Here is a 72,089-nt window from a genome sequence, read left to right on the forward strand (position 1 = left end):
ACGCATGGGAATATACCTGACAATTAAGAATCTTAAAACCCATGGATTTATATGTCTCCATAAGGAAATCAAGCGTGTGTACAGCGGCCTAAATGCAGCAGTGAAAATCCGATAAATCCCATTATCAAAATAAATTTCAAAAACAAAACACAATGACAGTGAAATAGAGAGCAATTCTTAAATAATTCATTCAGGGCTTTTGATGCAACCTGGATTTACCACATCTACACCCAGAGCTGTGTGAGACATAAGGCTGGACACTTCGGGCTGATAGCATTGGTGAGGTTCGGTGAGCAAACGCAGAACCTTTGAAGTCATACTGCATGGTACCCATTCTATGGGTCCCAACTCTCCAGGTTTAAGGGATTATTCCTTCAGCTAAAACATGCATGGGAAACCCAGAGTATGGTCCACCGTGTGATTGGGAAACGTTTTCAAATGCATCTCAGTTTTCTTCCCCTGGTACTCGGGTTCACCATTCCCGACGCTTTACTAACATTCTCCCCACTTGCAGAGTCAGTGCCTACAACCTCCTGTTTGGCACAGTTTGCAATTTCTGCGCAAGATGAACAGGAATAGGGAAAACCAATGAGAGACTAGCTGTAGGTGTCTGCACGGGCAAATGAAACGCTCATTTCCCACCAGGAAGAGGAATTAACCAAAGGCTCAGCGTGCCCTGCCGGAAACAGATTAGGGCCTGAAGCAATCCAGCGGTTTTGCGGCCAGATCACAAGAAAGCGTGTTGAGGAAAGGAGCTCAGGGGCACTGTAATTCACAAACCTGCAGAGTTATGAATGACAGCTATTGTCCAAAAATGTACTGAAGTAAGTCTTCGAAGAGGACTTGAAAGCGGGGCAGAATTTCAGGAACACGATTTCAGGGGGTAGGCTGCAATTGCACTTAAAGCATAGGAAAAGAGGCAGAATGTGGTCAATGATGCACTTGGCCAAAAAGGGCATATGCGTTCATTCCTGAATATATTCAGGAAAAAACGCATACGCCCTTTTTGGCCAACCAAGCAAGCATGTAAAGGAAATCTGCACTAAAATGAAGTCTCACTGCCCGCCGGTCAAAAGGGCCATCTGAAAAAAGCGTAAAATCCAGAAAGGCATGACAGGTCATGGAGAACAGGGAGCCTTGTTATGCTGATGGGTGGGATATAAATTGCCAACAGCCACTCTGGAGAAGTGTATGGTGTTTCATGAAACAGGTAGGAAACAAAGCAACACAGCCTATGGCACTTCCACTTATGGTCCTATAGCTTAGGGAAATTAAAATCAAAAACACACAGCCACCCCAAAATTTGGGACGGCTCAGTTTACAAGAACCTCGTCTACGGTACAAGTGAAATATCCGAGAAAGCAAAAAATGGATAAAGAAGTTGTGGTACGCACGTACAATGGAATAACACTCAGCAATGAAATCTACGTCATCAGGACCGTAGCGGCATAATGAGTGGATCCAAGTACGATGATTCTACGAGAAATAAGTCACACAGAAAAAGAAACATCATAAGATATCACTAATACACGGAATGTAAACTTGGCTACACATGAATTGAATTACAAAACAGAACAGGGTCTCAAATTTAGAAAACCAACTTATGCTTTCTTATGGGGAAAGGTGAGTTGGGGTGCTGCATAAAACCAGAGATTGAAATTAGCACAGATACCGTTCCATAAGCCAAATATATAATAGACAAGACTTACTCCTTGCTCAATGAAATGTACTCAACACCCCATACTCAACCCCTGGGAACATACCTGAAAGTAAGAATCTTAAAACCCATGGATTTATATGTCTCCATAAGGAAATCAATCGTGTGTACAGCGGACTAAACGCAGCAGGGAAAATCCGATAAATCCCATTATCAAAATAAATTTTGAAAACAAAACACAATGATAGTGAAATAGAGAGCAATTCTTAAATAATTCATTCAGGGATTGTGATGCAACCTGGATTTACCACATCTACACGCAGAGCTGCGTGAGACATAAGGCTGGACACTTCGGGTTTAAAGCATTGGTGAGGTTCGTTGAGCAAACGCAGACCTTTTGAAGTCTTACTGCATGGTACCCATTCCATGGGTCCGAACTCTCCAGGTTTAAGGAATTCTTCCTTCAGCTAAAACATGCATGGGAAACCCAGAGTATGGTCCACCGTGTGATTGGGAATGGTTTTCAAATGCATCTCAGGTTTCGAACCCTGGTACTCGGGTTCACCATTCCAGACGCTTTACTAACATTCTCCCCACTTGGAGAGTCAGTGCCTTTAACGTCCTGTTTGGCACAGTTTGCAATTTCTGTGCAAGATGAACAGGAATAGGGAGAACCAATGAGAGACTAGCTGTAGGTGTCTGCACGGGCAAATGGAACGCTCATTTCCCACCAGGAAGAGGAATTAACCAAAGGCTCAGCGTGCCATGCCGGAAACAGATTAGGGCCTGAAGCAATCCTGCGGTTTTGCGGCCAGCTCACAAGAAAGCGAGTTGAGGAAAGGAGCTCAGGGGCACTGTAATTCACAAACCTGCAGAGTTATGAATGACAGCTATCGTCCAAAAATGTACTGAAGTAAGTCTTCAAAGAGGACTTGAAAGCGGGACAGAATTTCAGGAAAACTGTTTCAGGGGGTAGGCTGGAATTGCACTTAAAGGATAGGAAAAGAGGCAGAATGTCGACAATGATGCACTTGGCCAAAAAGGGCGTATGCGTTTTTTACTGAATATATTCAGGAAAAAACGCATACGCCCTTTTTGGCCAACCAAGCAAGCATGTTAAAGAAATCTGCACTACAATGAAGTCTCAATGCCCCCAGGTCAAAAGCGCAATCTGAAAAAAGTGTAAAATCCAGAAAGACAGCACAGGCCATGGAGAACATGGAGCCTTGTTATGCTGATGGGCGAGATGTAAATTGCCAACAGCCACTCTGGAGAAGTGTATTGTGTTTCCTGAAACACCTAAAAAACAAAGCAAAGGAGCCTATAGCACTTCCACTTATGGTCCTATAGCTTAGGGAAATTAAAATCAAAAACACACAGCCACCCCAAAATTTTGGACGGCTCTGTTTACAAGAACCTCGTCTACCGTACAAGTTAAATATCCCAGAATGTGAAAAATGGATAAAGAAGTTGTGGTACGTACGTAAAATCGAATCTCACTCAGCAATGAAATCTATGTCATCAGGCCCGTCGCGGCATAATGAGTGGATTCAGGTACGATGATTCTAAGTGAAATAAGTCACACAGAAAATGAAACATCATAAGATATCACTAATACACGGAATGTAAACTTGGCTACACATGAACTGAATTACAAAACAGAACAGGGTCTCAAATTTAGAAAACCAACTTATGCTTGCTTAAGGGGAATGGTGAGTTGGGGTGCTGCATAAAACCAGAGATAGAAATTAGCACAGATACCTTTCCATAAGCCAAATATGTAATAGTCAAGACCTAGCCCTTGCTCAACGAAATGGACTAAACACCACATATTCAACGCCTAGGATTACACATGACAAGTAAGAATCTTCAAACCCATGGATTTATATGTCTCCGTAAGAGACTCAAGTGTGTGTACAGTGGCATGAATGCAGCAGAGAGAATCCGATAAAATCCATTATCAAAATGAATTACAAAAACAAACACAATGACAGTGAAATAGAGAGCAATTCTTAAATAATTCATTCAGGGCATGTGATGCAACCTGGATTTACCACATCTACACCCAGAGCTGAGTGAGACATAAGGCTGGACACTTCGGGCTGATAGCATTGGTGAGGTTTGATGAGCAAATGCAGACCCCTTGAAGTCATACTGCATGGTACCCATTCCATGGGTCCCAACTCTCCAGGCTTAAGGGATTCTTCCTTCAGCTAAAACAGGCATGGGAAACCCACAGTAGAGTGCACTGTGTGACCGGGAAACGTTTTCAAATGCATCTCAGTTTTCGTCCCCTTTTACTCGGGTTCACCATTCCAGACCCTTTACTAACACTCTCCCCACTTGGAGAGTCAGTGCCTTTAACCTCCTGTTTGGCACAGTTTGCAATTTCTGCGCAAGATGAACAGGAATAGGGAGAACCAATGAGAGACTACCTGTAGGTGCCTGCACGGGCAAATTTAACGCTCATTCCCCACCAGGAAGAGGAATTAACCAAAGGCTCAGCATGCCGTGCCGGAACCAGATTAGGGCCTGAAGCATTCCTGCGGGTTTGCGGCCAGCTCACAAGAAAGCGAGTTGAAGAAAGGAGCTCAGGGGCACTGTAATTCACAAACCTGCAGAGTTATAAATGACAGCTATCGTCCAAAAATATATTCAAGGAAGGCTGCGAAGAGGACTGCAAAGCGGGGCAGAATTGCAGGAAAACGATTTCAGGGGCAGACTGGAATTGCATTTAAAGCATAGGGAAAGAGACAGAAAGTGGACAATGATGCACTTGGTCAAAAAGGGCGTATGCGTTTTTTCCTGAATATATTCAAGAAAAAACACATACGCCCTTTTTGGCCAAACAAGCAAGCCTGTAAAGAAATCTGCATTACAATGAAGTCTCACTGCCCCCCTGTCAAAAGGGACATCTGAAAAAAGTGAAAAATCCAGAAAGGCAGGACAGGCCATGGAGAACAGGGAGCCTTGTTATGCTGATGGGCGGGATGTAAATTGCCAACAGCCACTCTGGAGAAGTGTATGGTGTTTCCTCAAACACCTAAAAAACTAAGCAACGGAGCCTACGGCACTTCAACTTATGGTTCTATAGCTTAGGGAAATTAAAATCAAAAAGACACAGCCACCCATAAATTTTGGACGGCTCTGCTTACAAGAACCTCGTTTACGGTACAAGTGCAATATCCCAGAAAGCAAAAATGGATAAAGAAGTTGTTGTACGTACGTACAATGGAATATCACTCAGCAATGAAATCTATGTCATGAGGCCCGTCGCGGCATAATGAGTGGATTCAGGTACGATCATTCTAAGTTAACTAAGTCACACAGAAAAAGAAACACCATAAGATATCTCAAATACACGGAATGCAAACATGGCTGCACATGAACTCAATTACAAAACAGAAAAGGGTCTCAAATTTAGAAAACCAACTTATGCTTGCTTAAGGGGAAAGGTGAGTTGTGGTGCTGCATAAAACCAGAGATTGAAATTAGCACAGATACCTTTCCATAAGCAAATATGTAATAGTCAGGACCTACTCCTTGCTCCACGAAATGGACTCAACACCCCATATTCAATGCCTAGGAATATACCTGACTAGTAAGAATCTGAAAACCCATGGATTTATATGTCTCCATAAGAGAATCAAGCATGTGTACAGCGGCATAAACGCAGCAGTGAAAATCCGATAAATCCCATTATCAAAATAAATTACAAAAACAAAACACAATGACAGTGAAATAGAGAGCAATTCTTAAATAATTCATTCAGGGCTTGTGATGCAACCTGGATTTACCACATCTACACCCCGAGCTGAGTGAGACATAAGGCTGGACACTTCGGGCTGATAGCATTGGTGACGTTCGGTGAGCAAAGGCAACCCTTTGAAGTCATACTGCATGGTACCCATTCCATGGGTCCCAACTCTCCAGGTTGAAGGGATTCTTCCTTCAGGTAAAACATGCATGGGCAACCCAGAATATGGTCCACCGTGTGACCGGGAAACCTTTTTAAATGCATCTCAGTTTTCGTCCCCTCGTACTCGGTTTTACCATTCCAGACGCTTTACTAACACTCTCCCCACTTGGAGAGTCAGTGCCTTTAACCTCCTGTTTGGCACAGTTTGGAATTTCTGCGCAAGATGAACAGGAATAGGGAGAACCAATGAGAGATTAGCTGTAGGTGTCTGCACGAACAAATTTAACGCTCATTTCCCACCAGGAAGAGGAATTAGCCAAAGGCTCAGCATGCCATGCCGGAAACTGATTAGGGCCTGAAGCAATCCTGCGGGTTTGCGGCCAGCTCACAAGAAAGCGAGTTGAAGAAAGGAGCTCAGGGGCACTGTAATTCACAAACCTGCAGAGTTATAAATGACAGCTATCGTCCAAAAATATATTGAAGGAAGGCTGTGAAGAGGACTTGAAAGCGGGGCAGAATGGAAGGAAAACGATTTTAGGGGGTAGACTGGAATTGCATTTAAAGCATAGGAAAAGAGGCAGAACGTCGACAATGATTCAGTTGGCCTAAAAGGGCGTATGCGTTTTTTCCTGAATATATTCAGGAAAAAACGCATACGCCCTTTTTGGCCAACCAAGCAAGCATGTTAAAGAAATCTGCACTACAATGAAGTCTCAATGCCCCCAGGTCAAAAGCGCAATCTGAAAAAAGTGTAAAATCCAGAAAGACAGCACAGGCCATGGAGAACATGGAGCCTTGTTATGCTGATGGGCGAGATGTAAATTGCCAACAGCCACTCTGGAGAAGTGTATTGTGTTTCCTGAAACACCTAAAAAACAAAGCAAAGGAGCCTATAGCACTTCCACTTATGGTCCTATAGCTTAGGGAAATTAAAATCAAAAACACACAGCCACCCCAAAATTTTGGACGGCTCTGTTTACAAGAACCTCGTCTACGGTACAAGTTAAATATCCCAGAATGTGAAAAATGGATAAAGAAGTTGTGGTACGTACGTAAAATCGAATCTCACTCAGCAATGAAATCTATGTCATCAGGCCCGTCGCGGCATAATGAGTGGATTCAGGTACGATGATTCTAAGTGAAATAAGTCACACAGAAAATGAAACATCATAAGATATCACTAATACACGGAATGTAAACTTGGCTACACATGAACTGAATTACAAAACAGAACAGGGTCTCAAATTTAGAAAACCAACTTATGCTTGCTTAAGGGGAAAGGTGAGTTGGGGTGCTGCATAAAACCAGAGATAGAAATTAGCACAGATACCTTTCCATAAGCCAAATATGTAATAGTCAAGACCTAGCCCTTGCTCAACGAAATGGACTAAACACCACATATTCAACGCCTAGGATTACACATGACAAGTAAGAATCTTCAAACCCATGGATTTATATGTCTCCGTAAGAGACTCAAGTGTGTGTACAGTGGCATGAATGCAGCAGAGAAAATCCGATAGAATCCATTATCAAAATGAATTACAAAAACAAACACAATGACAGTGAAATAGAGAGCAATTCTTAAATAATTCATTCAGGGCATGTGATGCAACCTGGATTTACCACATCTACACCCAGAGCTGAGTGAGACATAAGGCTGGACACTTCGGGCTGATAGCATTGGTGAGGTTTGATGAGCAAATGCAGACCCCTTGAAGTCATACTGCATGGTACCCATTCCATGGGTCCCAACTCTCCAGGCTTAAGGGATTCTTCCTTCAGCTAAAACAGGCATGGGAAACCCACAGTAGAGTGCACTGTGTGACCGGGAAACGTTTTCAAATGCATCTCAGTTTTCGTCCCCTTTTACTCGGGTTCACCATTCCAGACCCTTTACTAACACTCTCCCCACTTGGAGAGTCAGTGCCTTTAACCTCCTGTTTGGCACAGTTTGCAATTTCTGCGCAAGATGAACAGGAATAGGGAGAACCAATGAGAGACTACCTGTAGGTGCCTGCACGGGCAAATTTAACGCTCATTCCCCACCAGGAAGAGGAATTAACCAAAGGCTCAGCATGCCGTGCCGGAACCAGATTAGGGCCTGAAGCATTCCTGCGGGTTTGCGGCCAGCTCACAAGAAAGCGAGTTGAAGAAAGGAGCTCAGGGGCACTGTAATTCACAAACCTGCAGAGTTATAAATGACAGCTATCGTCCAAAAATATATTCAAGGAAGGCTGCGAAGAGGACTGCAAAGCGGGGCAGAATTGCAGGAAAACGATTTCAGGGGCAGACTGGAATTGCATTTAAAGCATAGGGAAAGAGACAGAAAGTGGACAATGATGCACTTGGTCAAAAAGGGCGTATGCGTTTTTTCCTGAATATATTCAAGAAAAAACACATACGCCCTTTTTGGCCAAACAAGCAAGCCTGTAAAGAAATCTGCATTACAATGAAGTCTCACTGCCCCCCTGTCAAAAGGGACATCTGAAAAAAGTGAAAAATCCAGAAAGGCAGGACAGGCCATGGAGAACAGGGAGCCTTGTTATGCTGATGGGCGGGATGTAAATTGCCAACAGCCACTCTGGAGAAGTGTATGGTGTTTCCTCAAACACCTAAAAAACTAAGCAACGGAGCCTACGGCACTTCAACTTATGGTTCTATAGCTTAGGGAAATTAAAATCAAAAAGACACAGCCACCCATAAATTTTGGACGGCTCTGCTTACAAGAACCTCGTTTACGGTACAAGTGCAATATCCCAGAAAGCAAAAATGGATAAAGAAGTTGTTGTACGTACGTACAATGGAATATCACTCAGCAATGAAATCTATGTCATGAGGCCCATCGCGGCATAATGAGTGGATTCAGGTACGATCATTCTAAGTTAACTAAGTCACACAGAAAAAGAAACACCATAAGATATCTCAAATACACGGAATGCAAACATGGCTGCACATGAACTCAATTACAAAACAGAAAAGGGTCTCAAATTTAGAAAACCAACTTATGCTTGCTTAAGGGGAAAGGTGAGTTGTGGTGCTGCATAAAACCAGAGATTGAAATTAGCACAGATACCTTTCCATAAGCAAATATGTAATAGTCAGGACCTACTCCTTGCTCCACGAAATGGACTCAACACCCCATATTCAATGCCTAGGAATATACCTGACTAGTAAGAATCTGAAAACCCATGGATTTATATGTCTCCATAAGAGAATCAAGCATGTGTACAGCGGCATAAACGCAGCAGTGAAAATCCGATAAATCCCATTATCAAAATAAATTACAAAAACAAAACACAATGACAGTGAAATAGAGAGCAATTCTTAAATAATTCATTCAGGGCTTGTGATGCAACCTGGATTTACCACATCTACACCCCGAGCTGAGTGAGACATAAGGCTGGACACTTCGGGCTGATAGCATTGGTGACGTTCGGTGAGCAAAGGCAACCCTTTGAAGTCATACTGCATGGTACCCATTCCATGGGTCCCAACTCTCCAGGTTGAAGGGATTCTTCCTTCAGGTAAAACATGCATGGGCAACCCAGAATATGGTCCACCGTGTGACCGGGAAACCTTTTTAAATGCATCTCAGTTTTCGTCCCCTCGTACTCGGTTTTACCATTCCAGACGCTTTACTAACACTCTCCCCACTTGGAGAGTCAGTGCCTTTAACCTCCTGTTTGGCACAGTTTGGAATTTCTGCGCAAGATGAACAGGAATAGGGAGAACCAATGAGAGATTAGCTGTAGGTGTCTGCACGAACAAATTTAACGCTCATTTCCCACCAGGAAGAGGAATTAGCCAAAGGCTCAGCATGCCATGCCGGAAACTGATTAGGGCCTGAAGCAATCCTGCGGGTTTGCGGCCAGCTCACAAGAAAGCGAGTTGAAGAAAGGAGCTCAGGGGCACTGTAATTCACAAACCTGCAGAGTTATAAATGACAGCTATCGTCCAAAAATATATTGAAGGAAGGCTGTGAAGAGGACTTGAAAGCGGGGCAGAATGGAAGGAAAACGATTTTAGGGGGTAGACTGGAATTGCATTTAAAGCATAGGAAAAGAGGCAGAACGTCGACAATGATTCAGTTGGCCTAAAAGGGCGTATGCGTTTTTTCCTGAATATATTCAGGAAAAAACGCATACGCCCTTTTTGGCCAACCAAGCAAGCATGTTAAAGAAATCTGCACTACAATGAAGTCTCAATGCCCCCAGGTCAAAAGCGCAATCTGAAAAATGTGTAAAATCCAGAAAGACAGCACAGGCCATGGAGAACATGGAGCCTTGTTATGCTGATGGGCGAGATGTAAATTGCCAACAGCCACTCTGGAGAAGTGTATTGTGTTTCCTGAAACACCTAAAAAACAAAGCAAAGGAGCCTATAGCACTTCCACTTATGGTCCTATAGCTTAGGGAAATTAAAATCAAAAACACACAGCCACCCCAAAATTTTGGACGGCTCTGTTTACAAGAACCTCGTCTACGGTACAAGTTAAATATCCCAGAATGTGAAAAATGGATAAAGAAGTTGTGGTACGTACGTAAAATCGAATCTCACTCAGCAATGAAATCTATGTCATCAGGCCCGTCGCGGCATAATGAGTGGATTCAGGTACGATGATTCTAAGTGAAATAAGTCACACAGAAAATGAAACATCATAAGATATCACTAATACACGGAATGTAAACTTGGCTACACATGAACTGAATTACAAAACAGAACAGGGTCTCAAATTTAGAAAACCAACTTATGCTTGCTTAAGGGGAAAGGTGAGTTGGGGTGCTGCATAAAACCAGAGATAGAAATTAGCACAGATACCTTTCCATAAGCCAAATATGTAATAGTCAAGACCTAGCCCTTGCTCAACGAAATGGACTAAACACCACATATTCAACGCCTAGGATTACACATGACTAGTAAGAATCTTCAAACCCATGGATTTATATGTCTCCGTAAGAGACTCAAGTGTGTGTACAGTGGCATGAATGCAGCAGAGAAAATCCGATAGAATCCATTATCAAAATGAATTACAAAAACAAACACAATGACAGTGAAATAGAGAGCAATTCTTAAATAATTCATTCAGGGCATGTGATGCAACCTGGATTTACCACATCTACACCCAGAGCTGAGTGAGACATAAGGCTGGACACTTCGGGCTGATAGCATTGGTGAGGTTTGATGAGCAAATGCAGACCCCTTGAAGTCATACTGCATGGTACCCATTCCATGGGTCCCAACTCTCCAGGCTTAAGGGATTCTTCCTTCAGCTAAAACAGGCATGGGAAACCCACAGTAGAGTGCACAGTGTGACCGGGAAACGTTTTCAAATGCATCTCAGTTTTCGTCCCCTTTTACTCGGGTTCACCATTCCAGACCCTTTACTAACACTCTCCCCACTTGGAGAGTCAGTGCCTTTAACCTCCTGTTTGGCACAGTTTGCAATTTCTGCGCAAGATGAACAGGAATAGGGAGAACCAATGAGAGACTACCTGTAGGTGCCTGCACGGGCAAATTTAACGCTCATTCCCCACCAGGAAGAGGAATTAACCAAAGGCTCAGCATGCCGTGCCGGAACCAGATTAGGGCCTGAAGCATTCCTGCGGGTTTGCGGCCAGCTCACAAGAAAGCGAGTTGAAGAAAGGAGCTCAGGGGCACTGTAATTCACAAACCTGCAGAGTTATAAATGACAGCTATCGTCCAAAAATATATTCAAGGAAGGCTGCGAAGAGGACTGCAAAGCGGGGCAGAATTGCAGGAAAACGATTTCAGGGGCAGACTGGAATTGCATTTAAAGCATAGGGAAAGAGACAGAAAGTGGACAATGATGCACTTGGTCAAAAAGGGCGTATGCGTTTTTTCCTGAATATATTCAAGAAAAAACACATACGCCCTTTTTGGCCAAACAAGCAAGCCTGTAAAGAAATCTGCATTACAATGAAGTCTCACTGCCCCCCTGTCAAAAGGGACATCTGAAAAAAGTGAAAAATCCAGAAAGGCAGGACAGGCCATGGAGAACAGGGAGCCTTGTTATGCTGATGGGCGGGATGTAAATTGCCAACAGCCACTCTGGAGAAGTGTATGGTGTTTCCTCAAACACCTAAAAAACTAAGCAACGGAGCCTACGGCACTTCAACTTATGGTTCTATAGCTTAGGGAAATTAAAATCAAAAAGACACAGCCACCCATAAATTTTGGACGGCTCTGCTTACAAGAACCTCGTTTACGGTACAAGTGCAATATCCCAGAAAGCAAAAATGGATAAAGAAGTTGTTGTACGTACGTACAATGGAATATCACTCAGCAATGAAATCTATGTCATGAGGCCCGTCGCGGCATAATGAGTGGATTCAGGTACGATCATTCTAAGTTAACTAAGTCACACAGAAAAAGAAACACCATAAGATATCTCAAATACACGGAATGCAAACATGGCTGCACATGAACTCAATTACAAAACAGAAAAGGGTCTCAAATTTAGAAAACCAACTTATGCTTGCTTAAGGGGAAAGGTGAGTTGTGGTGCTGCATAAAACCAGAGATTGAAATTAGCACAGATACCTTTCCATAAGCAAATATGTAATAGTCAGGACCTACTCCTTGCTCCACGAAATGGACTCAACACCCCATATTCAATGCCTAGGAATATACCTGACTAGTAAGAATCTGAAAACCCATGGATTTATATGTCTCCATAAGAGAATCAAGCATGTGTACAGCGGCATAAACGCAGCAGTGAAAATCCGATAAATCCCATTATCAAAATAAATTACAAAAACAAAACACAATGACAGTGAAATAGAGAGCAATTCTTAAATAATTCATTCAGGGCTTGTGATGCAACCTGGATTTACCACATCTACACCCCGAGCTGAGTGAGACATAAGGCTGGACACTTCGGGCTGATAGCATTGGTGACGTTCGGTGAGCAAAGGCAACCCTTTGAAGTCATACTGCATGGTACCCATTCCATGGGTCCCAACTCTCCAGGTTGAAGGGATTCTTCCTTCAGGTAAAACATGCATGGGCAACCCAGAATATGGTCCACCGTGTGACCGGGAAACCTTTTTAAATGCATCTCAGTTTTCGTCCCCTCGTACTCGGTTTTACCATTCCAGACGCTTTACTAACACTCTCCCCACTTGGAGAGTCAGTGCCTTTAACCTCCTGTTTGGCACAGTTTGGAATTTCTGCGCAAGATGAACAGGAATAGGGAGAACCAATGAGAGATTAGCTGTAGGTGTCTGCACGAACAAATTTAACGCTCATTTCCCACCAGGAAGAGGAATTAGCCAAAGGCTCAGCATGCCATGCCGGAAACTGATTAGGGCCTGAAGCAATCCTGCGGGTTTGCGGCCAGCTCACAAGAAAGCGAGTTGAAGAAAGGAGCTCAGGGGCACTGTAATTCACAAACCTGCAGAGTTATAAATGACAGCTATCGTCCAAAAATATATTGAAGGAAGGCTGTGAAGAGGACTTGAAAGCGGGGCAGAATGGAAGGAAAACGATTTTAGGGGGTAGACTGGAATTGCATTTAAAGCATAGGAAAAGAGGCAGAACGTCGACAATGATTCAGTTGGCCTAAAAGGGCGTATGCGTTTTTTCCTGAATATATTCAGGAAAAAACGCATACGCCCTTTTTGGCCAACCAAGCAAGCATGTTAAAGAAATCTGCACTACAATGAAGTCTCAATGCCCCCAGGTCAAAAGCGCAATCTGAAAAATGTGTAAAATCCAGAAAGACAGCACAGGCCATGGAGAACATGGAGCCTTGTTATGCTGATGGGCGAGATGTAAATTGCCAACAGCCACTCTGGAGAAGTGTATTGTGTTTCCTGAAACACCTAAAAAACAAAGCAAAGGAGCCTATAGCACTTCCACTTATGGTCCTATAGCTTAGGGAAATTAAAATCAAAAACACACAGCCACCCCAAAATTTTGGACGGCTCTGTTTACAAGAACCTCGTCTACGGTACAAGTTAAATATCCCAGAATGTGAAAAATGGATAAAGAAGTTGTGGTACGTACGTAAAATCGAATCTCACTCAGCAATGAAATCTATGTCATCAGGCCCGTCGCGGCATAATGAGTGGATTCAGGTACGATGATTCTAAGTGAAATAAGTCACACAGAAAATGAAACATCATAAGATATCACTAATACACGGAATGTAAACTTGGCTACACATGAACTGAATTACAAAACAGAACAGGGTCTCAAATTTAGAAAACCAACTTATGCTTGCTTAAGGGGAAAGGTGAGTTGGGGTGCTGCATAAAACCAGAGATAGAAATTAGCACAGATACCTTTCCATAAGCCAAATATGTAATAGTCAAGACCTAGCCCTTGCTCAACGAAATGGACTAAACACCACATATTCAACGCCTAGGATTACACATGACTAGTAAGAATCTTCAAACCCATGGATTTATATGTCTCCGTAAGAGACTCAAGTGTGTGTACAGTGGCATGAATGCAGCAGAGAAAATCCGATAGAATCCATTATCAAAATGAATTACAAAAACAAACACAATGACAGTGAAATAGAGAGCAATTCTTAAATAATTCATTCAGGGCATGTGATGCAACCTGGATTTACCACATCTACACCCAGAGCTGAGTGAGACATAAGGCTGGACACTTCGGGCTGATAGCATTGGTGAGGTTTGATGAGCAAATGCAGACCCCTTGAAGTCATACTGCATGGTACCCATTCCATGGGTCCCAACTCTCCAGGCTTAAGGGATTCTTCCTTCAGCTAAAACAGGCATGGGAAACCCACAGTAGAGTGCACTGTGTGACCGGGAAACGTTTTCAAATGCATCTCAGTTTTCGTCCCCTTTTACTCGGGTTCACCATTCCAGACCCTTTACTAACACTCTCCCCACTTGGAGAGTCAGTGCCTTTAACCTCCTGTTTGGCACAGTTTGCAATTTCTGCGCAAGATGAACAGGAATAGGGAGAACCAATGAGAGACTACCTGTAGGTGCCTGCACGGGCAAATTTAACGCTCATTCCCCACCAGGAAGAGGAATTAACCAAAGGCTCAGCATGCCGTGCCGGAACCAGATTAGGGCCTGAAGCATTCCTGCGGGTTTGCGGCCAGCTCACAAGAAAGCGAGTTGAAGAAAGGAGCTCAGGGGCACTGTAATTCACAAACCTGCAGAGTTATAAATGACAGCTATCGTCCAAAAATATATTCAAGGAAGGCTGCGAAGAGGACTGCAAAGCGGGGCAGAATTGCAGGAAAACGATTTCAGGGGCAGACTGGAATTGCATTTAAAGCATAGGGAAAGAGACAGAAAGTGGACAATGATGCACTTGGTCAAAAAGGGCGTATGCGTTTTTTCCTGAATATATTCAAGAAAAAACACATACGCCCTTTTTGGCCAAACAAGCAAGCCTGTAAAGAAATCTGCATTACAATGAAGTCTCACTGCCCCCCTGTCAAAAGGGACATCTGAAAAAAGTGAAAAATCCAGAAAGGCAGGACAGGCCATGGAGAACAGGGAGCCTTGTTATGCTGATGGGCGGGATGTAAATTGCCAACAGCCACTCTGGAGAAGTGTATGGTGTTTCCTCAAACACCTAAAAAACTAAGCAACGGAGCCTACGGCACTTCAACTTATGGTTCTATAGCTTAGGGAAATTAAAATCAAAAAGACACAGCCACCCATAAATTTTGGACGGCTCTGCTTACAAGAACCTCGTTTACGGTACAAGTGCAATATCCCAGAAAGCAAAAATGGATAAAGAAGTTGTTGTACGTACGTACAATGGAATATCACTCAGCAATGAAATCTATGTCATGAGGCCCATCGCGGCATAATGAGTGGATTCAGGTACGATCATTCTAAGTTAACTAAGTCACACAGAAAAAGAAACACCATAAGATATCTCAAATACACGGAATGCAAACATGGCTGCACATGAACTCAATTACAAAACAGAAAAGGGTCTCAAATTTAGAAAACCAACTTATGCTTGCTTAAGGGGAAAGGTGAGTTGTGGTGCTGCATAAAACCAGAGATTGAAATTAGCACAGATACCTTTCCATAAGCAAATATGTAATAGTCAGGACCTACTCCTTGCTCCACGAAATGGACTCAACACCCCATATTCAATGCCTAGGAATATACCTGACTAGTAAGAATCTGAAAACCCATGGATTTATATGTCTCCATAAGAGAATCAAGCATGTGTACAGCGGCATAAACGCAGCAGTGAAAATCCGATAAATCCCATTATCAAAATAAATTACAAAAACAAAACACAATGACAGTGAAATAGAGAGCAATTCTTAAATAATTCATTCAGGGCTTGTGATGCAACCTGGATTTACCACATCTACACCCCGAGCTGAGTGAGACATAAGGCTGGACACTTCGGGCTGATAGCATTGGTGACGTTCGGTGAGCAAAGGCAACCCTTTGAAGTCATACTGCATGGTACCCATTCCATGGGTCCCAACTCTCCAGGTTGAAGGGATTCTTCCTTCAGGTAAAACATGCATGGGCAACCCAGAATATGGTCCACCGTGTGACCGGGAAACCTTTTTAAATGCATCTCAGTTTTCGTCCCCTCGTACTCGGTTTTACCATTCCAGACGCTTTACTAACACTCTCCCCACTTGGAGAGTCAGTGCCTTTAACCTCCTGTTTGGCACAGTTTGGAATTTCTGCGCAAGATGAACAGGAATAGGGAGAACCAATGAGAGATTAGCTGTAGGTGTCTGCACGAACAAATTTAACGCTCATTTCCCACCAGGAAGAGGAATTAGCCAAAGGCTCAGCATGCCATGCCGGAAACTGATTAGGGCCTGAAGCAATCCTGCGGGTTTGCGGCCAGCTCACAAGAAAGCGAGTTGAAGAAAGGAGCTCAGGGGCACTGTAATTCACAAACCTGCAGAGTTATAAATGACAGCTATCGTCCAAAAATATATTGAAGGAAGGCTGTGAAGAGGACTTGAAAGCGGGGCAGAATGGAAGGAAAACGATTTTAGGGGGTAGACTGGAATTGCATTTAAAGCATAGGAAAAGAGGCAGAACGTCGACAATGATTCAGTTGGCCTAAAAGGGCGTATGCGTTTTTTCCTGAATATATTCAGGAAAAAACGCATACGCCCTTTTTGGCCAACCAAGCAAGCATGTTAAAGAAATCTGCACTACAATGAAGTCTCAATGCCCCCAGGTCAAAAGCGCAATCTGAAAAATGTGTAAAATCCAGAAAGACAGCACAGGCCATGGAGAACATGGAGCCTTGTTATGCTGATGGGCGAGATGTAAATTGCCAACAGCCACTCTGGAGAAGTGTATTGTGTTTCCTGAAACACCTAAAAAACAAAGCAAAGGAGCCTATAGCACTTCCACTTATGGTCCTATAGCTTAGGGAAATTAAAATCAAAAACACACAGCCACCCCAAAATTTTGGACGGCTCTGTTTACAAGAACCTCGTCTACGGTACAAGTTAAATATCCCAGAATGTGAAAAATGGATAAAGAAGTTGTGGTACGTACGTAAAATCGAATCTCACTCAGCAATGAAATCTATGTCATCAGGCCCGTCGCGGCATAATGAGTGGATTCAGGTACGATGATTCTAAGTGAAATAAGTCACACAGAAAATGAAACATCATAAGATATCACTAATACACGGAATGTAAACTTGGCTACACATGAACTGAATTACAAAACAGAACAGGGTCTCAAATTTAGAAAACCAACTTATGCTTGCTTAAGGGGAAAGGTGAGTTGGGGTGCTGCATAAAACCAGAGATAGAAATTAGCACAGATACCTTTCCATAAGCCAAATATGTAATAGTCAAGACCTAGCCCTTGCTCAACGAAATGGACTAAACACCACATATTCAACGCCTAGGATTACACATGACTAGTAAGAATCTTCAAACCCATGGATTTATATGTCTCCGTAAGAGACTCAAGTGTGTGTACAGTGGCATGAATGCAGCAGAGAAAATCCGATAGAATCCATTATCAAAATGAATTACAAAAACAAACACAATGACAGTGAAATAGAGAGCAATTCTTAAATAATTCATTCAGGGCATGTGATGCAACCTGGATTTACCACATCTACACCCAGAGCTGAGTGAGACATAAGGCTGGACACTTCGGGCTGATAGCATTGGTGAGGTTTGATGAGCAAATGCAGACCCCTTGAAGTCATACTGCATGGTACCCATTCCATGGGTCCCAACTCTCCAGGCTTAAGGGATTCTTCCTTCAGCTAAAACAGGCATGGGAAACCCACAGTAGAGTGCACAGTGTGACCGGGAAACGTTTTCAAATGCATCTCAGTTTTCGTCCCCTTTTACTCGGGTTCACCATTCCAGACCCTTTACTAACACTCTCCCCACTTGGAGAGTCAGTGCCTTTAACCTCCTGTTTGGCACAGTTTGCAATTTCTGCGCAAGATGAACAGGAATAGGGAGAACCAATGAGAGACTACCTGTAGGTGCCTGCACGGGCAAATTTAACGCTCATTCCCCACCAGGAAGAGGAATTAACCAAAGGCTCAGCATGCCGTGCCGGAACCAGATTAGGGCCTGAAGCATTCCTGCGGGTTTGCGGCCAGCTCACAAGAAAGCGAGTTGAAGAAAGGAGCTCAGGGGCACTGTAATTCACAAACCTGCAGAGTTATAAATGACAGCTATCGTCCAAAAATATATTCAAGGAAGGCTGCGAAGAGGACTGCAAAGCGGGGCAGAATTGCAGGAAAACGATTTCAGGGGCAGACTGGAATTGCATTTAAAGCATAGGGAAAGAGACAGAAAGTGGACAATGATGCACTTGGTCAAAAAGGGCGTATGCGTTTTTTCCTGAATATATTCAAGAAAAAACACATACGCCCTTTTTGGCCAAACAAGCAAGCCTGTAAAGAAATCTGCATTACAATGAAGTCTCACTGCCCCCCTGTCAAAAGGGACATCTGAAAAAAGTGAAAAATCCAGAAAGGCAGGACAGGCCATGGAGAACAGGGAGCCTTGTTATGCTGATGGGCGGGATGTAAATTGCCAACAGCCACTCTGGAGAAGTGTATGGTGTTTCCTCAAACACCTAAAAAACTAAGCAACGGAGCCTACGGCACTTCAACTTATGGTTCTATAGCTTAGGGAAATTAAAATCAAAAAGACACAGCCACCCATAAATTTTGGACGGCTCTGCTTACAAGAACCTCGTTTACGGTACAAGTGCAATATCCCAGAAAGCAAAAATGGATAAAGAAGTTGTTGTACGTACGTACAATGGAATATCACTCAGCAATGAAATCTATGTCATGAGGCCCGTTGCGGCATAATGAGTGGATTCAGGTACGATCATTCTAAGTTAACTAAGTCACACAGAAAAAGAAACACCATAAGATACCTCAAATACACGGAATGCAAACATGGCTGCACATGAACTCAATTACAAAACAGAAAAGGGTCTCAAATTTAGAAAACCAACTTATGCTTGCTTAAGGGGAAAGGTGAGTTGTGGTGCTGCATAAAACCAGAGATTGAAATTAGCACAGATACCTTTCCATAAGCAAATATGTAATAGTCAGGACCTACTCCTTGCTCCACGAAATGGACTCAACACCCCATATTCAATGCCTAGGAATATACCTGACTAGTAAGAATCTGAAAACCCATGGATTTATATGTCTCCATAAGAGAATCAAGCATGTGTACAGCGGCATAAACGCAGCAGTGAAAATCCGATAAATCCCATTATCAAAATAAATTACAAAAACAAAACACAATGACAGTGAAATAGAGAGCAATTCTTAAATAATTCATTCAGGGCTTGTGATGCAACCTGGATTTACCACATCTACACCCCGAGCTGAGTGAGACATAAGGCTGGACACTTCGGGCTGATAGCATTGGTGACGTTCGGTGAGCAAAGGCAACCCTTTGAAGTCATACTGCATGGTACCCATTCCATGGGTCCCAACTCTCCAGGTTGAAGGGATTCTTCCTTCAGGTAAAACATGCATGGGCAACCCAGAATATGGTCCACCGTGTGACCGGGAAACCTTTTTAAATGCATCTCAGTTTTCGTCCCCTCGTACTCGGTTTTACCATTCCAGACGCTTTACTAACACTCTCCCCACTTGGAGAGTCAGTGCCTTTAACCTCCTGTTTGGCACAGTTTGGAATTTCTGCGCAAGATGAACAGGAATAGGGAGAACCAATGAGAGATTAGCTGTAGGTGTCTGCACGAACAAATTTAACGCTCATTTCCCACCAGGAAGAGGAATTAGCCAAAGGCTCAGCATGCCATGCCGGAAACTGATTAGGGCCTGAAGCAATCCTGCGGGTTTGCGGCCAGCTCACAAGAAAGCGAGTTGAAGAAAGGAGCTCAGGGGCACTGTAATTCACAAACCTGCAGAGTTATAAATGACAGCTATCGTCCAAAAATATATTGAAGGAAGGCTGTGAAGAGGACTTGAAAGCGGGGCAGAATGGAAGGAAAACGATTTTAGGGGGTAGACTGGAATTGCATTTAAAGCATAGGAAAAGAGGCAGAACGTCGACAATGATTCAGTTGGCCTAAAAGGGCGTATGCGTTTTTTCCTGAATATATTCAGGAAAAAACGCATACGCCCTTTTTGGCCAACCAAGCAAGCATGTTAAAGAAATCTGCACTACAATGAAGTCTCAATGCCCCCAGGTCAAAAGCGCAATCTGAAAAATGTGTAAAATCCAGAAAGACAGCACAGGCCATGGAGAACATGGAGCCTTGTTATGCTGATGGGCGAGATGTAAATTGCCAACAGCCACTCTGGAGAAGTGTATTGTGTTTCCTGAAACACCTAAAAAACAAAGCAAAGGAGCCTATAGCACTTCCACTTATGGTCCTATAGCTTAGGGAAATTAAAATCAAAAACACACAGCCACCCCAAAATTTTGGACGGCTCTGTTTACAAGAACCTCGTCTACGGTACAAGTTAAATATCCCAGAATGTGAAAAATGGATAAAGAAGTTGTGGTACGTACGTAAAATCGAATCTCACTCAGCAATGAAATCTATGTCATCAGGCCCGTCGCGGCATAATGAGTGGATTCAGGTACGATGATTCTAAGTGAAATAAGTCACACAGAAAATGAAACATCATAAGATATCACTAATACACGGAATGTAAACTTGGCTACACATGAACTGAATTACAAAACAGAACAGGGTCTCAAATTTAGAAAACCAACTTATGCTTGCTTAAGGGGAAAGGTGAGTTGGGGTGCTGCATAAAACCAGAGATAGAAATTAGCACAGATACCTTTCCATAAGCCAAATATGTAATAGTCAAGACCTAGCCCTTGCTCAACGAAATGGACTAAACACCACATATTCAACGCCTAGGATTACACATGACTAGTAAGAATCTTCAAACCCATGGATTTATATGTCTCCGTAAGAGACTCAAGTGTGTGTACAGTGGCATGAATGCAGCAGAGAAAATCCGATAGAATCCATTATCAAAATGAATTACAAAAACAAACACAATGACAGTGAAATAGAGAGCAATTCTTAAATAATTCATTCAGGGCATGTGATGCAACCTGGATTTACCACATCTACACCCAGAGCTGAGTGAGACATAAGGCTGGACACTTCGGGCTGATAGCATTGGTGAGGTTTGATAAGCAAATGCAGACCCCTTGAAGTCATACTGCATGGTACCCATTCCATGGGTCCCAACTCTCCAGGCTTAAGGGATTCTTCCTTCAGCTAAAACAGGCATGGGAAACCCACAGTAGAGTGCACAGTGTGACCGGGAAACGTTTTCAAATGCATCTCAGTTTTCGTCCCCTTTTACTCGGGTTCACCATTCCAGACCCTTTACTAACACTCTCCCCACTTGGAGAGTCAGTGCCTTTAACCTCCTGTTTGGCACAGTTTGCAATTTCTGTGCAAGATGAACAGGAATAGGGAGAACCAATGAGAGACTACCTGTAGGTGCCTGCACGGGCAAATTTAACGCTCATTCCCCACCAGGAAGAGGAATTAACCAAAGGCTCAGCATGCCGTGCCGGAACCAGATTAGGGCCTGAAGCATTCCTGCGGGTTTGCGGCCAGCTCACAAGAAAGCGAGTTGAAGAAAGGAGCTCAGGGGCACTGTAATTCACAAACCTGCAGAGTTATAAATGACAGCTATCGTCCAAAAATATATTCAAGGAAGGCTGCGAAGAGGACTGCAAAGCGGGGCAGAATTGCAGGAAAACGATTTCAGGGGCAGACTGGAATTGCATTTAAAGCATAGGGAAAGAGACAGAAAGTGGACAATGATGCACTTGGTCAAAAAGGGCGTATGCGTTTTTTCCTGAATATATTCAAGAAAAAACACATACGCCCTTTTTGGCCAAACAAGCAAGCCTGTAAAGAAATCTGCATTACAATGAAGTCTCACTGCCCCCCTGTCAAAAGGGACATCTGAAAAAAGTGAAAAATCCAGAAAGGCAGGACAGGCCATGGAGAACAGGGAGCCTTGTTATGCTGATGGGCGGGATGTAAATTGCCAACAGCCACTCTGGAGAAGTGTATGGTGTTTCCTCAAACACCTAAAAAACTAAGCAATGGAGCCTACGGCACTTCAACTTATGGTTCTATAGCTTAGGGAAATTAAAATCAAAAAGGCACAGCCACCCATAAATTTTGGACGGCTCTGCTTACAAGAACCTCGTTTACGGTACAAGTGCAATATCCCAGAAAGCAAAAATGGATAAAGAAGTTGTTGTACGTACGTACAATGGAATATCACTCAGCAATGAAATCTATGTCATGAGGCCCGTCGTGGCATAATGAGTGGATTCAGGTACGATCATTCTAAGTTAACTAAGTCACACAGAAAAAGAAACACCATAAGATATCTCAAATACACGGAATGCAAACATGGCTGCACATGAACTCAATTACAAAACAGAAAAGGGTCTCAAATTTAGAAAACCAACTTATGCTTGCTTAAGGGGAAAGGTGAGTTGTGGTGCTGCATAAAACCAGAGATTGAAATTAGCACAGATACCTTTCCATAAGCAAATATGTAATAGTCAGGACCTACTCCTTGCTCCACGAAATGGACTCAACACCCCATATTCAATGCCTAGGAATATACCTGACTAGTAAGAATCTGAAAACCCATGGATTTATATGTCTCCATAAGAGAATCAAGCATGTGTACAGCGGCATAAACGCAGCAGTGAAAATCCGATAAATCCCATTATCAAAATAAATTACAAAAACAAAACACAATGACAGTGAAATAGAGAGCAATTCTTAAATCATTCATTCAGGGCTTGTGATGCAACGTGGATTTACCACATCTACACCCCGAGCTGAGTGAGACATAAGGCTGGACACTTCGGGCTGATAGCATTGGTGACGTTCGGTGAGCAAAGGCAACCCTTTGAAGTCATACTGCATGGTACCCATTCCATGGGTCCCAACTCTCCAGGTTGAAGGGATTCTTCCTTCAGGTAAAACATGCATGGGCAACCCAGAATATGGTCCACCGTGTGACCGGGAAACCTTTTTAAATGCATCTCAGTTTTCGTCCCCTCGTACTCGGTTTTACCATTCCAGACGCTTTACTAACACTCTCCCCACTTGGAGAGTCAGTGCCTTTAACCTCCTGTTTGGCACAGTTTGGAATTTCTGCGCAAGATGAACAGGAATAGGGAGAACCAATGAGAGATTAGCTGTAGGTGTCTGCACGAACAAATTTAACGCTCATTTCCCACCAGGAAGAGGAATTAGCCAAAGGCTCAGCATGCCGTGCCGGAACCAGATTAGGGCCTGAAGCAATCCTGCGGTTTTGCGGCCAGCTCACAAGAAAGCGAGTTGAAGAAAGGAGCTCAGGGGCACTGTAATTCACAAACCTGCAGAGTTATAAATGACAGCTATCGTCCAAAAATATATTGAAGTAAGGCTGCAAAGAGGACTTGAACGCGGGGCAGAATTCCAGGAATACGATTTCAGGAGGTAGACGGGAAGTCCTCTGAAAGTATAGGAGAAGAGGCAGAACTTCGACAATGATGCACTTGGTCAAAAAGGGCATATGCGTTTCTTCCAGGGCCCTCATTAAAGAGGGTAGGAGGCTCCCAGCATGCTTCAGTGGCCAACAGAGGGCCTACGTCGCCAAGGCGTCATGAGACATCCAGGCAGGAGTGACCTCACATCAGAGGGCCCACCTCACAGAAGGGTAAGGAACCCAGTCAGGATCAGACTCTCACCAGAGTGCCCACATAAGCAAGGGGCTGGGAACCAGGCAGGAGTGTCCTCACACCCGTGGGGCCACATCATCGAAAGTTGAGGTACCCAGCACATGTGGCCTCAAACCAGAGGGCCCACATCACCATGGGTCTCGGAGCGAGGCAGGCAGGATTAACCTCAAAACACATGGCCCATTGTATAAAAAAGGTGAAGAATCCAGCAGTTGGAACATCCCAGCTGGCGGCCCAGAGCACCGAGGCTATGGGATCCAGGCAGTGATGAACTCACAACAGAGGGCCCTCATCGTGATACTGTAAGCAACCCAGCCGTTGTAACCTCAGAGCACAAGGCCCACATCCCCATGGGGAAGGGAACCAAGCAGGAGTGTCATCGCACCAGTGGGCACACATCAGAAAAGGTGGGGAGCCCAGCAGTTAGGGCCGGACGACAGAGGGCCCTCATCACTGAGGAGAGGAGGCTCCCAGCAAGCTCCAACTGCTACCAGAAGGCCGACGTCGCCAATGCGGGGTGTGCCAGCCAGGCAGGAGTGACCTCAGAGCAGAGGGCCAATCACACAAAAGTGTGAGGAACCCAAAGAGGATCAGACTCTCACCGGAGGGCCCACATCACCAAGGGAATGGAAACCAGGCAGGAGTGTCCTCACACCAGTGGGCCACATCAGCCAAAGTTGAGGAACGCAGCACATGTGGCCTCAAACCAGAGGACACACATCACCAAGGGGCTAGGAGTGAGGCAGGTGTCTGGAGGGGCACATTTAACTCTAATTTCCCACCAGGAAGTGGAATGAACCAAAGTCTCAGAGTGCCGTGCCGGACCCTGATTACGGCCTGAAGCAAACCTGCGGTTCTGTGGCCAGTTTTCAAGGAAACGAGTTAAGAAAGGAAATCACGGGCACTGTAATTCACAAACCTGCAGAGTTATAAATGACAGCTATTGGCAAAAATATATGGAAGTAAGTCTGCAAAGAGGACTTGAAAACGAGGCAGAATTGCAGGAATCATATTTCAGGAGGTAGATTGGAATTGCATTTAAAGCATGTGAAAAGCGGCAGATCTTTGACAGTGATGCACTTGGACAAAAGTGCGTAAACATTTTTTCCTGAATATATTCAGGAAAAAACACATATGCCCTTTTTGGCCAACCAAGCACTCGAGAAATGGAAATCCGCACTACAATGAAGTCTCATTTCCCATTCGTCAAAAGGGCCATCTGAAAAAAGTGTAAAAACCAGAAACACAGGACAGGCCATGGAGAACAGGGAGCCTTGTTATGCTGATGGGCGGGATGTAAATGCCAACAGCCACTCTGGAGAAGTGTATGGTGTTTCCTGAAACACCTAAGAAACAAAGCAACGGAGACTACGGCACTTCCACTTATGGTCTTATAGATCACGGAAATTAAAATCAAAAACAGACAGCCACCCCAAAGTGTCGGACGGCTCTGTTTACAAGAACCTCGTCTACGGAACAAGTTAAATAACCCAGAAAGTGAAAAATGGATAAAGAAGTGTGGTAGGTACGTACAAATGAATATCACTCACCAATGAAATCTATTTCATCAGGCCCGTCGCGGCATAATGAGTGGATTCAGGTACGATGATTCTGTGAAATAAGTCACACAGAAAATGAAACATCATAAGTTATCACTAATACACGGAATGTAAACTTGGCTACACATGAACTGAATTACAAAACAGAACAGGGTCTCAAATTTAGAAAACCAACTTATGCTTGCTTAAGGGGAAAAGTGAGTTGGGGTGCTGCATAAAAGCAGAGATAGAAATTAGCACAGATACCTTTCCATAAGCCAAATATGTAATAGTCAAGACCTACCCCTTGCTCAACGAAATGGACTAAACACCTCATATTCAACGCCTAGGAATACACCTGACGAGTAAGAATCTTCAAACCCATGGATTTATATGTATCCGTAAGACAATCAAGCGTGTGTACAGCTGCATGAACGCAGCAGAGAAAATCCAATAAATCCCATTATCAAAATGAATTAAAAGAACAAAACACAATGACAGTGAAATAGAGAGCAATTCTTAAATAATTCATTCAGGGCATGTGATGCAACCTGGATTTACCACATCTACACCCAGAGCTGAGTGAGACATAAGGTTGGACACTTCGGGCTGATAGCATTGGTGAGGTTCGATGAGCAAATGCAGACCCTTTGAAGTCATACTGCACGGTACCCATTCCATGGGTCCCAACTCTCCAGTTTTAAGGGATTCTTCCTTCAGCTAAAACGTGCATGGGAAACCCACAGTATGGTGCACCGTGTGACCAGGAAACGTTTTCAAATGCATCTCGGTTTTCGTCCCCTTTTACTTGGGTTCACCATTCCAGACCTTTACTAACACTCTCCCCAGTTGGAGAGTCAGTGCCTTTAACCTCCTGTTTGGCACAGTTTGGAATTTCTGCGCAAGATGAACAGGAATAGGGAGAAGCAATGAGAGACTAGCTGTAGGTGTCTGCACTGGCAATTTAACGCTCATTTGCCACCAGGAAGAAGAATTAACCAAAGGCTCAGCATGCCATGCCGGAACCTGATTAGGGCCTGAAGCAATCCTGCGGGTTTGCGGCCAGCTCACAAGAAAGCGAGTTGAAGAAAGGAGCTCAGGGGCACTGTAATTCAAAAACCTGCAGAGTTATAAATGACAGCTATCGTCCAAAAATATATTGAAGGAAGGCTGTGAAGAGGACTTGAAAGCGGGGCAGAATGGAAGGAGAACGATTTCAGGGGCAGACTGGAATTGCATTTAAAGCATAGGAAAAGAGGCAGAACGTCGACAATGATTCAGTTGGCCTAAAAGGGCGTATGCGTTTTTTCCTGAATATATTCAGGAAAAAACGCATACGCCCTTTCTGGCCAACCAAGCAAGCATGTTAAAGAAATCTGCACTACAATGAAGTCTCAATGCCCCCAGGTCAAAAGCGCAATCTGAAAAAAGTGTAAAATCCAGAAAGACAGCACAGGCCATGGAGAACATGGAGCCTTGTTATGCTGATGGGCGAGATGTAAATTGCCAACAGCCACTCTGGAGAAGTGTACGGTGTTTCCTGAAACATGTAGGAAACAAAGCAACACAGCCTATGGCACTTCCACTTATGGTCCTATAGCTTAGGGAAATTAAAATCAAAAACACACAGCCACCCCAAAGTTTGGGACGGCTCTGTTTACAAGAACCTCGTCTACGGTACAAGTTAAATATCCGAGAAAGCAAAAAATGGATAAAGAAATTGTGGTACGCACGTACAATGGAATATCACTCAGCAATGAAATCTATGTCATCAGGTTCCTATCGGCATAATGAGTGGATTCAGGTAAGATGATTCTACGAGAAATAAGTCACACAGAAAAAGAAACATCATAAGATATCACTAATACACGGAATGTAAACTTGGCTACACATAAACTGAATTACAAAACAGAACATGGTCTCAAATTGAGAAAACCAACTTATGCTTGCTAATGGGGAAAGGTGAGTTGGGGTGCTGCATCAAACCAGAGATTGAAATTAGCACAGATACCTTTCCATAAGCCAAATATATAATAGACAAGACCTACTCCTTGCTCAACGAAATGGATTCAACACCCCATATTCAACGTCTGGGAAGATACCTGACAAGTAAGAATCTTAAAACCCATGGATTTATATGTCTCCATAAGGAAATCAAGCGTGTGTACAGCGGCCTAAACGCAGCAGTGAAGATCCGATAAATCCCATTATCAAAATGAATTTCAAAAACAAATCACAATGACAGTGAAATAGAGAGCAATTCTTAAATAATTCATTCAGGGCTTGTGATGCAACCTGGAATTACCACATCTACACCCAGAGCTGGGTGAGACATAAGGTTGGACACTTCGGGCTGATAGCATTGGTGAGGTTCGTTGAGCAAACGCAGACCCTTTGAAGTCATCCTGCATGGTACCCATTCCATGGGTCCCAACTCTCCCGGTTTAAGGGATTCTTCCTTCAGCTAAAACATGCATGGGAAACCCACAGTACAGTGCACTGTGTGACCGGGAAACGTTTTCAAATGCATCTCAGTTTTCGAACCCTGGTACTCGGGTTCACCATTCCAGACGCTTTACTAACACTCTCCCCACTTGGAGAGTCAGTGCCTTTAACCTCCTGTTTGGCACAGTTTGCAAATTCTGCGCAAGATAAACAGAATAGGGAGAACCAATGAGACACTAGCTGTAGGTGTCTGCACAGGCAAAAGGAATGCTCATTTCCCACCAGGGAGAGGGATTAAACAAAGGCTCAGGGTGCTCTGCCGGAAACAGATTAGGGCCTGAAGCAATCCTGCGGTTTTGTGGACAGCTCACTAGAAAGCGAGTTGAAGAAAGGAGCTCAGGGGCACTGTAATTCACAAACCTGCAGAGTTATGAATGACAGCTATCGTCCAAAAATGTATTGAAGTAAGTCTTCGAAGAGGACTTGAAAGCGGGGCAGAATTTCAGGAACACGATTTCAGGGGATAGACGGGAATTGCACTTAAAGCATAGGAAAAGAGGCAGAATGTCGACAATGATGCACTTGGCCAAAAAGGGCGTATGCGTTTTTTCCTGAATATATTCAGGAAAAAACGCATACGCCCTTTTTGGCCAACCAAGCAAGCGTGTAAAGGAAATCTGCACTACAATGAAGTCTCACTGCCCCCCGGTCAAAAGGGCCATCTGAAAAAATTGTAAAATCCAGAAAGGCAGGACAGCTCATGGAGAACAGGGAGCCTTGTTATGCTGATGGGCGGGATGTAAATTCCCAACAACCACTCTGGAGAAGTGTATGGTGTTTCCAGAAACACGTAGGAAACAAAGCAACACAGCCTATGGCACTTCCACTTATGGTCCTATAGCTTAGGGAAATTAAAATCAAAAACACACAGCCACCCCAAAGTTTGGGACGGCTCTGTTTACAAGAACCTCGTCTACGGTACAAGTTAAATATCCGAGAAAGCAAAAAATGGATAAAGATGTTGTGGTACGCATGTACAATGGAATATCACTCAGCAATGAAATCTACGTCATCAGGTCCCTATCGGCATAATGAGTGGATTCAGGTACGATGATTCTACGAGAAATAAATCACACAGAAAAAGAAACATCATAAGATATCACTAATACACGGAATGTAAACTTGGCTACACATGAACTGAATTACAAAACAGAACAGGGTCTCAAATTTAGAAAACCAACTTATGCTTGCTTATGGGGAAAGGTGAGTTGGGGTGCTGCATAAAAAAAGAGATTGAAATCAGCACACATACCGTTCCATAAGCCAAATATATAATAGACAAGACCTACTCCTTGCTCAACGAAATGGACTCAACACCCCATATTCAACGCCTGGGAAGATACCTGACAAGGAAGAATCTTAAAACCCATGGATTTATATGTCTCCATAAGGAAATCAAGCGTGTGTACAGCGGCCTAAATGCAGCAGTGAACATCCGATATCTCCCATTATCAAAATGAATTTCAAAAACAAAACACAATGACAGTGAAATAGAGAGCAATTCTTAAATATTTCATTCAAGGCTTGTGATGTAACCTGGATTTACCACATCTACACCCAGAGCTGGGTGAGACATAAGGCTGGACACTTCGGGCTGATAGCATTGGTGAGGTTCGGTGAGCAAACGCAGACCCTTTGAAGTCATACTGCATGGTACCCATTCCATGGGTCCCAACTCTCCAGGTTTAAGGGATTCTTCCTTCAGCTAAAACATGCATGGGAAACCCACAGTACAGTGCACTGTGTGACCGGGAAACGTTTTCAAATGCATCTCAGTTTTCGTCCCCTGGTACTCGGGTTCACCATTCCAGACGCTTTACTAACACTCTCCCCAGTTGGAGAGTCAGTGCCTTTAACCTCCTCTTTGGCACAGTTTGCAATTTCTGCGCAAGATGAACAGGAATAGGGAGAACCAATGAGAGACTAGCTGTAGGTGTCTGCACTGGCAAATGGAACGCTCATTTCCAACCAGGAAGAGGAATTAACCAAAGGCTCAGCGTGCCCGGCCGGAAACATATTAGGGCCTGAAGCAATCCTGCGGTTTTGCGGCCAGCTCACAAGAAAACGAGTTGAAGAAAGGAGCTCAGGGGCAGTGTAATTCAGAAACCTGCAGAGTTATGAATGACAGCTATCGTCCAAAAATGTATTGAAGTAAGTCTTCAAAGAGGACTTGAAAGCGGGGCAGAATTTCAGGAAAACGATTTCACGGGGTAGACTGGAATTGCACTTAAAGCATACGAAAAGAGGCAGAATGTCGACAATGATGCACTTGGCCAAAAAGGGCGTATGCGGTTTTTCCTGAATATATTCAGGAAAAAACGCATAAGCCCTTTTTGGCCAACCAAGCAAGCCTGTAAAGGAAATCTGCACTACAATGAAGTCTCACTGCCCCCCGGTCAAAGGGGCCATCTGAAAAAAGTGTAAAATCCAGAAAGGCAGGACAGGTCATGGAGAACAGGGAGCCTTGTTATGCTGATGGGCGGGATGTAAATTGCCAACAACCACTCTGGAGAAGTGTATGGTGTTTCCTGAAACACGTAGGAAACAAAGCAACACAGCCTATGGCACTTCCACTTATGGTCCTATAGCTTAGGGAAATTAAAATCAAAAACACACAGCCACCCCAAAGTTTGGGACGGCTCTGTTTACAAGAACCTCGTCTACGGTACAAGTTAAATATCTGAGAAAGCAAAAATTGGATAAAGAATTTGTGGTACGAACATACAATGGAATATCACTCAGCAATGAAATCTACGTCATCAGGCCCCTAGTGGCATAATGAGTGGATTCAGGTACGATGATTCTACGAGAAATAAGTCACACAGAAAAAGAAACATCATAAGATATCACTAATACACGGAATGTAAACTTGGCTAAACATGAACTGAATTACAAAACAGAACAGGGTCTCAAATTTAGAAAACCAACTTATGCTTGCTTATGGGGAAAGGTGAGTTGGGGTGCTGCATAAAACCAGAGATTGAAATTAGTGCAGATACAATTCCATAAGCCAAATATATAATAGACAAGACCTACTCCTTGCTCAATGAAATGGACTCAACACCGCATATTCAACGCCTGGCAAGATACTTGACAAGTAAGAATCTTAAAACCCATGGATTTATATGTCTCCATAAGGAAATCAAGCATGTGTACAGTGGCCTAAACGCAGCAGTGAACATCCGATAAATCCCATTATCAAAATAAATTTCAAAAACAAAACACAATGACAGTGAAATAGAGAGCAATTCTTAAATAATTCATTCAGGGCTTGTGATGCAACCTGGATTTACCACATCTACACCCAGAGCTGGGTGAGACATAAGGCTGGACACTTCGGGCTGATAGCATTGGTGAGGTTCGGTGAGCAAACGCAGACCCTTTGAAGTCATACTGCATGGTACCCATTCCATGGTTCCCAAGTCTCCAGGTTTAAGGGATTCTTCCTTCAGCTAAAACATGCATGGGAAACCCAGACTATCGGCCGCCGTGTGATTGGGAAACGTTTTCAAATGCATCTCAGGTTTCGAACCCTGGTACTCGGGTTCACCATTCCAGAAGCTTTACTAACACTCTCCCCACTTGGAGAGTCAGTGCCTTTAACCTCCTGTTTGGCACAGTTTGCAATTTCTGCGCAAGATGAACAGGAATAGGGAGAACCAATGAGAGACTAGCTGTAGGTGTCTGCAAGGGCAAATGGAACGCTCATTTCCCACCAGGAAGAGGAATTAACCAAAAGCTCAGTGTGCCCCGCCGGAAACATATTAGGGCCTGAAGCACTCCTGCGGTTTTGCGGCCAGCTCACAAGAAAGAGAGTTGAAGAAAGGAGCTCAGGGGCACTGCAATTCACAAACCTGCAGAGTTATGAATGACAGCTATCGTCCAAAAATGTATTGAAGTAAGTCTTCGAAGAGGACTTGAAAGCGGGGCAGAATTTCAGGAAAACGATTTCAGGGGGTAGACTGGAATTGCACTTAAAGCATAGGAAAAGAGGCAGAATGTCGACAATGATGCACTTGGCCAAAAAGGGCGTATGCGTTTTTTCCTGAATATATTCAGGAAAAAACGCATACGCCCTTTTTGGACAACCAAGCAAGCGTGTAAAGGAAATCTGCACTACAATGAAGTCTCACTGCCCCCCGGTCAAAAGGGCCATCTGAAAACTGTGTAAAATCCAGAAAGGCAGGACAGGTCTTGGAGAACAGGGAGACTTGTTATGCTGATGGGCGGGATGTAAATTGCCAACAGCCACTCTGGAGAAATGTATGGTGTATCCTGAAACACGTAGGAAACAAAGCAACACAGCCTATGTCACTTCCACTTATGGTCCTATAGCTTAGGGAAATTAAAATCAAAAACACACAGCCACCCCAAAGTTTGGGATGGCTCTGTTTACAAGAACCTTGTCTACGGTACAAGTTAAATATCCAAGAAAGGAAAAAATGGATAAAGAAATTCTGGTACGCACGTACAATGGAATATCATTCAGCAATTAAATCTACGTCTTCAGGCCCGTAGCGGTATAATGAGTGGATTCAGGTACGATGATTCTACGAGAAATAAGTCACACAGAAAAAGAAACATTATAATATATCAGTAATACACGGAATGTAAACTGGGCTACATATAAACTGAATTACAAAACAGAACAGGGTCTCAAATTTAGAAAACCAACTTATGCTTGCTTATGGGGAAAGGTGAGTTGGGGTGCTGCATAAAACCAGAGATTGAAATTAGCACAGGTACCGTTCCATAAGCCAAATATATTATAGACAAGACCTACTACTTGCTCAACGAAATGGACTCAACACCCCATATTCAACGCCTGGCAAGATACCTGACAAGTAAGAATCTTAAAACCCATGGATTTATATGTCTCCATAAGGAAATCAAGCGTGTGTACAGCGGCCTAAACGCAGCAGTGAAAATCCGATAAATCCCATTATCAAAATAAATTTCAAAAACAAAACACAATGACAGTGAAATAGAGAGCAATTCTTAAATAATTCATTCAGGGCTTGTGATGCAACCTGGATTTACCACATCTACACCCAGAGCTGGGTGAGACATAAGGCTGGACACTTCGGGCTGATAGCATTGGTGAGGTTCGGTGAGCAGACGCAGACCCTTTGAAGTCATACTGCATGGTACCCATTCCATGGGTCCCAACTCTCCAGGTTTAAGGGATTCTTCCTTCAGCTAAAACATGCATGGGAAACCCAGACTATCGTCCGCTGTGTGATTGGGAAACGTTTTCAAATGCATCTCAGATTTCGTCCCCTGGTACTCGGGTTCACCATTCCAGACGCTTTACTAACACTCTCCCCACTTGGAGAGTCATTGCCTTTAACCTCCTGTTTGGCACAGTTTGCAATTTCTGCGCAAGATGAACAGGAATAGGGAGAACCAATGAGAGACTAGCTGTTGGTGTCTGCACGGGCAAATAGAACACTCATTTCCCACCAGGAAGAAGAATTAACCAAAGGCTCAGCGTGCCTGGCCGGAAACAGATTAGGGCCTGAAGCAATCCTGCGGTTTTGCGGCTAGCTCACAAGGAAACGAGTTGAAGAAAGGAGCTCAGGGGCACTGTAATTCACAAACCTGCAGAGTTATGAATGACAGGTATCGTCCAAAAATGTACTGAAGTAAGACTTCGAAGAGGACTTGAAAGCGGGGCAGAATTTCAGGAAAACCATTTCAGGGGGTAGACTGGAATTGTACTAAAAGCATAGGAAAAGAGGCAGAATGTCGACAACGATGCACTTGGCCAAAAAGGGCGTATGCGTTTTTTCCTGAATATATTCAGGAAAAAACGCATACGCCGTTTTTGGCCAACCAAGCAAGCGTGTAAAGGAAATGTGCACTAAAATGAAGTCTCACTGCCCACCCGGTCAAAAGGGCCATCTGAAAAAAGTATAAAATCCAGAAAGGCAGGACAGGTCATGGAGAACAGGGAGCCTTGTCATGCTGATGGGCGGGATGTAAATTGCCAACAACCACTCTGGAGAAGTGTATGGTGTTTCCAGAAACACGTAGGAAACAAAGAAACACAGCCTATGGCACTTCCACTTATGGTCTTATAGCTTAGGGAAATTAAAATCAAAAACACACAGTCACCCCAGAGTTTGGGACGGCTCTGTTTACAAGAACCTCGTCTACGGTACAAGTAAAATATCCCAGAAAGCAAAAAATGGATAAAGAAGTTGTGGTACGCACGTACAATGGAATATCACTCAGCAATGAAATCTACGTCATCAGGCCCGTAGCGGCATAATGAGTGGATTCAGGTATGATGATTCTACGAGAAATAAATCACACAGAAAAAGAAACATCATAAGATATCACTAATACACGGAATGTAAACTTGGCTACCCATGAACTGAATTACAAAACAGAACAGGGTCTCAAATTTAGAAAACCAACTTATGCTTGCTTATGGGGAAAGGTGAGTTGGGGTGCTGCATAAACCCAGAGATTGAAATTAGCACAGATACCGTTCCATAAGCCAAATATATAATAGACAAGCCCTACTCCTTGCTTAACGAAATGGACTCAACACCCCATATTCAACGCCTGGCAAGATTCCTGACATGTAAGAATCTTAAAACCCATGGATTTATATGTCTCCATAAGGAAATCAAGCGTGGGTACAGCGGCCTAAACGCAGCAGTGAAAATCCGATAAATCCCATTATCAAAATAAATTTCAAAAACGAAACACAATGACAGTGAAATAGAGAGCAATTCTTAAATAATTCATTCAGGGCTTGTGATGCAACCTGGATTTACCACATCTACACCCAGAGCTGGGTGAGACATAAGGCTGGACACTTCGGGCTGATAGCATTGGTGAGGTTCGCTGAGCAAACGCAGACCCTTTGAAGTCATACAGCATGCTACCCATTCCATGGGTTCCAACTCTCCACGTTTAAGGGATTCTTCCTTCAGCTAAAACATGCATGGGAAACCCAGAATATGGTCCACCGTGTGATTGGGAAACGTTTTCAAATGCATCTCAGTTTTCGAACCCTGGTGCTCGGGTTCACCATTCTAGATGCTTTACTAACCCTCTCCCCACTTGGAGAGTCAGGGACTTTAAACTCCTGTTTGGCACAGTTTGCAATTTCTGCGCAAGATGAACAGGAATAGGGAGAATCAATGAGAGACTAGGTGTAGGTGTCTGCACTGGCAAATGGAACGCTCATTTCCCACCAGGAAGTGGAATTAACCAAAGGCTCAGCGTGCCCTGCCAGAAAGAGATTAGGGCCTGAAGCAATCCTGTGGTTTTGCGGCCAGCTCACAAGAAAGCGTGTTGAGGAAAGGAGCTCAGGGGCACTGTAATTCAGAAACCTGCAGAGTTATGAATGACAGCTATCGTCCAAAAATTTATTGAAGTAAGTCTTCGAAGAGGACTTGAAAGTGGGGAAGAATTTCAGGAAAACGATTTCAGGGGGTAGACAGGAATTGCACTTAAAGCCTAGGAAAAGAGGCAGAATGTTGACAATGATGCACTTGGCCAAAAAGGGCGTATGCGTTTTTTCCTGAATATATTCAGGAAAAAACGCATACGCCCTTTTTGGCCAACCAAGCAAGCGTGTAAAGGAAATCTGCACTACAATGAAGTCTCACTGCCCACCGGTCAAAAGGGCCATCTGACCAAAGTGTAAAATCCAGAAAGGCAGGACAGGTCATGGAGAACAGGGAGCCTTGTTATGCTGATGGGCGGGATGTAAATTGCCAACAGCCACTCTGGAGAAGTGTATGGTGTTTCCTGAAACACGTAGGAAACAAAGCAACACAGCCTATGGCACTTCCACTTATGGTCCTATAACTTTGGGAAATTAAAATCAAAAACACACAGCCACCCCAAAGTTTGGGACGACTCTGTTTACAAGAACCTTGTCTACGGTATAAGTTAACTATCTGAGAAAGCAAAAAATGGATAAAGATGTTGTGGTACGCACATACAATGGAATATCACTCAGCAATGAAATCTACGTCATCAGGTCCGTAGCGGCATAATGAGTGGATTCAGGAACGATGATTCTACGAGAAATAAGTCACACAGAAAAAGAAACATCATAAGATATCACTAATACACGGAATGTAAACTTGGCTACACATGAACTGAATTACAAAACAGAACAGGGTCTCAAATTTAGAAAACCAACTTATGCTTGCTTATGGGGAAAGGTGAGTTGGGGTGCTGCATAAAACCAGAGATTGAAATTAGCACCGATACCGTTCCACAAGCCAAATATATAATAGACAAGACCTACTCCTTGCTCAATGAAATGTACTCAACACCCCATATTCAACGCCTGGGAACATATCTGACAAGTAAGAATCTTAAAACCCATGGATTTATATGTCTCCATAAGGAAATCATGCGTGTGTACAGCGGCCTAAACGCAGCAGCGAAAATCCGATAAATCCCATTATGAAAATAAATTTTGAAAACCAAACACAATGACAATGAAATAGAGAGCAATTCTTAAATAATTCACTCAGGGCTTGTGATGCAACCTGGATTTACCACATCTACACCCCGAGCTGAGTGAGACATAAGGCTGGACACTTCGGGCTGATAATATTGGTGACGTTCGGTGAGCAAAGGCAACCCTTTGAAGTCATACTGCATGGTACCTATTCCATGGGTCCCAACTCTCCAGGTTGAAGGGATTCTTCCTTCAGGTAAAACATGCATGGGCAACCCAGAATATGGTCCACCGTGTGACCGGGAAAACTTTTTAAATGCATCTCAGTTTTCGTCCCCTCGTACTCGGTTTTACCATTCCAGACGCTTTACTAACACTCTCCCCACTTGGAGAGTCAGTGCCTTTAACCTCCTGTTTGGCACAGTTTGGAATTTCTGCGCAAGATGAACAGGAATAGGGAGAACCAATGAGAGATTAGCTGTAGGTGTCTGCACGAACAAATTTAACACTCATTTCCCACCAGGAAGAGGAATTAGCCAAAGACTCAGCATGCCGTGCCGGAACCAGATTAGGGCCTGAAGCAATCCTGCGGTTTTGCGGCCAGCTCACAAGAAAGCGAGTTGAAGAAAGGAGCTCAGGGGCACTGTAATTCACAAACCTGCAGAGTTATAAATGACAGCTATCGTCCAAAAATATATTGAAGTAAGGCTGCAAAGAGGACTTGAACGCGGGGCAGAATTCCAGGAATACGATTTCAGGAGGTAGACGGGAAGTCCTCTGAAAGTATAGGAGAAGAGGCAGAACCTCGACAATGATGCACTTGGTCAAAAAGGGCATATGCGTTTCTTCCAGGGCCCTTATTAAAGAGGGTAGGAGGCTCCCAGCATGCTTCAGTGGCCAACAGAGGGCCTACGTCGCCAAGGCGACCTGAGACATCCAGGCAGGAGTGACCTCACATCAGAGGGCCCACCTCACAGAAGGGTAAGGAACCCAGTCAGGATCAGACTCTCACCAGAGTGCCCACATAAGCAAGGGGCTGGGAACCAGGCAGGAGTGTCCTCACACCCGTGGGGCCACATCATCGAAAGTTGAGGTACCCAGCACATGTGGCCTCAAACCAGAGGACCCACATCACCATGGGTCTCGGAGCGAGGCAGGCAGGATTAACCTCAAAACACATGGCCCATTGTATAAAAAAGGTGAGGAATCCAGCAGTTGGAACATCCCAGCAGGCGGCCCAGAGCACCGAGGCTATGGGATCCAGGCAGTGATGAACTCACAACAGAGGGCCCTCATCGTGATACTGTAAGCAACCCAGCCGTTGTAACCTCAGAGCACAAGGCCCACATCCCCATGGGGAAGGGAACCAAGCAGGAGTGTCATCGCACCAGTGGGCACACATCAGAAAAGGTGGGGAGCCCAGCAGTTAGGGCCGGACACCAGAGGGCCCGCATCACTGAGGAGAGGAGGCTCCCAGCAAGCTCCAACTGCTGCCAGAAGGCCGACGTAGCCAATGCGGGGTGTGCCAGCCAGGCAGGAGTGACCTCAGAGCAGAGGGCCAATCACACAAAAGTGTGAGGAACCCAAAGAAGATCAGACTCTCACCAGAGGGCCCACATCACCAAGGGAATGGAAACCAGGCAGGAGTGTCCTCACACCAGTGTGGCCACATCACCGAAATGTGACGGACCCAGCACACGTGGCCTCAAACTACAGGACACACATCACCAAGGGGCTGGGAGTGAGGCAGGCAGGAGGAGCCTCCAAACAGTGGGCCCATAGCATAAAAAAGGTGAGGAATCCCGCAGTTGGAACCTCCCAGCAGGTGGCCAGGAGCAGCGAGGCTATGGGATCCAGGCCTGACTGAACTCAAAACAGAGGGGCCTCATCATGAAACTGTGAGCAACCCAGCCGTTGGGACCTAAGAGCAGAAGGCCCACATTCCCATGTGGTTGGGAACCTGGCAGAAGTGTACTCGCACCACAGGGCGCACATCAGAGAATTTTGGGAGCCCAGAAGTTAGGGCCTGACGCCAGAGGGCCCTCATTACCAAGGGGAGGAGACCCCAAGCAGGCACCAACTCCCAACTGAGGGCCCATGTCGCCAAGGTGACGTGCAACAGCCAGGCAGGAGTGACCTCACAGCTGAGGGCCTACCTCACAGAATGGTGAGGAACCCAGCCAGGGTAAGACTCTCACCAGAGAGCCCACATCACCAAGGGCATCAGAACCAGGCAGGACTGTCTTCACACCAGGGTGGCCACATCATAGAAAGGTGAGGAACCCAGCACATGTGGCCTAAACCAGAGGATCCAGATCTCCAAGGGTCTCGGAGTGAGGCAGGCAGGAGTAGACTCACAACACAGGGCCAATGGAATAAAAAAGCTGAGGAATCGTGCAGTGGGAACCTCCCAGCAGGCGGCCCAGAGCACCGAGTCTATGCGATCCAGGCCGCAGTTAACTCACAGCAGAGGGCCCACATCATGAAACTGTGAGCAACCCAGCCGTTGGGACCTCAGAGCAGAAGGCCCACATCCCCATGGGGTTGGGAACATGGCACGAGTGTCCTCGCACCACTTAGCACGTATCAGAAAATGTGGGTATCCAGCAGTTAGGGCCTGACGCCAGAGGGCCCTCATCACCGAGGGGAGGAGGCTCCGAGCAGGCTCCAACTGCCACAAGAGGGCCGACATTGCCAAGGCGGGGTGTGCCAGCCAGGCAGGAGTGACCTCACAGCAGAGGGCCCACCTCACAGAAGTGGGAGGAACCCAGCCAGGATCAGACTCTCACCAGAGGGCCCACATCACCAAGGGGATAGGAACCAGGCAGGAGTGTCCTCACACCAGTGGGGCCACATCATCGAAAGGTGAGGGACCCAGCACACGTGGCCTCAAACCAGAGGACACACATCACCAAGGGGCTGGGAGTGAGGCAGGCAGGAGGAGTCTCAAAACAGAGGGCCCATAGAAGGAAAAAGGTGAGGAATCCCGCAGTTGGAACCTCCCCGCAGGAGGCCAGGAGCAGCGAGGCTATGGGGTCCATGCCGGAGTGAACTCACACCAGAGGGCCCTCATCATGAAACTGAGCAACGTACCATTGGGACCTCAGAGCAGAAGACCCACATTCCCATGGGGTTGGGATCCTGGCAGGAGTGTACTCGCACCACAGGGCGCACATCAGAAAATTTTGGGAGCCCAGGAGTTAGGGTCTGACGCCAGAGGGCCCTCATTACCGAGGGGAGGAGACTCCCAGCAGGCACCAACTCCCAACTGAGGGCCCACGTCGCCAAGTTGACGTGTGCCAGCCAGGCAGGAGTGACCTCACAGCAGAGGGCCTACCTCACAGAAGGGTGAGGAACCCAGCCAGGATAAGACTCTCACCAGAGGGCCCACATCACCAAGGGGATCGGAACAAGGCAGGAGTGTCCTCACACCAGTGTGGCCACATTATAGAAAGGTGAGGAACCCAGCACATGTGGCCTAAACCAGAGGACCCACATTTCCAAGGTGCTCCGAGTGAGGCAGGCAGGAGTAGCCTAACAACACAGGGCCCACAGAATAAAAAATGTGAGGAATCCAGCAGTTTGAACCTCCCAGCAGGTGGCCCAGAGCATGGAGTCTATGGGATCCAGGCCACAGTGAACTCACAGCAGAGGGCCCACATCATGAAACTGTGAGCAACCCAGCCAGTGGGACCTCAGAGCAGAAGGCCCACATCCCCATGGGGATGGGAACCTCGCAGGAGTGTCCTCGCACAACTTAGCACGTATCAGAAAATGTGGGAACCCAGCAGTTATGGCCTGACGCCAGAGGGCCCTCATCACTGAGGAGAGGAGGCTACCAGCAGGCTCCAAATGCCACCAGAGGGCCGACGTCACCAAGGCAATGGGAGCAAGCCAGGCAGGAGTTACCTCACAGCAGAGGGCCCACCTCACAGAAGTGTGAGGAGCCCAAACAGGATCAGACTCTAACCAGAGCGCCCACATCACCAATGGGATGGAAACCAGGCAGGAGTGTCCTCACACCAGTGGGGCCACATCAGCGAAAGGTGAGGAACACAGCACATGTGGCCTCAAACAAGGGGACACACATCACGAAAGGGCTGGGAGTGAGGCATGCAGGAGGAAACTCACAACAGAGCGCCCATAGAATAAAAAAGGTGAGGAACCCCGCAGTTGGAAGCTCCAAGCAGGTGGCCCAGAGCACCGAGGCTATGGGATCCATGCCGGAGTGAACTCACAGCAGAGGGCCCACATTCTGACACTGTGAGCAACCCAGCCTTTGGGACCTCAGAGCAGAAAGCCCACATCCCCATGGGGATGGGACCCTGGCTGGAGTGTACTCGCACGACAGGGCGCACATCAGAAAATTTTGGGAGCCCATGAGTTAGGGCCTGACGCCAGAGGGCCCTCATTACCGAGGGGAGGAGACTCCCAGCAGGCACCAACTCCCAACTGAGGGCCCACATCGCCAAGGTGACGTGTGCCAGCCAGGCACGAGTGACCTCACAGCAGAGGGCCCACCTCCCAGAAGTGTGAGGAATCCAGACAGGATCAGACTCTCACCAGAGGGCCCCCATCACCAAGGGGATGGGAACCAGGCAGGAGTGTCCTCACACCAGTGGGGCCACATCAATAAAGGTGAGGAAACCGGTACATGTGGCTTTAAACCAGAGGACCTACATCACAAATGGGCTGGAAGTGAGTCAGGAAGTAGGAGCATGAAAACACAGGACCCAAAGAATAAAAGAGGTAAGGAATCCAGCAGTAGGAACCTCCCAGCAGGCCGCTCAGAGCACAGAGTCTATGGGATCTAGGCCTGGGTGAACTAACACCAGAGAGCCAACATCATGAAACGGTGAACAACACAGGTGTTGGGACCTTAGAGCAGAAGGCCCACATGCCCATGGGGATGGGAACCTCGCAGGAGTGTCCTCGCACCACTTAGCACGTATCAGAAAATGTGGGTACCCAGCAGTTAGGGCCTGAGGCAAGAGGGCCCCCATCACCGAGGGGAGGTTCCCAGCAGGCTCCAACTGCCACAAGAGGGCCGATGTTGCCCAGGTGGGGTGTGCCAGCCAGGCAGGAGTGACCTCACAGCAGAGGGCCCCCCTCACAGAAGGGTGAGGAACCCAGCCAGGATCAGACTCTCACCAGAGGGCCCACATCATCAAGGGGATAGGAACCAGGCAGGAGTGTCCTCACATCAGTGGGGCCACATCATCGAAAGGCGAGGGACCCAGCATACGTGGCCTCAAACCAGAGGACACACATCACCAAGGGGCTGGGAGTGAGGCAGGCAGGAGGAGTCTCAAAACAGAGGGCCCATAGAAGAAAAAAGGTGAGGAATCCCGCAGTTGTAACCTCCCAGCAGGTGGCCAAGAGCAGCGAGGCTATGGGATCCAGGCCGGAGAGAACTCGCAGCAGAGGGCCCTCATCATGAAACTGAGTAACCCACGGTTGGGACCTCAGAGCAGAAGGCCCACATTCCCATGGGGTTGGGAACCTGGCAGGAGTGTACTCGAACCACAGGGCGCATATCAGAAAATATTGGGAGCCCAGGAGTTAGGGCCTGACGCCAGAGGGCCCTCATTACCGAGGGGAGGAGACACCCAGCAGGCACCAAATCCCACCAGAGGGCCGACGTCGCCAAGGTGGGGTGTGCCAGCCAGGCAGGAGTGACCTCAGAGAAGAGGGCCCACCTCACAGAAGTGTGAGGAACCCAACCAGGATCAGACTCTCACCAGAGGGCCCACATCATCAAGGGGATAGGAACCAGGCAGGAGTGTCCTCACATCAGTGGGGCCACATCAGCCAAAGGTGAGGAACCCAGCACATGTGGCCTCAAACCAGAGGACACACATCACCAAGGGGCTAGGAGTGAGGCAGGTGTCTGGAGGGGCACATTTAACTCTAATTTCCCACCAGGAAGTGGAATGAACCAAAGTCTCAGAGTGCCGTGCCGGACCCTGATTACGGCCTGAAGCAAACCTACGGTTCTGTGGCCAGTTTTTAAGGAAACGAGTTAAGAAAGGAAATCATGGGCACTGTAATTCACAAACCTGCAGAGTTATAAATGACAGCTATTGGCAAAAATATATGGAAGTAAGTCTGCAAAGAGGACTTGAAAACGAGGCAGAATTGCAGGAATCATATTTCAGGAGGTAGATTGGAATTGCATTTAAAGCATGTGAAAAGCGGCAGATCTTTGACAGTGATGCACTTGGACAAAAGTGCGTAAACATTTTTTCCTGAATATATTCAGGAAAAAACACATAAGCCCTTTTTGGCCAACCAAGCACTCGAGAAATGGAAATCCGCACTACAATGAAGTCTCATTTCCCATTCGTCAAAAGGGCCATCTGAAAAAAGTGTAAAAACCAGAAACACAGGACAGGCCATGGAGAACAGGGAGCCTTGTTATGCTGATGGGCGGGATGTAAATGCCAACAGCCACTCTGGAGAAGTGTATGGTGTTTCCTGAAACACCTAAGAAACAAAGCAACGGAGACTACGGCACTTCCACTTATGGTCTTATAGATCACGGAAATTAAAATCAAAAACAGACAGCCACCCCAAAGTGTCAGACGGCTCTGTTTACAAGAACCTCGTCTACGGAACAAGTTAAATATCCCAGAAAGTGAAAAATGGATAAAGAAGTGTGGTACGTACGTACAAATGAATATCACTCACCAATGAAATCTATTTCATCAGGCCCGTCGCGGCATAATGAGTGGATTCAGGTACGATGATTCTAAGTGAAATAAGTCACACAGAAAATGAAACATCATAAGTTATCACTAATACACGGAATGTAAACTTGGCTACACATGAACTGAATTACAAAACAGAACAGGGTCTCAAATTTAGAAAACCAACTTATGCTTGCTTAAGGGGAAAAGTGAGTTGGGGTGCTGCATAAAACCAGAGATAGAAATTAGCACAGATACCTTTCCATAAGCCAAATATGCAATAGTCAAGACCTACCCCTTGCTCAACGAAATGGACTAAACACCTCATATTCAACGCCTAGGAATACACCTGACTAGTAAGAATCTTCAAACCCATGGATTTATATGTTTCCTTAAGACAATCAAGCGTGTGTACAGCTGCATGAACGCAGCAGAGAAAATCCAATAAATCCCATTATCAAAATGAATTACAAAAACAAAACACAATGACAGTGAAATAGAGAGCAATTCTTAAATAATTCATTCAGGGCATGTGATGCAACCTGGATTTACCACATCTACATCCAGAGCTGGGTGAGACATAAGGCTGGACACTTCGGGCTGATAGCATTGGTGAGGTTCGGTGAGCAAACGCAGACCCTTTGAAGTCATACTGCATGGTACCCATTCCATGGGTCCCAACTCTCCAGGTTTAAGGGATTCTTCCTTCAGCTAAAACATGCATGGGAAACCCACAGTACTGTGCACTGTGTGACCGGGAAACGTTTTCAAATGCATCTCAGTTTTCGTCCCCTGGTACTCGGGTTCATCATTCCAGACGCTTTACTAACACTCTCCCCAATTGGAGAGTCAGTGCCATTAACCTCCTGTTGGGCACAGTTTGCAATTTCTGCGCAAGATGTACAGGAATAGGGAGAACCAATGAGAGACTAGCTGTAGGTGCCTGCAAGGGCAAATGGAACGCTCATTTCCGAACAGGAAGAGGAATTAAAGAAAGGCTCAGCGTTCCCCCCCGGAAAGAGATTATGGCCTGAAGCAATCCTGCGGTTTTGCGGCCAGCTCACAAGAAAGAGAGTTGAAGAAAGGAGCTCAGGGGCACTGCAATTCACAAACCTGCAGAGTTATGAATGACAGCTATCGTCCAAAAATGTATTGAAGTAAGTCTTCGAAGAGGACTTGAAAGCGGGGCAGAATTTCAGGAAAACGATTTCAGGGGGTAGACTGGAATTGCACTTAAAGCATAGGAAAAGAGGCAGAATGTCGACAATGATGCACTTGGCCAAAAAGGGCGTATGCGTTTTTTCCTGAATATATTCAGGAAAAAACGCATACGCCCTTTTTGGACAACCAAGCAAGCGTGTAAAGGAAATCTGCACTACAATGAAGTCTCACTGCCCCCCGGTCAAAAGGGCCATCTGAAAACTGTGTAAAATCCAGAAAGGCAGGACAGGTCTTGGAGAACAGGGAGACTTGTTATGCTGATGGGCGGGATGTAAATTGCCAACAGCCACTCTGGAGAAATGTATGGTGTATCCTGAAACACGTAGGAAACAAAGCAACACAGCCTATGTCACTTCCACTTATGGTCCTATAGCTTAGGGAAATTAAAATCAAAAACACACAGCCACCCCAAAGTTTGGGATGGCTCTGTTTACAAGAACCTTGTCTACGGTACAAGTTAAATATCCAAGAAAGGAAAAAATGGATAAAGAAATTCTGGTACGCACGTACAATGGAATATCATTCAGCAATTAAATCTACGTCTTCAGGCCCGTAGCGGTATAATGAGTGGATTCAGGTACGATGATTCTACGAGAAATAAGTCACACAGAAAAAGAAACATTATAATATATCAGTAATACACGGAATGTAAACTGGGCTACACATAAACTGAATTACAAAACAGAACAGGGTCTCAAATTTAGAAAACCAACTTATGCTTGCTTATGGGGAAAGGTGAGTTGGGGTGCTGCATAAAACCAGAGATTGAAATTAGCACAGGTACCGTTCCATAAGCCAAATATATTATAGACAAGACCTACTACTTGCTCAACGAAATGGACTCAACACCCCATATTCAACGCCTGGCAAGATACCTGACAAGTAAGAATCTTAAAACCCATGGATTTATATGTCTCCATAAGGAAATCAAGCGTGTGTACAGCGGCCTAAACGCAGCAGTGAAAATCCGATAAATCCCATTATCAAAATAAATTTCAAAAACAAAACACAATGACAGTGAAATAGAGAGCAATTCTTAAATAATTCATTCAGGGCTTGTGATGCAACCTGGATTTACCACATCTACACCCAGAGCTGGGTGAGACATAAGGCTGGACACTTCGGGCTGATAGCATTGGTGAGGTTCGGTGAGCAGACGCAGACCCTTTGAAGTCATACTGCATGGTACCCATTCCATGGGTCCCAACTCTCCAGGTTTAAGGGATTCTTCCTTCAGCTAAAACATGCATGGGAAACCCAGACTATCGTCCGCTGTGTGATTGGGAAACGTTTTCAAATGCATCTCAGATTTCGTCCCCTGGTACTCGGGTTCACCATTCCAGACGCTTTACTAACACTCTCCCCACTTGGAGAGTCATTGCCTTTAACCTCCTGTTTGGCACAGTTTGCAATTTCTGCGCAAGATGAACAGGAATAGGGAGAACCAATGAGAGACTAGCTGTTGGTGTCTGCACGGGCAAATAGAACACTCATTTCCCACCAGGAAGAAGAATTAACCAAAGGCTCAGCGTGCCTGGCCGGAAACAGATTAGGGCCTGAAGCAATCCTGCGGTTTTGCGGCTAGCTCACAAGGAAACGAGTTGAAGAAAGGAGCTCAGGGGCACTGTAATTCACAAACCTGCAGAGTTATGAATGACAGGTATCGTCCAAAAATGTACTGAAGTAAGACTTCGAAGAGGACTTGAAAGCGGGGCAGAATTTCAGGAAAACCATTTCAGGGGGTAGACTGGAATTGTACTAAAAGCATAGGAAAAGAGGCAGAATGTCGACAACGATGCACTTGGCCAAAAAGGGCGTATGCGTTTTTTCCTGAATATATTCAGGAAAAAACGCATACGCCGTTTTTGGCCAACCAAGCAAGCGTGTAAAGGAAATGTGCACTAAAATGAAGTCTCACTGCCCCCCCGGTCAAAAGGGCCATCTGAAAAAAGTATAAAATCCAGAAAGGCAGGACAGGTCATGGAGAACAGGGAGCTTTGTCATGCTGATGGGCGGGATGTAAATTGCCAACAGCCACTCTGGAGAAGTGTATGGTGTTTCCAGAAACACGTAGGAAACAAAGAAACACAGCCTATGGCACTTCCACTTATGGCCTTATAGCTTAGGGAAATTAAAATCAAAAACACACAGTCACCCCAGAGTTTGGGACGGCTCTGTTTACAAGAACCTCGTCTACGGTACAAGTAAAATATCCCAGAAAGCAAAAAATGGATAAAGAAGTTGTGGTACGCACGTACAATGGAATATCACTCAGCAATGAAATCTACGTCATCAGGCCCGTAGCGGCATAATGAGTGGATTCAGGTATGATGATTCTACGAGAAATAAGTCACACAGAAAAAGAAACATCATAAGATATCACTAATACACGGAATGTAAACTTGGCTACCCATGAACTGAATTACAAAACAGAACAGGGTCTCAAATTTAGAAAACCAACTTATGCTTGCTTATGGGGAAAGGTGAGTTGGGGTGCTGCATAAACCCAGAGATTGAAATTAGCACAGATACCGTTCCATAAGCCAAATATATAATAGACAAGCCCTACTCCTTGCTCAACGAAATGGACTCAACACCCCATATTCAACGCCTGGCAAGATACCTGACAAGTAAGAATCTTAAAACCCATGGATTTATATGTCTCCATAAGGAAATCAAGCGTGTGTACAGCGGCCTAAACGCAGCAGTGAAAATCCGATAAATCCCATTATCAAAATAAATTTCAAAAACGAAACACAATGACAGTGAAATAGAGAGCAATTCTTAAATAATTCATTCAGGGCTTGTGATGCAACCTGGATTTACCACATCTACACCCAGAGCTGGGTGAGACATAAGGCTGGACACTTCGGGCTGATAGCATTGGTGAGGTTCGCTGAGCAAACGCAGACCCTTTGAAGTCATACAGCATGCTACCCATTCCATGGGTTCCAACTCTCCACGTTTAAGGGATTCTTCCTTCAGCAAAAACATGCATGGGAAACCCAGAGTATGGTCCACCGTGTGATTGGGAAACGTTTTCAAATGCATCTCAGTTTTCGAACCCTGGTGCTCGGGTTCACCATTCTAGATGCTTTACTAACACTCTCCCCACTTGGAGAGTCAGGGACTTTAAACTCCTGTTTGGCACAGTTTGCAATTTCTGCGCAAGATGAACAGGAATAGGGAGAATCAATGAGAGACTAGCTGTAGGTGTCTGCACTGGCAAATGGAACGCTCATTTCCCACCAGGAAGTGGAATTAACCAAAGGCTCAGCGTGCCCTGCCAGAAAGAGATTAGGGCCTGAAGCAATCCTGTGGTTTTGCGGCCAGCTCACAAGAAAGCGTGTTGAGGAAAGGAGCTCAGGGGCACTGTAATTCAGGAACCTGCAGAGTTATGAATGACAGCTATCGTCCAAAAATTTATTGAAGTAAGTCTTCGAAGAGGACTTGAAAGTGGGGAAGAATTTCAGGAAAACGATTTCAGGGGGTAGACAGGAATTGCACTTAAAGCCTAGGAAAAGAGGCAGAATGTTGACAATGATGCACTTGGCCAAAAAGGGCGTATGCGTTTTTTCCTGAATATATTCAGGAAAAAACGCATACGCCCTTTTTGGCCAACCAAGCAAGCGTGTAAAGGAAATCTGCACTACAATGAAGTCTCACTGCCCACCGGTCAAAAGGGCCATCTGAACAAAGTGTAAAATCCAGAAAGGCAGGACAGGTCATGGAGAACAGGGAGCCTTGTTATGCTGATGGGTGGGATGTAAATTGCCAACAGCCACTCTGGAGAAGTGTATGGTGTTTCCTGAAACACGTAGGAAACAAAGCAACAGAGCCTATGGCACTTCCACTTATGGTCCTATAACTTAGGGAAATTAAAATCAAAAACACACAGCCACCCCAATGTTTGGGACGACTCTGTTTACAAGAACCTTGTCTACGGTATAAGTTAACTATCTGAGAAAGCAAAAAATGGATAAAGATGTTGTGGTACGCACGTACAATGGAATATCACTCAGCAATGAAATCTACGTCATCAGGCCCGTAGCGGCATAATGAGTGGATTCAGGAACGATGATTCTACGAGAAATAAGTCACACAGAAAAAGAAACATCATAAGTTATCACTAATACACGGAATGTAAACTTGGCTACACATGAACTGAATTACAAAACAGAACAGGGTCTCAAATTTAGAAAACCAACTTATGCTTGCTTATGGGGAAAGGTGAGTTGGGGTGCTGCATAAAACCAGAGATTGAAATTAGCACCGATACCGTTCCATAAGCCAAATATATAATAGACAAGACCTACTCCTTGCTCAATGAAATGTACTCAACACCCCATATTCAACGCCTGGGAACATACCTGACAAGTAAGAATCTTAAAACCCATGGATTTATATGTCTCCATAAGGAAATCATGCGTGTGTACAGCGGCCTAAACGCAGCAGCGAAAATCCGATAAATCCCATTATGAAAATAAATTTTGAAAACCAAACACAATGACAATGAAATAGAGAGCAATTCTTAAATAATTCACTCAGGGCTTGTGATGCAACCTGGATTTACCACATCTACACCCCGAGCTGAGTGAGACATAAGGCTGGACACTTCGGGCTGATAATATTGGTGACGTTCGGTGAGCAAAGGCAACCCTTTGAAGTCATACTGCATGGTACCTATTCCATGTGTCCCAACTCTCCAGGTTGAAGGGATTCTTCCTTCAGGTAAAACATGCATGGGCAACCCAGAATATGGTCCACCGTGTGACCGGGAAAACTTTTTAAATGCATCTCAGTTTTCGTCCCCTCGTACTCGGTTTTACCATTCCAGACGCTTTACTAACACTCTCCCAACTTGGAGAGTCAGTGCCTTTAACCTCCTGTTTGGCACAGTTTGGAATTTCTGAGCAAGATGAACAGGAATAGGGAGAACCAATGAGAGATTAGCTGTAGGTGTCTGCACGAACAAATTTAACGCTCATTTCCCACCAGGAAGAGGAATTAGCCAAAGGCTCAACATGCCGTGCCGGAACCAGATTAGGGCCTGAAGCAATCCTGCGGTTTTGCGGCCAGCTCACAAGAAAGCGAGTTGAAGAAAGGAGCTCAGGGGCACTGTAATTCACAAACCTGCAGAGTTATAAATGACAGCTATCGTCCAAAAATATATTGAAGTAAGGCTGCAAAGAGGACTTGAACGCGGGGCAGAATTCCAGGAATACGATTTCAGGAGGTAGACGGGAAGTCCTCTGAAAGTATAGGAGAAGAGGCAGAACCTCGACAATGATGCACTTGGTCAAAAAGGGCATATGCGTTTCTTCCAGGGCCCTTATTAAAGAGGGTAGGAGGCTCCCAGCATGCTTCAGTGGCCAACAGAGGGCCTACGTCGCCAAGGCGACCTGAGACATCCAGGCAGGAGTGACCTCACATCAGAGGGCCCACCTCACAGAAGGGTAAGGAACCCAGTCAGGATCAGACTCTCACCAGAGTGCCCACATAAGCAAGGGGCTGGGAACCAGGCAGGAGTGTCCTCACACCCGTGGGGCCACATCAACGAAAGTTGAGGTACCCAGCACATGTGGCCTCAAACCAGAGGACCCACATCACCATGGGTCTCGGAGCGAGGCAGGCAGGATTAACCTCAAAACACATGGCCCATTGTATAAAAAAGGTGAGGAATCCAGCAGTTGGAACATCCCAGCAGGCGGCCCAGAGCACCGAGGCTATGGGATCCAGGCAGTGATGAACTCTCAACAGAGGGCCCTCATCGTGATACTGTAAGCAACCCAGCCGTTGTAACCTCAGAGCACAAGGCCCACATCCCCATGGGGAAGGGAACCAAGCAGGAGTGTCATCGCACCAGTGAGCACACATCAGAAAAGGTGGGGAGCCCAGCAGTTAGGGCCGGACGCCAGAGGGCCCTCATCACTGAGGAGAGGAGGCTCCCAGCAAGCTCCAACTGCTACCAGAAGGCCGACGTCACCAATGCGGGGTGGGCCAGCCAGGCAGGAGTGACCTCAGAGCAGAGGGCCAATCACACAAAAGTGTGAGGAACCCAAAGAGGATCAGACTCTCACCAGAGGGCCCACATCACCAAGGGAATGGAAACCAGGCAGGAGTGTCCTCACACCAGTGTGGCCACATCACCGAAATGTGACGGACCCAGCACACGTGGCCTCAAACTACAGGACACACATCACCAAGGGGCTGGGAGTGAGGCAGGCAGGAGGAGCCTCCAAACAGTGGGCCCATAGCATAAAAAAGGTGAGGAATCCCGCAGTTGGAACCTCCCAGCAGGTGGCCAGGAGCAGCGAGGCTATGGGATCCAGGCCTGACTGAACTCAAAACAGAGGGGCCTCATCATGAAACTGTGAGCAACCCAGCCGTTGGGACCTTAGAGCAGAAGGCCCACATTCCCATGTGGTTGGGAACCTGGCAGAAGTGTACTCGCACCACAGGGCGCACATCAGAGAATTTTGGGAGCCCAGAAGTTAGGGCCTGACGCCAGAGGGCCCTCATTACCAAGGGGAGGAGACCCCAAGCAGGCACCAACTCCCAACTGAGGGCCCATGTCGCCAAGGTGACGTGCAACAGCCAGGCAGGAGTGACCTCACAGCTGAGGGCCTACCTCACAGAATGGTGAGGAACCCAGCCAGGGTAAGACTCTCACCAGAGAGCCCACATCACCAAGGGCATCAGAACCAGGCAGGACTGTCTTCACACCAGGGTGGCCACATCATAGAAAGGTGAGGAACCCAGCACATGTGGCCTAAACCAGAGGATCCAGATCTCCAAGGGGCTCGGAGTGAGGCAGGCAGGAGTAGACTCACAACACAGGGCCAATAGAATAAAAAAGCTGAGGAATCGTGCAGTGGGAACCTCCCAGCAGGCGGCCCAGAGCACCGAGTCTATGCGATCCAGGCCGCAGTTAACTCACAGCAGAGGGCCCACATCATGAAACTGTGAGCAACCCAGCCATTGGGACCTCAGAGCAGAAGGCCCACATCCCCATGGGGTTGGGAACATGGCACGAGTGTCCTCGCACCACTTAGCACGTATCAGAAAATGTGGGTACCCAGCAGTTAGGGCCTGACGCCAGAGGGCCCTCATCACCGAGGGGAGGAGGCTCCGAGCAGGCTCCAACTGCCACAAGAGGGCCGACATTGCCAAGGCGGGGTGTGCCAGCCAGGCAGGAGTAACCTCACAGCAGAGGGCCCACCTCACAGAAGTGGGAGGAACCCAGCCAGGATCAGACTCTCACCAGAGGGCCCACATCACCAAGGGGATAGGAACCAGGCAGGAGTGTCCTCACACCAGTGGGGCCACATCATCGAAAGGTGAGGGACCCAGCACACGTGGCCTCAAACCAGAGGACACACATCACCAAGGGGCTGGGAGTGAGGCAGGCAGGAGGAGTCTCAAAACAGAGGGCCCATAGAAGGAAAAAGGTGAGGAATCCCGCAGTTGGAACCTCCCCGCAGGAGGCCAGGAGCAGCGAGGCTATGGGGTCCATGCCGGAGTGAACTCACACCAGAGGGCCCTCATCATGAAACTGAGCAACGTACCATTGGGACCTCAGAGCAGAAGACCCACATTCCCATGGGGTTGGGATCCTGGCAGGAGTGTACTCGCACCACAGGGCGCACATCAGAAAATTTTGGGAGCCCAGGAGTTAGGGTCTGACGCCAGAGGGCCCACATTACCGAGGGGAGGAGACTCCCAGCAGGCACCAACTCCCAACTGAGGGCCCACGTCGCCAAGTTGACGTGTGCCAGCCAGGCAGGAGTGACCTCACAGCAGAGGGCCTACCTCACAGAAGGGTGAGGAACCCAGCCAGGATAAGACTCTCACCAGAGGGCCCACATCACCAAGGGGATCGGAACAAGGCAGGAGTGTCCTCACACCAGTGTGGCCACATTATAGAAAGGTGAGGAACCCAGCACATGTGGCCTAAACCAGAGGACCCACATTTCCAAGGTGCTCCGAGTGAGGCAGGCAGGAGTAACCTAACAACACAGGGCCCACAGAATAAAAAATGTGAGGAATCCAGCAGTTTGAACCTCCCAGCAGGTGGCCCAGAGCATGGAGTCTATGGGATCCAGGCCACAGTGAACTCACAGCAGAGGGCCCACATCATGAAACTGTGAGCAACCCAGCCAGTGGGACCTCAGAGCAGAAGGCCCACATCCCCATGGGGATGGGAACCTCGCAGGAGTGTCCTCGCACAACTTAGCACGTATCAGAAAATGTGGGAACCCAGCAGTTATGGCCTGACGCCAGAGGGCCCTCATCACTGAGGAGAGGAGGCTACCAGCAGGCTCCAAATGCCACCAGAGGGCCGACGTCACCAAGGCAATGGGAGCAAGCCAGGCAGGAGTTACCTCACAGCAGAGGGCCCACCTCACAGAAGTGTGAGGAGCCCAAACAGGATCAGACTCTAACCAGAGCGCCCACATCACCAATGGGATGGAAACCAGGCAGGAGTGTCCTCACACCAGTGGGGCCACATCAGCGAAAGGTGAGGAACACAGCACATGTGGCCTCAAACAAGGGGACACACATCACGAAAGGGCTGGGAGTGAGGCATGCAGGAGGAAACTCACAACAGAGCGCCCATAGAATAAAAAAGGTGAGGAACCCCGCAGTTGGAAGCTCCAAGCAGGTGGCCCAGAGCACCGAGGCTATGGGATCCATGCCGGAGTGAACTCACAGCAGAGGGCCCACATTCTGACACTGTGAGCAACCCAGCCTTTGGGACCTCAGAGCAGAAAGCCCACATCCCCATGGGGATGGGACCCTGGCTGGAGTGTACTCGCACGACAGGGCGCACATCAGAAAATTTTGGGAGCCCATGAGTTAGGGCCTGACGCCAGAGGGCCCTCATTACCGAGGGGAGGAGACTCCCAGCAGGCACCAACTCCCAACTGAGGGCCCACATCGCCAAGGTGACGTGTGCCAGCCAGGCAGGAGTGACCTCACAGCAGAGGGCCCACCTCCCAGAAGTGTGAGGAATCCAGACAGGATCAGACTCTCACCAGAGGGCCCCCATCACCAAGGGGATGGGAACCAGGCAGGAGTGTCCTCACACCAGTGGGGCCACATCAATAAAGGTGAGGAAACCGGTACATGTGGCTTTAAACCAGAGGACCTACATCACAAATGGGCTGGAAGTGAGTCAGGAAGTAGGAGCATGAAAACACAGGACCCAAAGAATAAAAGAGGTAAGGAATCCAGCAGTAGGAACCTCCCAGCAGGCCGCTCAGAGCACAGAGTCTATGGGATCTAGGCCTGGGTGAACTAACACCAGAGAGCCAACATCATGAAACGGTGAACAACACAGGTGTTGGGACCTTAGAGCAGAAGGCCCACATGCCCATGGGGATGGGAACCTCGCAGGAGTGTCCTCGCACCACTTAGCACGTATCAGAAAATGTGGGTACCCAGCAGTTAGGGCCTGAGGCAAGAGGGCCCCCATCACCGAGGGGAGGTTCCCAGCAGGCTCCAACTGCCACAAGAGGGCCGATGTTGCCCAGGTGGGGTGTGCCAGCCAGGCAGGAGTGACCTCACAGCAGAGGGCCCCCCTCACAGAAGGGTGAGGAACCCAGCCAGGATCAGACTCTCACCAGAGGGCCCACATCATCAAGGGGATAGGAACCAGGCAGGAGTGTCCTCACATCAGTGGGGCCACATCATCGAAAGGCGAGGGACCCAGCATACGTGGCCTCAAACCAGAGGACACACATCACCAAGGGGCTGGGAGTGAGGCAGGCAGGAGGAGTCTCAAAACAGAGGGCCCATAGAAGAAAAAAGGTGAGGAATCCCGCAGTTGTAACCTCCCAGCAGGTGGCCAAGAGCAGCGAGGCTATGGGATCCAGGCCGGAGAGAACTCGCAGCAGAGGGCCCTCATCATGAAACTGAGTAACCCACGGTTGGGACCTCAGAGCAGAAGGCCCACATTCCCATGGGGTTGGGAACCTGGCAGGAGTGTACTCGAACCACAGGGCGCATATCAGAAAATATTGGGAGCCCAGGAGTTAGGGCCTGACGCCAGAGGGCCCTCATTACCGAGGGGAGGAGACACCCAGCAGGCACCAAATCCCACCAGAGGGCCGACGTCGCCAAGGTGGGGTGTGCCAGCCAGGCAGGAGTGACCTCAGAGAAGAGGGCCCACCTCTCAGAAGTGTGAGGAACCCAACCAGGATCAGACTCTCACCAGAGGGCCCACATCATCAAGGGGATAGGAACCAGGCAGGAGTGTCCTCACATCAGTGGGGCCACATCAGCCAAAGGTGAGGAACCCAGCACATGTGGCCTCAAACCAGAGGACACACATCACCAAGGGGCTAGGAGTGAGGCAGGTGTCTGGAGGGGCACATTTAACTCTAATTTCCCACCAGGAAGTGGAATGAACCAAAGTCTCAGAGTGCCGTGCCGGACCCTGATTACGGCCTGAAGCAAACCTACGGTTCTGTGGCCAGTTTTCAAGGAAACGAGTTAAGAAAGGAAATCATGGGCACTGTAATTCACAAACCTGCAGAGTTATAAATGACAGCTATTGGCAAAAATATATGGAAGTAAGTCTGCAAAGAGGACTTGAAAACGAGGCAGAATTGCAGGAATCATATTTCAGGAGGTAGATTGGAATTGCATTTAAAGCATGTGAAAAGCGGCAGATCTTTGACAGTGATGCACTTGGACAAAAGTGCGTAAACATTTTTTCCTGAATATATTCAGGAAAAAACACATATGCCCTTTTTGGCCAACCAAGCACTCGAGAAATGGAAATCCGCACTACAATGAAGTCTCATTTCCCATTCGTCAAAAGGGCCATCTGAAAAAAGTGTAAAAACCAGAAACACAGGACAGGCCATGGAGAACAGGGAGCCTTGTTATGCTGATGGGCGGGATGTAAATGCCAACAGCCACTCTGGAGAAGTGTATGGTGTTTCCTGAAACACCTAAGAAACAAAGCAACGGAGACTACGGCACTTCCACTTATGGTCTTATAGATCACGGAAATTAAAATCAAAAACAGACAGCCACCCCAAAGTTTGGGACGGCTCTGTTTACAAGAACCTCGTCTACGGAACAAGTTAAATATCCCAGAAAGCGAAAAATGGATAAAGAAGTGTGGTACGTACGTACAAATGAATATCACTCACCAATGAAATCTATTTCATCAGGCCCGTCGCGGCATAATGAGTGGATTCAGGTACGATGATTTTACGAGAAATAAGTCACACAGAAAAAGAAATATCATAGGATATCACTAATACACGGAATGTAAACTTGCCTACACATGAACTGAATTACAAAACAGAACAGGGTCTCAAATTTAGAAAACCAACTTATGCTTGCATATGGGGAAAGGTGAGTTGGGGTGCTGCATAAAACCAGAGAGTGAAATTAGCACAGATACCTTTCCATAAGCTAAATATATAATAGACAAGACCTACACCTTGCTCAACGAAATGGACTCAACACCCCATATTCAACGCCTCGGAAGATACCTGACAAGTAAGAATCTTAAAACCCATGGATTTATATGTCTCCATAAGGAAATCAAGCGTGTGTACAGCGGCCTAAACGCAGCAGTGAAAATCCGATAAGTCCCATTATCAAAATAAATTTCAAAAACAAAACACAATGACAGTGAAATAGAGAGCAATTCTTAAATAATTCATTCCGGGCTTGTGATGCAACCTGGATTTACAACATCTACACCCAGAGCTGGGTGAGACATAAGGCTGGACACATCGGGCTGATAGCATTGGTGAGGTTCGGTGAGCAAACGCAGACCCTTTGAAGTCATACTGCACGGTACCCATTCCATGGGTCCCAACTCTCCACGTTTAAGGGATTCTTCCTTCAGCTAAAACATGCATGGGAAACCCAGAGTATGGTCCACCGTGTGATTGGGAAACGTTTTCAAATGCATCTCAGTTTTCGAACCCTGGTACTCGGGTTCAGCATTGCAGACGCTTTACTAACACTCTCCCCACTTGGAGAGTCAGGGACTGTAAACTCCTGTTTGGCACAGTTTGCAATTTCTGCGCAAGATGAACAGGCATAGGGAGAACCAATGAGAGACTAGCTGTTGGTGTCTGCACGGGCAAATTGAACGATCATTTCCCACCAGGAAGAGGAATTAACCAAAGGCTCAGCGTGCCATGCCGGAAACAGATTAGGGCCTGAAGCAATCCTGCGGTTTTGCGGCCAGCTCACAAGAAAATGAGTTGAAGAAAGGGGCTCAGGGGCACTGTAATTCACAAACCTGCAGAGTTATGAATGACAGCTATCGTCCAAAAATGTACTGAAGTAAGTCTTCGAAGAGGACTTGAAAGCGGGGCAGAATTTCAGGAAAACGATTTCAGGGGGTAGACTGGAATTGCACTTAAAGCATAGGAAAAGAGGCAGAATGTCGACAATGATGCACTTGGCCAAAAAGGGCGTATGCGTTTTTTCCTGAATATATTCAGGAAAAAACGCATACGCCCTTTTTGGCCAACCAAACAAGCGTGTAAAGGAAATCTGCACTACAATGAAGTCTCACTGCCCCCCGGTCAAAAGGGCCATCTGAATAAAGAGTAAAATCCAGAAAGACAGGACAGGTCATGGAGAACAGGGAGCCTTGTTATGCTGATGGGCGGGATGTAAATTGCCAACAGCCACTCTGGAGAAATGTACGGTGTATCCTGAAACACGTAGGAAACAAAGCAACACAGCCTATGGCACTTCCACTTATGGTCCTATAGCTTAGGGAAATTAAAATCAAAAACACACAGCCACCCCAAAGTTTGGGATGGCTCTGTTTACAAGAACCTCGTCTACGGTACAAGTAAAATATCCCAGAAAGTAAAAAATGGATAAAGAAGTTGTGGTACGCACGTACAATGGAATATCACTCAGCAATGAAATCTACGTCATCAGGCCCGTAGCGGCATAATGAGTGGATTCACGTATGATGATTCTACGAGAAATAAGTCACACAGAAATAGAAACATCATAAGGTATCACTAATACACGGAATATAAACTTGGCTACCCATGAACTGAATTACAAAACAGAACAGGGTCTCAAATTTAGAAAACCAACTTATGCTTGCTTATGGGGAAAGGTGAGTTGGGGTGCTGCATAAAACCAGAGATTGAAATTAGCACAGATACCGTTCCATAAGCCAAATATATAATAGACAAGGCCTACTCCTTGCTCAACGAAATGGACTCAACTCACCATATTCAACGCCTGGCAAGATACCTGACAAGTAAGAATCTTAAAACCCATGGATTTATATGTCTCCATAAGGAAATCAAGCGTGTGTACAGCGGCCTAAACGCAGCAGTGAAAATCCGATAAATCCCATTATCAAAATAAATTTCAAAAACAAAACAAAATGACAGTGAAATAGAGAGCAATTCTTAAATAATTCATTCAGGGCTTGTGATGCAACCTGGATTTCCCACATCTACACCCAGAGCTGGGTGAGACATAAGGCTGGACACTTAGGGCTGATAGCATTGTTGAGGTTCGGTGAGCAAACGCAGACCCTTTGAAGTCATACTGCATGGTACCCATTCCATGGGTTCCAAATTTCCCGGTTTAAGGGATTCTTCCTTCAGCTAAAACATGCATGGGAAACCCAGAGTATGGTCCGCCGTGTGATTGGGAAACGTTTTCAAATGCATCTCAGTTTTCGTCCCCTGGTACTCGGGTTCACCATTCCAGACGCTTTACTAACACACTCCCCAGTTGGAGAGTCAGTGCCATTAACCTCCTGTTTGGCACAGTTTGCAATTTCTGCGCAAGATGAACAGGAATAGGGAGAACCAATGAGAGACTAGCTGTTGGTGTCTGCACGGGCAAATTGAACGATCATTTCCCACCAGGAAGAGGAATTAACCAAAGGCTCAGCGTGCCCGGCCGGAAACATATTAGGGCCTGAAGCAATCCTGCGGTTTTGCGGCCAGCTCACAAGAAAACGAGTTGAAGAAAGGAGCTCAGGGGCACTGTAATTCCCAAACCTGCAGAGTTATGAATGACAGCTATCGTCCAAAAATGTACTGAAGTAAGTCTTCAAAGAGGACTTGAAAGCGGGGCAGAATTTCAGGAAAACGATTTCAGGGGGTAGACTGGAATTGCACTTAAAGCATAGTAAAAGAGGCAGAATGTCGACAATGATGCACTTGGCCAAAAAGGGCGTATGCGTTTTTTCCTGAATATATTCAGGAAAAAACGCATACGCCCTTTTTGGACAACCAAGCAAGCGTGTAAAGGAAATCTGCACTACAATGAAGTCTCACTGCACCCCGGTCAAAAGGGCCATCTGAAAAAAGTGTAAAATCCAGAAAGGCAGGACAGGTCTTGGAGAACAGGTAGCCTTGTTATGCTGATGGGCGGGATGTAAATTGCCAACAGCCACTCTGGAGAAATGTATGGTGTATCCTGAAACACGTAGGAAACAAAGCAACACAGCCTATGTCACTTCCACTATGGTCCTATAGATTAGGGTAATTAAAATCACAAACACACAGCCAATCCAAAGTTTGGGATGGCTCTGTTTACAAGAACCTTTTCTACGGTACAAGTTAAATATCCGAGAAAGGAAAAAATAGATAAAGAATATCTGGTACGCACGTACAATGGAATATCACTCAGCAATGAAATCTACGTCATCAGGCCCGTAGCGGCATAATGAGTGGATTCAGGTACGATGATTCTACGAGAAATAAGTCACACAGAAAAAGAAACATCATAATATATCAGTAATACACGGAATGTAAACTTGGCTACACATAAACTGAATTACAAAACAGAACAGGGTCTCAAATTTAGAAAACCATCTTATGCTTGCTTATGCGGAAAGCTGAGTTGGGGTGCTGCATAAAACCAGAGATTGAAATTAGCACAGATACCGTTCCATAAGCCAAATATATAATAGACAAGACCTACTCCTTGCTCAACGAAATGTACTCAACACCCCATATTCAACGCCTGGCAAGATACCTGACAAGTAAGAATCTTAAAACCCATGGATTTATATGTCTCCATAAGGAAATCAAGCGTGTGTACAGCGGCCAAAACGCAGCAGTGAAAATCCGATAAATCCCATTATCAAAATAAATTTCAAAAACAAAACACAATGACAGTGAAATAGAGAGCAATTCTTAAATAATTCATTCAGGGCTTGTGATGCAACCTGGATTTACCACATCTACACCCAGAGCTGGGTGAGACATAAGGCTGGACACTTCGGGCTGATAGCATTGGTGAGGTTCTGTGAGCAAACGCAGACCCTTTGAAGTCATACTGCATGGTACCCATTCCGTGGTTTCCAAATTTCCAGGTTTAAGGGATTCTTCCTTCAGCTAAAACATGCATGGGAAACCCATAGTATGGTCCACCGTGTGATTGGGAAACGTTTTCAAATGCATCTGAGTTTTCGTACCCTGGTACTCGGGTTCACCATTCCAGACGCTTTACTAACACTCTCCCCACTTGGAGAGTCAGTACATTTAACCTCCTGTTTGGCACACTTTGCAATTTCTGCGCAAGATGAACAGGAATAGGGAGAAGCAATGAGAGACTAGCTCTAGGTGTCTGCACGGGCAAATGGAACGCTCATTTCCCACCAGGAAGAGGAATTAACCAAAGGCTCAGCATGCCCTGCCGGAAAGAGATTATGGCCTGAAGCAATCCTGCGATTTTGCGGCCAGCTCACAAGAAAGCGAGTTGAAGACATGAGCTCAAGGGCACTGTAATTCACAAACCTGCAGAGTTATGAATGACAGCTATCGTCCAAAAATGTATTGAAATAAGTCTTCGAAGAGGACATGTAAGCGGGCCAGAATTTCAGGAAAATGATTTCAGGGGGTAGACTGGAATTGTACTAAAAGCATAGGAAAAGAGGCAGAATGTCGACAACGATGCACTTGGCCAAAATGGGCGTATGCGTTTTTTCCTGAATATATTCAGGAAAAAACGCATACGCCCTTTTTGGCCAACCAAGCAAGCGTGTAAAGGAACTCTGCACTACAAGGAAGTCTCACTGCCCCCCCGGTCAAAAGGGCCATCTGAAAAAAGTGTAAAATCCAGAAAGGCAGGACAGGTCATGGAGAACACGGAGCCTTGTCATCCTGATGGGCGGGATGTAAATTGCCAACAACCACTCTGGAGAAGTGTATGGTGTTTCCAGAAACACGTAGGAAACAAAGCAACACAGCCTATGGCACTTCCACTTATGGTCCTATAGCTTAGGGAAATTAAAATCAAAAACACACAGCCACCCCAGAGTTTGGGACGGCTCTGTTTACAAGAACCTCGTCTACGGTACAAGTAAAATATCCCAGAAAGTAAAAAATGGATAAAGAAGTTGTGGTACGCACGTACAATGGAATATCACTCAGCAATGAAATCTATGTCATCAGTCCCGTAGCGGCATAATGAGTGGATTCAGGTACGATGATTCTACGAGAAATAAGTCACACAGAAAAAGAAACATCATAAGATATCACTAATACACGGAATGTAAACTTGACTACACATGAACTGAATTACAAAACAGAACAGGGTCTCAAATTTAGAAAACCAACTTATGCTTGCTTATGGGGAAAGGTGAGTTGGGGTGCTGCATAAAACCAGAGATTGAAATTAGCACAGATACCGTTCCATAAGCCAAATATATAATAGACAAGACCTACTCCTTGCTCAACGAAATGGACTCAATACCCCATATTCAACGCCTGGCAAGATACCTGACAAGTAAGAATCTTAAAACCCATGGATTTATATGTCTCCATAAGGAAATCAAGCGTGTGTACAGCGTCCTAAACGCAGCAGTGAAAATCCGATAAATCCCATTATCAAAATAAATTTCAAAAACAAAACACAATGACAGTGAAATAGAGAGCAATTCTTAAATAATTCATTCAGGGCTTGTGATGCAACCTGGATTTACCACATCTACACCCAGAGCTGGATGAGACAAAAGGCTGAGCACTTCGGGCTGATAGCATTGGTGAGGTTCGGTGAGCAAACGCAGACCCTTTGAAGTCATACTGCATGGTACCCATTCCATGGGTCCCAACTCTCCAGGTTTAAGGGATTCTTCCTTCAGCTAAAACATGCATTGGAAACCCAGACTATCGTCCGCCGTGTGATTGGGAAACGTTTTCAAATGCATCTCAGTTTTCGTCCCCTGGTACTCGGGTTCACCATTCCAGACGCTTTACTAACACCCTCCCCACTTGGAGAGTCAGTGCCTTTAACCTCCTGTTTGGCACAGTTTGCAATTTCTGCGCAAGATGAACAGGCATAGGGAGAACCAATGAGAGACTAGCTGTTGGTGTCTGCACGGGCAAATTGAACGATCATTTCCCACCAGGAAGTGGAATTAACCAAAGGCTCAGCGTGCCCGGCCGGAAACATATTAGGGCCTGAAGCAATCCTGCGGTTTTGCGGCCAGCTCACAAGAAAAGGAGTTGAAGAAAGGAGCTCAGGGACACTGTAATTCACAAACCTGCAGAGTTATGAATGACAGCTATCGTCCAAAAATGTACTGAAGTAAGTCTTCAAAGAGGACTTGAAAGCGGGGCAGAATTTCAGGAAAACGATTTCAGGGGGTAGACTGGAATTGCACTTAAAGCGTAGGAAAAGAGGCAGAATGTCAACAATGATGCACTTGGCCAAAAAGGGCGTATGCGTTTTTTCCTGAATATATTCAGGAAAAAACGCATACGCCCTTTTTGGCCAACCAAGCAAGCGTGTAAAGGAAATCTGCACTACAATGAAGTCTCACTGCCCCCCGGTCAAAAGGGCCATCTGAAAAAAGTGTAAAATCCAGAAAGACAGGACAGGTCATGGAGAACAGGGAGCCTTGTCATGCTGATGGGCGGGATGTAAATTGCCAACAACCACTCTGGAGAAGTGTATGGTGTTTCCAGAAACACGTAGGAAACAAAGCAACACAGCCTATGGCACTTCCACTTATGGTCCTATAGCTTAGGGAAATTAAAATCAAAAACACACAGCCACCCCAGAGTTTGGGACGGCTCTGTTTACAAGAACCTCGTCTACGGTACAAGTAAAATATCCCAGAAAGCAAAAAATGGATAAAGAAGTTGTGGTACGCACGTACAATGGAATATCACTCAGCAATGAAATCTACGTCATCAGGCCCGTAGCGGCATAATGAGTGGATTCAGGTACGATGATTCTACGAGAAATAAGTCACACAGAAAAAGAAACATCATAAGATATCACTAATACACGGAATGTAAAGTTGGCTACACATGAACTGAATTACAAAACAGAACAGGGTCTCAAATTTAGAAAACCAACTTATGCTTGCTTATGGGGAAAGGTGAGTTGGGGTGCTGCATAAAACCAGAGATTGAAATTAGCACAGATACCGTTCCATAAGCCAAATATATAATAGACAAGCCCTACTCCTTGCTCAACGAAATGGACTCAACACCCCATATTCAACGCCTGGCAAGATACCTGACAAGTAAGAATCTTAAAACCCATGGATTTATATGTCTCCATAAGGAAATCAAGCGTGTGTACAGCGGCCTAAACGCAGCAGTGAAAATCCGATAAATCCCATTATCAAAATAAATTTCAAAAACAAAACAAAATGACAGTGAAATAGAGAGCAATTCTTAAATAATTCATTCAGGGATTGTGATGCAACCTGGATTTACCACATCTACACCCAGAGCTGGGTGAGATATACGGCTGGACACTTCGGGCTGATAGCATTGGTGAGGTTCGTTGAGCAAACGCAGACCCTTTGTAGTCATACAGCATGGTACCCATTCCATGGTTCCCAGCTCTCCAGGTTTAAGGGATTCTTTCTTCAACTAAGACATGCATGGGAAACCCAGAGTATTGTCCACCGTGTCATTGGGAAACGTTTTCAAATATATCTCAGTTTTCGAACCCTGGTACTCGGGTTCACCATTCCAGACACTTTACTAACATTCTCCCCACTTGGAGAGTCCGTGCCTTTAACCTCCTGTTTGGTACAGTTTGCAATTTCTACGCAAGATTAACAGGAATAGGGAGAACCAATGAGAGACTAGCTGTAGGTGTCTGCACGGGCAAATGGAACGCTCATTTCCCACCAGGAAGAGGAATTCACCAAAGGCTCAGTGTGCCCTGACGGAAACAGATTAGGGCCTGCAGCAATCCTGCGGTTTTGCGGCCAGCTCAAAAGAAAGCGAGTTGAGGAAACGAGCTCAGGGGCACTGTAATTCACAAAGCTGCAGAGTTATGAATGACAGCTATCGTCCAAAAATGTATTGAAGTAAGTCTTCGAAGAGGACTTGAAAGCGGGGCAGAATTTCAGGAAAACGATTTCAGGGGGTAGACTGGAATTGCACTTAAAGCATAGGAATAGAGGCAGAATGTCGACAATGATGCACTGGCCAAAAAGTGCGTATGCGTTTTTTCCTGAATATATTCAGGAAAAAACGCATACGCCATTTTTGGCCAAGCAAGCAAGCAGGTAAATGAAATCTGCACTACAATGAAGTCTCACTGCCCCCCGGTCAAAAGGGGCATCTGAAAAAGTGTAAAATCCAGAAAGGCAGGACAGGTCATGGAGAACAGGGAGACTTGTTATGCTGATGGGTGGGATGTAAATTGCAAACAGCCACTCTGGAGAAGTGTATGGGGTTTCCTGAAACACGTAGGAAACAAAGCAACAGAGCCTATGTCACTTCCACTTATGGTCCTATAGCTTACGGAAATTAAAATCAAAAACACACAGCCACCCCAAAGTTTGGGACAGCTCTGTTTACAAGAACGTCGTCTACGGTACAAGTTAAATATCCCAGAATGTGAAAAATGGTTAAAGAAGTTGTGGTACGCATGTACAATGGAATATCACTCACCAATGAAATCTATGTCATCAGGCCCGTCGCGGCATATTGAGTGGATCCAGGTACGATGATTCTAAGTGAAATAAGTCACACAGAAAATGAAACATCATAAGATATCACTAATACACGGAATGTAAACTTGGCTACACATGAACTGAATTACAAAACAGAACAGGGTCTCAAATTTAGAACACCAACTTATGCTTGCTTATGGGGAAAGGTGAGGTGGGGTGCTGCATAAAACCAGAGATAGAAATTAGCACACATACCTTTCCATAAGCCAAATATGTAATAGTCAAGACTTACACCTTGCTCAACGAAATGGACTAAACACACCATATTCAACTCCTAGGATTACACATGACTAGTAAGAATCTTCAAACCCATGGATTTATATGTCTCCGTAAGAGAATCAAGTGTGTGTACAGCTGCATGAAGGCAGCAGAGAAAATCCGATAAATCCCATTATCAAAATAAACTACAAAAACAAACACAATGACAGTGAAATAGAGAGCAATTCTTAAATAATTCATTCAGGGCTTGTGATGCAACCTGGATTTACCACATCTACACCTAGAGCTGAGTGAGACATAAGGTTCGACACTTTGGGCTGATAGCATTGGTGAGGTTCGGTGAGAAAATGCAGGCCATTTGAAGTCATACTGCATGGTACCCATTGCATGGGTCCCACCTCTCCAGGTTTAAGGGATTCTTCCTTCAGGTAAAACACGCATGGGAAACCCAGAATATGGTCCACCGTGTGACCGGGAAACCTTTTTAAATGCATCTCAGTTTTCTTCCACTCATACTCGGTTTTACCATTCCAGACGCTTTACTAACTCTTTCCCCAATTGGAGAGTCAGTGCCTTTAACCTCCTGTTTGGCACAGTTTGGAATTTCTGAGCAAGATGAACAGGAATAGGGAGAACCAATGAGAGATTAGCTGTAGGTGTCTGCACGAGCAAATTTAACGCTCATTTCCCATCAGGAAGAGGAATTAGCCAAAGGCTCAACATGCCGTGCCGGAACCAGATTAGGGCCTGAAGCAATCCTGCGGTTTTGCGGCCAGCTCACAAGAAAGCGAGTTGAAGAATGGAGCTCAGGGGCACTGTAATTCACAAACCTGCAGAGTTATAAATGACAGCTATCGTCCAAAAATATATTGAAGTAAGGCTGCAAAGAGGACTTGAACGCGGGGCAGAATTCCAGGAATACGATTTCAGGAGGTAGATGGGAAGTCCTCTGAAAGTATAGGAGAAGAGGCAGAACTTCGACAATGATGCACTTGGTCAAAAAGGGCATATGCGTTTCTTCCAGGGCCCTCATTAAAGAGGGTAGGAGGCTCCCAGCATGCTTCAGTGGCCAACAGAGGGCCTACGTCGCCAAGGCGACGTGAGCCATCCAGGCAGGAGTGACCTCACATCAGAGGGCCCACCTCACAGAAGGGTAAGGAACCCAGTCATGATCAGACTCTCACCAGAGTGCCCACATAAGCAAGGGGCTGGGAATCAGGCACGAGTGTCCTCACACCCGTAGGGCCACATCATCGAAAGTTGAGGTACCCAGCACATTTGGCCTCAAACCAGAAGACCCACATCACCATGGGGCTCGGAGCGAGGCAGGCAGGATTAACCTCCAAACACATGGCCCATTGTATAAAAAGGTGAGGAATCCAGCAGTTGGAACATCCCAGCAGGCGGCCCAGAGCACCGAGGCTATGGGATCCAGGCAGTGATGAACTCACAACAGAGGGCCCTCATCGTGATACTGTAAGCAACCCAGCCGTTGTGACCTCAGAGCACAAGGCCCACATCCCCATGTGGAAGGGAACCAAGCAGGAGTGTCATCGCACCAGTGGGCACACAACAGAAAATGTGGGGAGCCCAGCAGTTAGGGCCGGACGCCAGAGGGCCCTCATCACTGAGGAGAGGAGGCTCCCAGCAAGCTCCAACTGCTACCAGAGGGCCGACGTCGCCAATGCGGGGTGTGCCAGCCAGGCAGGAGTGACCTCAGAGCAGAGGGCCAACCACACAAAAGTGTGAGGAACGCAAAGAGGATCAGACTCTCACCAGAGGGCCCACATCACCAAGGGAATGGAAACCAGGCAGGAGTGTCCTCACACCAGTGGGGCCACATCACCGAAATGTGATGGACCCAGCACACGTGGCCTCAAACTACAGGACACACATCACCAAGGGGCTGGGAGTGAGGCAGGCAGGAGGAGCCTCAAAACAGAGGGCCCATTGCGTAAAAAAGGTGAGGAATCCCGCAGTTGGAACCTCCCAGCAGGCGGCCAGGAGCAGCGAGGCTATGGGATCCAGGCCTGACTGAACTCAAAACAGAGGGCCCACATTCTGACACTGTGAGCAACCCAGCCGTTGGGACCACAGAGCAGAAAGCCCACATCCCCTAGGGAAGGGACCCTGGCTGGAGTGTACTCACACGACAGGGCGCACATCAGAAAATTTTGGGAGCCCATGAGTTAGGGCCTGACGCCAGAGGGCCCTCATTACCGAGGGGAGGAGACTCCCAGCAGGCACCAACTCCCAACTGAGGGCCCACATCGCCAACGTGACGTGTGCCAGCCAGGCAGGAGTGACCTCACAGCAGAGGGCCCACCTCCCAGAAGTGTGAGGAATCCAGACAGGATCAGACTCTCACAAGAGGGCCCCAATCACCAAGGGGATGGGAACCAGGCAGGAGTGTCCTCACACCAGTGGGGCCACATCAATAAAGGTGAGGAAACCGGTACATGTGGCCTTAAACCAGAGGACCTACATCACAAAGGGGCTGGGAGTGAGTCAGGAAGTAGGAGCATAAAAACACAGGACCCAAAGAATAAAACAGGTAAGGAATCCAGCAGTAGGAACCTCCCAGCAGTCGGCTCAGAGCACAGAGTCTATGGGATCTAGGCCTGAGTGAACTAACACCAGAGAGACAACATCATGAAACGGTGAACAACACAGGTGTTGGGACCTTAGAGCAGAAGGCCCACATGCCCATGGGGATGGGAACCTCGCAGGAGTGTCCTCGCACCACTTAGCACGTATCAGAAAATGTGGGTACCCAGCAGTTAGGGCCTGACGCCAGAGGGCCCCCATCACCGAGGGGAGGAGGCTCCCAGCAGGCTCCAAGTGCCACAAGAGGGCCGATGTTGCCCAGGTGGGGTGTGCCAGCCAGGCAGGAGTGACCTCACAGCAGAGGGCCCACCTCACAGAAGGGTGAGGAACCCAGCCAGGATCAGACTCTCACCAGAGGGCCCACATCATCAAGGGGATAGGAAGCAGGCAGGAGTGTCCTCACACCAGTGTGGCCACATCATCCAAAGGCGAGGGACCCAGCACACGTGGCCTCACACCAGAGGACACACATCACCAAGGGACTGGGAGTGAGGCAGGCAGGAGGAGTCTCAAAACAGAGGGTCCATAGAAGAAAAAAGGTGAGGAATCCCGCAGTTGGAACCTCCCAGCAGGTGGCCAGGAGCAGCGAGGCTATGGGATCCAGGCCGGAGAGAACTCACAGCAGAGGGCCCTCATCATGAAACTGAGCAACCCACGGTTGGGACCTCAGAGCAGAAGGCCCACATTCCCATGGGGTTGGGAACCTGGCAGGAGTGTACTCGAACCACAGGGCGCATATCAGAAAATATTGGGAGCCCAGGAATTAGGGCCTGACGCCAGAGGGCCCTCATTACCGAGGGCAGGAGACACACAGCAGGCACCAAATCCCACCAGAGGGCCGACTTCGCCAAGGCGGGGTGTGCCAGCCAGGCAGGAGTGACGTCAGAGAAGAGGGCCCACCTCACAGAAGTGTGAGGAACCCAACCAGGATCAGACTCTCACCGGATGGCCCACATCACCAAGGGGATGGGAACCAGGCAGGAGTGTCCTCACACCAGTGGGGCCACATCAGCCAAAGGTGAGGAACCCAGCACATGTGGCCTCAAACCACAGGACACACATCACCAAGGGGCTGGGAGTGAGGCAGGTGTCCGGAGGGGCACATTTAACTCTAATTTCCCACCAGGAAGAGGAATTAACCAAAGGCTCAGAGTGCCGTGCCAGACCCTGATTATGGCCTAAAGCAAACCTGCGGTTCTGTGGCCAGCTTTCAAGGAAACGAGTTAAGAAAGGAAATCACAGGCACTGTAATTCACAAACCTGCAGAGTTATAAATGACAGCTATTGGCAAAAATATACTGAAGTAAGTCTGCAAAGAGGACTTCAAAACGAGGCAGAATTGCAGGAATCATATTTCAGGAGGTAGATTGGAATTGCATTTAAAGCATGTGAAAAGCGGCAGATCTTTGACAGTGATGCACTTGGACAAAAGTGCGTAAACATTTTTTCCTGAATATATTCAGGAAAAAACACATATGCCCTTTTTGGCCAACCAAGCACTCGAGCAATGGAAATCCGCACTACAATGAAGTCTCATTTCCCATTCGTCAAAAGGGCCATCTGAAAAAAGTGTAAAAACCAGAAACACAGGACAGGCCATGGAGAACAGGGAGCCTTGTTATGCTGATGGGCGGGATGTAAATTGCCAACAGACACTCTGGAGATGTTTATGGTGTATCCTGAAACATCTGAAAAACAAAGCTACAGACCCTAGGGCACTTCCACTTTTGGCCCTATAGCTTCGGAAAATTAAAATCAACAAGACACAGCCAACACCAAATTTAGGGCTGCTGTGTTTACAAGAACCTTGAGTCCAGTACAAATTAAATATCCCAGAAAGAAAAATATGGATAAAGGAGTTGTGCTACTTACGTACAATGGAATATCACTCAGCAATGAAATCAATGTCATCAGGCCTGTAGCAGCAAATTGAGTGGATTTAAGTATGATGATTCTAAGAGAAATATGTCACACAGAGAAAGGTAATTATCATAAGATATCACTAATAGAGAGAGTGTAAACTTGGCTACACATAAACTGAATTCCAAAACCGAACAGAGTCTCACATTTAGATAAAAACTTATGCTTGCTTAAGGGGAAAGTTGAGTTGCGGTGCTGTATAAAACCAGAGATTGAAATTAGCACACATACCGTTCCATAAGCCAAATATGTAATAGACAAGACCTACTCTTTGCTCAACGAAATAGACTCATCCATGGTGTATCACCTCACACCTGTTAGAATGGGCATCATCAGAAAATCTACAAACAACAAATGCTGGAAAGGGTGTGGAGATAAGGAACCCTCTTCCGCTATTGTTGGGAATGAAATTGATACAGTCACTGTGGAGAAAGTTATGGAGTTTCTTATAAAACTAAGAATAGAATTACCATATGATACAGCAGTCCCACTACTGGGCATATACCCAGACAAAACCATAAATCAAAAAGAGACATTCACCGCAATGTTCATTGCATCACTATGTACAATATCCAGGTAATGGAAGCAACCTAAATGCCCACAGACAGACGAATGCATAAAGACGTGGTACATATATAAAATGGAATATTACTAAGCCATAAAAAGGAATGAAATTGGGTCATTTGTAGAGACGTTGATGGATCTAGAGACTGTCATACAGAGTGAAGTAAGTCAGAAAGAGAAAAAGAAATCTTGTCTATTAATGGCTATATGTGGAACCTAGACAAATTGTACAGATGAACCGTTTTGCAAGGCAGAAATAGAGCAACAGATGTAGACAACAAACGTATGGACACCAAGGGGGGAAAGCTGTTGGTGGGTGGTGGTGGGAGGAGTTGAGAGATTGGGATTGGCATGTATACATTTATATGTATAAAATAGATAACCAAAAAGAACCTGCTGTATAAAAAATTAAAATAAAATTCAAATTACAAAAAGTAAAACAGAAAAAATATTCTTCCCTTCACATACATGTATTTATATGAATAAATTATTTCCATGCTTATATCTGTAAATACAAAAAAGAGGAATAAATTCTACCTTGAACCAAAAAAGAAAAAAAAACAGAACCCACCAGCTACACAGAGGAAAACCGTATCAGGGCACTTGCTCCAGTTGTAAACAATTCTGAAGTTGGTATGTGGTGGGGAATCATCTCCCATTCAGCCAGCAGGCCCCACGCAACAAGCGTCCTCATTGCAAAGCTGGGGGACCGTGCCGAGGCATCTGTGAGTAAACGTGGGCTGAGCCCCAGGCCAGCTGCTGCTGAAATGTTCCCACCCTTCCCAGGTAAAACACCTGAATATGTACAAGGACTTGAAAGCCTAGAGGAAGGGCCATGGAGCCACATGAGCGACAGCATGCCAGCCGACTTGGTGCCTGCAGGCCAGCCAGGATGGTCCTGGTCCTGGGTGCTCTTCTGGAAGCTTTCCATTTCCCTGCCTGAGATACCCCTGCTGTCCCGGCCCCCACTGCTTTCTTCCTCACTCACCTCTGCCCAGGGAGAAATTCCAGCGGCAGGTATGAGTGACACATCCTCTTCTTTAGCAGGTGGCATCTTGGCAACTGCTGCAGAAAGTCCAGCAGAGCCCCACTCACACTGGGCCACCCACAAAGCCGTGGCCTCTCACTCCCTCCCACCAGTCCAGCCCCAAGACTGCTGACAGGGCAGAGAAAATGGCGTCAGGCACAGCTGCAGGGGCTCTTGCTGCCTGGAGCGGTGTTTATATTGATCTGAACCCAGGCACACCTGGGGAGGGCTGGCCGGCACAGTCAGGCTTCCCAGGCCAGCCAATAATCACCCCTCAGGGGCTCACAGTTGCAGAAACTGGAACTTGCTGAATCGGCCAGGTCCAAGGAACAGGTGTGGGCTCCTGAGAGTCAGGATAGACAAGGGGCTGCAGCTCTGGCTTGTTTTCTAATTATATTATCTGGCCCATGAGTGGGAGACAACTTCAAGAAAACCCTCTCCTAATGAGAGGAACCCAGGAGTCAGGGAGAGGAGGGGTGGCTGGTGGGTGGAGACAGAGGCCTGGTGCCCCGGGTGCAGTGGAAGTCTCTGGAAAACCAGATGGAGGGAGGCCACACAGAGTGATGCCCAGGGTCACAGACCTGTCGGAGCTGCTGTTTGTTAGTTCAAGTCCTGCTCTGAGGTGCTCTGTGTCAGATCTGAGTGACAGGTGAGCTGGGAGTGCTCTGCAATGAGGGCGATATGCACGGTTCCTGTGTTCCCAGCCCTGCCATGGTACCTGCAAGGGTAGCTCTGTATCCTGGGAGGGGCCTGACCACGAGAGCCCCATGGGCTGCAGGGGGACCTGCCCAGGGAACCCCATATCCTGGGAGGGTCCTGAACACGAGAGCCCCGTGGGCTGGGGTGGGGTACCTGCCCAGGTGAGCTCCATATCCTGGGATTGGCCTGACCTCGAGAGCCCCATGGGCTGCTGGAGTCCTGGTAAAGGATGTCAGGACAGTCAGTGAAGCCACCGAGGATATACCTCCAGTAGTTCCTAAATCCTACACCCTGCTGGTCATTCTACCAACCACCAGGACATGGTATTCTGTATTAGTCTTCAATGATGCCTTCTTTTGTATTCTATTAGTCCCAGAGTCACAAGAAATTTTGGCTTGTGAGTGGCAGGACTCAACATACAGCTAAAACAATACTTCCGGGCCGTGTTGCCCCAAGGGTTCAAAAATTCCCACACCATCTTTGGGGAAAGCTCAGCTAAAGACCTAAAAGTTCTACCTCTGGAAAAGGAAACACTCCTTCAATATGCAGACGACATTCTGATCGCCAGCCCTACTAAGGAGACCTCTGAACTACGAAGCCAATAAAGGATACAAGTTGTCCAAGAAAAAGCTCAAATATCACAGACTACGGTGACCTGCCTGGGCTTCATTCTCACAGAAGGTCGGAGAAGCCCATCCCAGGAAAGGGAAGAAACAATTTACAGCCTTACCCATTTCTGAAACTAGAAGACAGCTTAGGGATTCCTGGGGAGGCCAGGGTTTGCTGCTTCTGGATCCCTAACTACAGTCTACTAGCTCGGCCTCTATATGAAACACTGAAAGGAAAAGGTGATGATCCTTTTGAATAGAATGCAGAAGTGGCCTTTCAAGAATGGAAAGAGCAG

Source organism: Delphinapterus leucas, unplaced genomic scaffold (genome assembly GCF_059928025.1).
Source record: "Delphinapterus leucas isolate spDelLeu-1000000601 "Yukka" unplaced genomic scaffold, BTC_Dleu_Yukka2 spDelLeu_asBTCV2_sq31, whole genome shotgun sequence".
NCBI classification, from domain to species: domain Eukaryota; kingdom Metazoa; phylum Chordata; class Mammalia; order Artiodactyla; family Monodontidae; genus Delphinapterus; species Delphinapterus leucas.